The sequence below is a fragment of the Phacochoerus africanus genome, chromosome 4 (assembly GCF_016906955.1).
Source record: "Phacochoerus africanus isolate WHEZ1 chromosome 4, ROS_Pafr_v1, whole genome shotgun sequence".
NCBI lineage: Eukaryota > Metazoa > Chordata > Mammalia > Artiodactyla > Suidae > Phacochoerus > Phacochoerus africanus.
In genome coordinates, this window is record NC_062547.1 from 738,566 (window position 1) to 807,755 (window position 69,190).

Here is a 69,190-nt window from a genome sequence, read left to right on the forward strand (position 1 = left end):
AGGGATCGCGCAGCCCCTGGCCCTGTGCCCTGCGTCTCCCTGAGCACCGTGCTCCTGGAGACCACGACGCCAGCCTGTGCCAGGCCTGCCTTGCTTTGTAAGAAGAAATAACGCCCGCTTGGGATGGACCGCCCCGCGTCCGTCACCCGCGGTGGCCGCTGGGCGGCCTCCACCTCTCGGCTGCTGTGAACACAGCTGAGCATGGGCCCGCGTCCCTGCTGCTTTGGGGACCCTCCAGGGTCTCCTTGAGGAAGAAGAAGCAGAGCCCCGGCCCTCAGACCCACGTGACCCACCAGCTGGGCGCGTGCGGGAGGGAGGACAGAGTCCAGGAGCGCGGGTCACCGCCTGTCTGGTGACCACATCTCTGCTGACGTCTGACCTCCGAACTCCGACCTCACGGCCCAGGAGCCTTTTGAGGTTTGAGATCAGAGAGCAGCCGCCAGGCCTTCACCAGCCTGCCTCCCCAAGGCCTTCTACGGCCCCCTCGCGGCCCAGCTGCCCGCCCGGCCGGCAAGGCAGCCTGGAGCTCCCCCCTGGCGTCTCGGTGTGTCCGTGTCTTGCGGCCTGTGTCTCTCTGTCCCCCTCTGTCTCTGTCTCTCCCTGCGTCTCTCTCAGACCACTCCCCATGCTGGGCACTGACTGGCAACTGCGTCACTAGATAGAGCTCAGTTAAAACCCCATAAATCTCATAACTAAATAGGGTGGCCAGGCCAGCCCTGTGCGCAAACAAGAGGCCTCCGTGTGGCCTCCGCCCACTGGTGGGGAGGGCGGGCTGGTCCTCCAGGCTCAGCGCCTTCCCTCCAAACCAGCCGGCACCTCCCGGCCCTGAGTCCTCCCCGGGGGCCGTGTGGTGATTCACGGGGGCGGGGGAAGGCTGGGGCAGGGTCCCAGAGAGGCAGTGAGCCGAGGAGCGTGGCTGGGGGTCCCACGCGAGAGGCAATGTGACGGGGTACACGGCCACCCCTACGCCCCCAGGAGGGCCATGACGTCAGGGGGCATGTCGTGGGGGTCAGAGGCCTGAGGCCCACGCTGACCCTCAGAGAGAGCGTCCCTGAGGGGCCGAGCTTCCCTTTCTGACACCTTTTCAGCAAAAGCCCAGCCACGTCTCAGAGCCACAGGGAACCACCACCTTCCTGTCCACAGTGAGCTGCCCGCGGCCCCGGGTGCGCGGCCAAGGGCACGGCCATTGTCCATCTCTGCGTGTCCTCCCGTCCTGGTGCGTCCAGGGCCACCGGAGCCCACTCTGACCCGTCCTGCAAATCGCCTTCCCTCCCGGGATGGTGCCTGGCAGGGCCGAGCCGCCACGTGTGGGGGCGGCTCGGCCTCGCGGTTTGCCAGGAAGGACCAGCGTGGGGAGGAAGGGTGGCCCTGCCGTGTCACCCCGTCAGCTGCCCGGCCGGGCCCCAGACTGCAGGGCTGCAAGGTGGGGAGGGGCAGAAGGGAGGGACCATTGCTGGAGGCAGAGCTGGCCGGACCCCCACCAGGGCCCTGACCTCGGTGCCCCCAGGGGGCCTGGCAGAGCCAGGGCTCCGTGCAGACCCTGCCCCCATCCCTCTGCCTCATGCCGCCTGCCACTGCTGAGCCCTGTGCCGGAGGGTGATAGGGAGGGCGGGGGAGGGCTTCCCTCTGAGGCCCCCCTGCGGCCTTGCTGGGGAAGCCCTGGGAGGGAGGCGTGAGGCTGTGGCTGGGCCCAAGGCCACCCTCCTGCCCTGCGGGTGTCCCAAAGGTGCAGAGGGTGGGACCCCGCCCCCAGGCCCTCCTATGGGCAGGCCAGCCCAGTGGCCGCTGGAGGTGCTCGGGGGCCGCAGGACAGCAACCCTGGGCCCAGCGTCCCCCTGGCACCGATTGTGGCCCGGTCTGGTCACCACCTGTTTGGCATGAGGCCCAGGAGGGCAGGCCTGTCCATCTCACGCTCCCCAGCCCCCACCCCCAGGGACAAGGAAGGTGTCCCCACGGGCAGCGGGCCAGGCACAGGGTCCCTGAGGCCCTCAGAAGAGGAGGGGCTCAGGCAACTTGAGGACTGCCCTGTCCCCAGCCTGCAGGTGGCTGTCACCTCACCCTCCAGTGCCTGGGCCGCCATGGCTAACTGACAGGGCCTCCTCCCTCCCGCACAGGCCCGAAGGGGCCGCAGCCCCCAGGTGAGCACCGCGCCGGGCAGCCCAGAGTGCAGGGCCCAGGGCTGTGTAAGGAGTGCCATCAGCCTAGCCTCCCCCCTGATTTGCCAGGAGGGGTGGGGACTCCAAGGGGTCTTTCAGGGTTGAGGCACCTGGAGACCCCTGACCCAGCCATGTCCCTGTCTTGGCAGCTACAGGGCTGTCTGGTCAAGCCTCGGGCGGGGCCCGGAGCCTGGCCACAGGTGCGTTCCCAGGGCCAGAGCTCCATCGACTGCCTTTGTTCTATCAGGGAGGGACCTGAATCGATCCGTTTCTTCCCTGAGAAGAGACCTGCCTTTCACAGCCCCGGGGCCAGCCCAGCGCTCTCAGGCCCTGGCGCCCCACACACATGGCCGCAGCTCTGACCCAGGCCCCCCCCGGACACAGACTCATGGCCCCTGGGCCGGAAGAGGTCCTGGATGAGCCCCAGAGGGCGGGCACGCTGCCTTTGTCTTTTCTGCTAAAACCCCCCTTTGGGGAAGCAGCGCCCCGCTAATCCCCGCTGACGCGGCCACAGCCTCGGACGGACATCGTGCTGGGCCCCTGGGGACGGTCCTCTCCGCCCAGGGTGCCGGCCTGGGCCCCCCACACCCGCCCCCGGGCAGCCCCGGGCTCGGCCGCCGGCGTCCAGAGCACAGTGGGCTCAGTAAGGAACCGCCGCACACGGAAGGGAGAGAAGGCCCCCCGGTCCACCGGACCCACGTCCGCCGCGGCCCCCAGGACGTCCCCAGCCTGGTGGTCAAGTCCGTCTGTGTGGACCGGGCTGGGCCGGGCTGTGCTGTGTGGGGAGTCGGGCCCAGGGGCTCGGCCGGGACTGCGTTCTCGCCTCCCTCCCTCTGCCCCTCACCAGGGCCCTGCGGGCTTCGCCTTCTCTAGATCGTGTCAGCTGGAGGGGTTGATTTATTTCAATTTTTTAAAATTGTGGCAAGACGCACTTACTATAAAACTTACCACCTTAACCACATGCACGTGTCGATTTCTGTGGCACTGAGCGCATTCACGCGGCCGTGTCACCTTCTCCACCGTCCAGCTCCAGAACTTTCCATCTACCCAAACGGACCCTCTGCCCCATGGAACATGCCCCCTGCCCCCTCCCCTGGCCCTGCCCCGCCAGTTCCTTCCTGTGTCTGTGGATCCGGCTCCTCCAGGGACCCCGTGCGTGGGCTCGCAGAGTGTGTGTCCCTCTGCGACCGAGCGTCGTGTCCCCGAGGCCCGTCCTGTGGCAGCTGCGTCAGGACCGCATCCCTTTGAAGGCTGAGTGACGCCCCGTGTGGTGGATCCACTCGGCCTGGATGGGCCCTGGGTTCCCTCACCTCCTGGCGACTGGGACGCTGCTGTGACCATGGGTGTGCAAGGGGTCGGCTTCCTGTGTCAAGCGGACGGGCGTGATCTGGGGTCACAGGAGACCCACGGAAGGGCGCAGCAGCAGGCGTGCAGCCCTGGGGCCCAGCTGGAGCGGATGGGGCTGAGGCCGCAGGCCTGCAGCTGGTGGGAGACCCCGGCCCCGCCCTGGGACCCTGTGAGGTGGCAGAGGTCTCTTGGTGGATGTGGTTAGACCCCCCGGGGGAGTGGGGGCAAGTCCCTCATGTGGGCTGGGGCCCGAGACGTCCTGCCGGTTTGGGGAGATGCCGGGCGACCCCTGCCCTTTGCAGGCACTGCCAGCAGGCGTGGGGTGGGCAGCCGGCACAGTGGCCTCAGCCACCAGTTGTCTTGGGACAGGTTCTACAGGCCCTGAAAACCCCAGACCTGTGCTCAGGTCGGCTGCAGACGTCAGCCTGACCCCAGGGAGGGCGTGAGCACAGGCCACGGGCGGCCGAGGCCGGAGCCGGGTCTGACTCAGAAGGAAACGCCCTCTGGGAGGGCATCCCGCACGGCCTGTGTGGACCGCGTCCACGTGAGGCCCCGACCCCGCCGGGTCAGCCTCGCGTCTGCCCTGGGCTGCTGAGCACTTCCCACAAAGTCCTCAGGTCACTGGAGCACTGGGGACCGGGCACATCCCCGGTCTCTTCATGTCTGCGTCCGCAGTGACCCCCGATGGACGTGCCCGTGCCGCCGGGAGCCGCCAGGCCCCGCTCTAGACGGACCCCAGGTGCCGGTTCTCCAGCCCCGCTCTTGGCCCCGGCCAGGCGCAGGCCAAGCATCCCTGAGGCCTCCTAGCCCCCAAGGGAGGACACGGTCCCTGCTTGGCGGCTCTGCCTGTGCCCCGCCAGATGTCTCAGCAGCTCAGAGCAAAAGGCTCTGTACGGCCCACGTCTTCTGCCCAGTGCCCACCCTGTCCCCCTGTCATCGTTCTGGGGGGAGGGGCTTCTGTGGGGACACTGGTGCTTAATGTTTGGCACCTGCTGTCCCCTCCCCCGCCCCCACAATGGTCCAAACTCTTCCCAAGTTTGTCTCTGGCAGACACTGTCCTGTGCTTTCAGCAGGTGACTGTCTCCCCCAGCCCACATCGGAGCCTCCCTTGTCCGAAATCCTGAATGAAGGAGGGAGACTCATTTGCGCTCACCACCCCCCCAGCCCCGAGCAGCGCCCCTGGCCCCCCCCCCCCGGGGGGGAGGGGAGCATGACCTCACGTTGAAGGGCAGAGTCCCCACCCGGCAGCGCTTGGCACAGCCGCCCCGAGGCCCGAGGCTGGAGTCAGGGCTGGTGCTGCTCGGCCTGGCTGAGCCCCCACTCTCAGGTGACACAGGCTGGGTGGGTGTGGGGCCACCTGACACCTCGAGGAATCTGCCCCATCTCAGGGCCTTCCTTGCGGGTGCCCAGCGCTCATGCTGTCAGCTGGCCCAGTTGGCGGGGGGCAGATGCGGGGGTGCAGGTGCACCTGCCCTGACGCTCCATGTGCCACCGGGGCCTGAGCCCAGTCACCCAGCAAGCATGGCTGCCCAGAGCTGCCCAAGTGGAGGAGACGGGCCCAGGGTGTGGGAACCCCATCCCGCCATCAGGAGGGGTTAGGGGTCCTGAGCCGTCTCTCCCACAGACAGGATCTTCCCGGCCTGGGGACGGGCTGCTACCAAGGACGGAGGTCACCTCCTGGCCCAGATGCCCTGCAGGTGGGCATGGCTCCAAAGTGACCCTGCAGGTGTGGGGCGCAGGGAAGGGGGAGGGGAGGCTGCTGGACCCCCGGCTCTGGCCTTCGCCTGACAGGACAGCCCAGCTGGGCAGCGGAGTGAGCCCCGTCCCCTCCCCATCTGGCCCAGGTGGGCTCCTCTTGGGTGCGGCCTGGCCAGGCCGGCAGGTGAGCAGATTAGCGCTGTGCGTGCCTGAGCGTGAAACAGCCTTATCAGGTGGGGATGTTGTCTCAGGTGGAGCCGGGCAGAAGGGCGTTCCCCCTCCCACCCCAGGCTGGCGGGGTGGAGTGGGTGCTGGGGCAGGGGCTGGACCAGCATCCGCTCCACTTGCCTGCTGGCCATCGGGGGCCGGGGAGGCCAGGGTGCCCCCTGCGTGGGGCTCTGGCCTGGCCTCCTCCATCATCCCCACAAACAGCCTCAGGCACCTCCTGGGCTTCCGCAGGTGGGGGGCACGGCTGGAGGGGCCACGGGGCCCCCAGTGGGGCGAGGCCTTGGGTATCAGCTGGGCAGTGTCTGCAGTGGTGTTGGGGGCACCTGGGGACCAAGAGCACACATGTGCCATCTGGCTGGCTTCCCAAGTGGGGATCCTGACCCACAGATGAGGAAAGCATCTCGGGACCTGGCTGCCTCGTCTGAGGTCACTGGCTGGTGGCTGGTGGCTTTAGCCTTCACCGTCAGAGCTCACCTCCTTCCTCTCGGGCTGGGCGCCTTATTGAGTCACAGAACACACCAGTGAGGGACAGGGTGAAAGGACCTCAGACGTGGGGACTCGGGGAGAGCCGGGCCGGGGGCTGGACGGTGGGCCATGCCTGCACGCACCCAGCCCTTTGGTCATTCCTGGCTGGACCTGAGGGGTGGGGCCGTGGAGAGAGAGAGGGAGCCATCGCTGCTCTGAGGGCTGGAGTCCAGCTGGCTGGGGAGAGAAGCCAAGCCCTAGGGGGTCGGGGGTGGAGAAGAGGGCGCTTGGAAGCTGGGCAGCGGAGGCCGCGGTGGGCCCACAGCCGCTGGGGCTCTCCACGTCCGCTCGCTCGGGCCAGGCTGAGCCCCATGGGCCAGGGCGCCCCGTCTCCCACTTCTCCACTCTCCGAAAGTCCTGTTCTGAATCTGTCCCCAGGACTGCACCTGCCCCCGCCCCGCGTCCTCCTAGTGATATCCCGGCCTGCCCCTGAGCCTTGCTGGCTGCAGCCTCCGTGATGGCCTCCGTGTCCCCGCAGCCGGGACCCCTGCTCTGTTCTCACCCGACTCTGCCCTCGTCTTCAGACAGACGGCAGACTCGGAGGTCGAGCTCCCAGATACAGGCCTGTGGCCAAGCCCCAGAGTGGCTTGTGCAGCCCGGGGGCCGGCTGCAGCCATCCCCGGCTCCGTCCCCCACCCCGTCCCCCACTCCGTCCACCCCCGTCCATCACTCCGTCCACCGCTCTGCCCACCGCTCTGGGAGGGTGGGACTCGCCCATCGGCTGGCCTGGAGCCAAGGCGGAATTGCCATTCGGAGAGGAAAGCAAACACCCCTTTGTCTACAGCCTTGGCTTCTGCTGGAGGGGCTCAGGGGACAAAAGCCAGGTGGGGCGAGGAGCCAGCAGTCTAGACAGCGCCCCCGCCACGGGCAGTGGGAAGGGCAGAGTGGCGGCAGCTGTGGGAGACTGGAACCCGCTGAGGGGCCAGATGAGGAGCGCGAGGCTGTGGTCCGGCCCCACAGCCCTCCTCCCGCCCCCGCCGGCCCTTCTTCCCTCACGGCCACCTCCTCCAGGATGCAGGACACGGCCTCCCTCCTGCGGGCCCTGTCACGGCCGCCTCGAGTCCCAGTGCTGTCCCTCCCCCCCCCCCGTGGGGTCACTTGAGCTACGGGGCTGGGCCTGGGGCGAGGCAGCCGCCCCAGCCGCCTGGCTGCCAAGCGCATGGTGTTGCCCTGCTTCTGCCATAGACGATTCGGGCCCCTGGGCCCCAGGGGCAGGGGGCATCACACCCCCTCTGGTCCCAGGCCCTCTCCGCCTCTCTGCGTGCCAGCCCCCTGCCCATGCTGAGCCTCCTCTCGGCTCTGCACAAGGAACGGCCTCCCGGCTCTCCTCCCCCGGTGTGCCCGCACCGCCAGGCCAGGGCCACCTTCATGGGGCGTTGTTCCGCTTCTGCCTCCGGACGGGCTGGGGACCGTGCCTTCATCCCCACGCTCCTGCTCCAGCGGCCCCCCCGAGCCCGCCAGGATTCTCCCTGCCAGGGCGCCTCCTCCCTGGGCACACAGCCCCCCACATGTTCAGGATGACGCTGCCGCTCTGGGGAAGAAACAGAGAAGGGAGCGCCTCCAGCAGGGCTCGTGGCCCAGGGCCTTGCCCTCTGCCCGGCGCACGGCGGCGCTCCACCTGCACGGTCCTGCAGCGAGGGTGCCGCACGCGAGGCCCCAGTCAGCCCTCAGCACACACGCCACGTGGCCCCGAGTAAGGTTTCGCCAGTTTAAACCGTAGGCTTTTTTTTTTTTTTTTTTTGCCACACCCCCAGAGTGTGGACGTCCCAGGGCCAGGGATCAAACCTGTGTCCCAGCAGTGACATTGCCAGACGGACCCCTAACCCTCTGCCCCATCGAGGAAGCAGAGATGGCAGATAGCTCTTGAAAGACAGACCCAAGGGGCGAAATGGTTACCATCCAGAGCGAACATTCCAGAACGAGGCCTGGAAGGATGGAGGGGGTGGCGTCTCCGCACCCAGGGCACCGGGTCAGTGTTGTGATGGAAAGAGATGGTCTCCACGGCGACGAACGGCGACAGAATGAGTGTCCCAGGAGGGGAAGGCGGAGCAAACACGAGCCAAACCGCAGAAGACCTGCCCCCCGGAGACAGAGGCAGTGACGCTTCCCACAGAGACGGGAAGGCCGGCTGGCACCCGCGACGGCAGAGCCACAGCCGCTGTGCGGGGGACAGAGACCTGGCGGCGGGGCTAAAGCGGAGAAGACTCACAGACTGACCACACGTAATGGACAAGGGACGCCTCTAAAAATGTTCCACAGAGGAGTTAGAGGCCAGCGGCAGCACGAAAGGGACGGGGGCCGCAGACAGAGCCACGGCTGCGGGCGCGTAAACCCAGCGCGGACTGAGGACGGCAGGTGGAAGAGCATAAAGGGTCCCGGCGAACGTCCAGAATGCAAGTGAACGAGAAAGGACACGCGATGATCCAGCAAGGACTTCAAAGCAGCTGCCCCCAGATGCTTCAGTTATGAACACCCCGAAACAAATAAAAAAGTCCCAGAAAAGAAGTAGAAAATATGCAGGAGAACCAGCAGACACTTTGGAACTGAAATCTGCCATAAATGAAATAAAAACGGAACAACAAGCAACAACCTCTCGACGAAGGTACTCACCAGCTTAACAGGAGACGATCGGGGCCGGCAGGGAGAACCCGGCGTGATCCGGCTGGACAAACGGAAAAAAATGAACAGAGACCCAGAAACCTATGGGATTTTAACAAAAGGTCTAACATCCACGCCCTGGCGGGCCTGGAAAAGTCAGTCAAAAAAGAACATTTTCAGAGTTCCCGTCGCGGCTCAGTGGAAATGAATCTGACTGCTATCCATGAGGACACAGGTTCGATCCCTGGCCTCGCTCAGTGGGTTAAGGATCCTGCATTGCCGTGAGCTGTGGTGTGGGTCGCAGATGCGGCTCAGATCCCACATTGCTGTGGCTGGGGTGGAGGCCGGCAGCTGTGGCTCCGATTCGACCCCTAACCTGGGACCCTCCATACCCATGGGTGCCGCCCTAGAAAGACAACAAACAAACAAAGAAACAAAGCAGAGTGAACCCCAAACAAGTTCAACACCAAGAAAACCACACCAAGACACATCACAGTCAAACTTCTGAAACCTAAAGGCAAGACAATTTTAAGAAATGTAAACAGTGGGAGAAGGGACACTTCACCTTTACGGAAACAGCGAATCTGAAAGACAGGTTTTTCATCAGAAACCGCGAGGGCCAAAAAAAAGCATGACACTTTTCAAGTGTTTAAAGAAAAACCTTGAGTGCTCTACCCAGTGGAAATGTCCTCCAGAAAGGAAAGGAGAGAAAAATCATTCTGAGACGGAGGAAATGTCGGAGAATTTGTCACTGTGAGATATACCCTAAACGCTGCAAAATATGTGAACTAAAAACGGATAAAACTGCAAGGAGAGGAGTTCCCGTCGTGGCTCAGTGGTTAATGAATCTGCCTAGGGACCATGAGGTTGCGGGTTCGATCCCTGGCCTTGCTCAGTGGGTTAAGGATCTGGTGTTGCTGTGAGCTGTGGTGTAGGCTGCAGATGCGGCTCGGATCCCGCGTTGCCGTGGCTGTGGTACAGGCCGGTGGCTACAGCTCTGATTCGACCCCTAGCCTGGGAACCTCCATATGCCATGGGAGCGGCCCTAGAAATGGCAAAAAGACAAAAAAAAAAAAAACCTGAAAGAAATACATAAATATAAAATTACGCCTGGAGGTGTCCACGCCCCTCTCTCAACAATTGATGGAAAAACTAGACGGAAAATAAACAAGGAGGTAGAAGAACTTAATACCATCAACCAACAGGATCTAGTAACATGTGTGAACACTCCACCCAAGCAGTGGCCGAATACACACGCTGTTCTTTTTTTTTTTTTTTTTTTGGCCACATCCACGACATATGGAAGTTCTTGGACCCGGGATTGAATCTGAACTGCAACAGCAACCTGTACCACAGCCGCAGCAAGGCTGGATCCTTAACCCACTGCGCTGGGCTGGGGATTGAACCCACACCTGTGCAGCAACCCAAGCTGCTACAGAGACTCTGCAGGATCCTGAACCCACTGTGCCACAGCAGGAACTCCTCAATAAACACACTTTCCAAGTAAGTGCCCGCAAATCGCATCTCCCGGGACCGAAACCTAATCTCAACAGATTCAGCACAACTGAAACCACGCAGGACTTGTTCTCCGACCCTAACAGACTCCAACTAGAAACCAGTAACAGAAAGGCAACAAGAAAATCTCCAAATACTCCGAAACGTAGTACTCAGTAATCCGTGGACTGATGAGAAAGTCTTAGGGGAAGCAGAGATACACTGGACTGAACCAAAGTGAAAATGCAACAGGTCAAAAATCGAGGGGCAAAGCTAAGCAGGACTGGGGGAACTTTCTATCCGCAAATGCATACGCTAGGAAAGAGGAGAATTATCAGATCAGGGCACCAAGCTCCCGACTCAAGACCCTAGAAAAAGAAGAGCAAAACGAACTCAAAGCAGAAGGAAAGAAATAGCAGACGGCAGAAAACAATGAAATTGAAGCTGGGAAAATGGGGAAGAAGTGGGTTTTAAGTCATTCAAATGAAAGACATGAAAGGGAGAGAAATATTAACAGAATTGACAAACCTCTGGAGAAGCTGCAACGAAGAAAAAGAGAAGACTCCAGTTGCCCACATCAGGAATGAAGCAGAGGCTACCCCTACAACCCCACAGTCGTCAAAAGGAGCGTGCGCGAATGCTGGGAATAACTCTACCACAGAAACTTGACCATCTAGATGAAACATACCAATTCCTCACACTACCATGACACACCCAATACAGATTATTCATGTATCTCTATAACAACTAAGGGAATTGGATTCGTAATTTTAAACTCCAAAAAGAGATTCCAGGCTCAGAGGGTTTTGGCAGAGAATTCTATCAAACTTTAAAGGAATTAACACCGAGTATGTGCAACACCTTCCAGGAAGGAGAAGATGAGGGAACAAGTCCCAACTCATTTTATGAGGCTAGAATTACTCAGATTCTATAATCAAACTGACAGTACAAAAAATTAAAAACCAAATCCTAAACTACAGATCAACTCCCCTCATAAATACAGATTAGGAAATGCTGAATGTATATGGATGTCTGGCTGGGTCACTTTGCTGTGCAGTGGAAATTGGCAGAACACTGTCAATCAACTCTAATAAAAAAATTTAAAAAATTTAAAAAAATGTTTAACAAGGAAACAGGACACAAAGCTCATTACAGTCAGGTGGGGTATACTCCAGGGATGCAAGACTGGTTTAATACGCAATAATCACTGAAATCAACCGCATTAACAGGCCAAAGAAGACCAAAAAAAAAAAAAAATCACACGAGCACATCAATTGATGCAGAAAAAGCCCTGGAGAAAGTTCTACATCCGTTCATGGATAGTCTCAGAAGAATGGGAATGGAGGGTACTTTCTCAGCTGGATGAGGAGAAGCCCCCCCTGCTAACACCTCCTGATGAGAGGAGAATGGTGGGGACCCGGCAAGGATGCCCACTCTCAACACTCTTATCCAGCTGGCCGGGCATTCTGCTCAGTGCCATGAGGCAAGAAAGAGAAATAAAAAGCACCTGGTTTGGAAGAAACAAAGCTGTCCCTGTTTGCAAATGATGCAATTATCTACCCAGAAAATCCCAAATCATCTGCTAAAAATCCCGAGAATTAACAAGCTAGTTCAGCAAGCTTCAAGGGTACAAGATAAGCATGCAACCCTGAACTGCATGTCTGTAACCCAGGAATGACCAGTGTGGTCACCAAGTATTGTACAAGAATTCAATACCATTTTCTATTGCTCACATAAAATGAAAAACTTAGGTGCAGATCCAACAAGGCATATATAGGACCTGTGTGCTGACAACTGCAAAATGCTGATGAAAGAAATCAAAGAGGCTCTGAACAAATGGAAATGTAACCCAGCTCAGGTTCTGCTGCCTGGCATGCAAGACTCCCACATGGAGGGGGTACTGGGTAAAAGGAGACACAGCTTTACTGAGACTCCAGCCATCCTGGGGAGAAGGCGGACTCATGTCCCAAAGAGCCAACTCCCAGCTGCCCATGGAGGGGCAAGAGCTTTTTGTTTTGTTTTGGTTTTGGTTTTTGTCTTTTTTGCCATTTCTTGGGCCACTCCCATGGCCCAGGCTAGGGGTCTAATCGGAGCTGTAGCAGCCAGCCTACGCCAGAGCCACAGCAACGTGGGATCTGAGCCGCATCTGCGACCTACACCACAGCGCACGGCAACACTGGATCCTTAACCCACTGAGCAAGGGCAGGGATTGAACCCGCAACCTCACGGTTCCTAGTGGGATTTGTTAATCACTGTGCCACAACGGGAACTCCAAGGGGCAAGAGCTTTTAAAGGGGAGTTTCGGGGTGTGTGTGGGCAGAGGCAGGGGCTACCTGCGGAATAGCACAGTCCACTCCAACGGCCATCGTGAAACTGGCCGTGCGGTGGGTGGGTCAGCGCCACCTTTATTGTTTTAAGCACAGTTAATCTTCAACTTCAGGGTCGATTTGTTCCCATTTCCTTGAAGCCATTTCTAGGAATTGTGCAAGATAGAGCAGCTTAGGTCATGGCTACATAATCATGGCTACATGGTGTCTGGTCATCAGGCAGTTAGCTTTTTCCACATGGTGGCAGTTTCATTGCTTGCAACATAGCTCAGAGGATGTGGCTCAGAGTGTTATCTGCAGCCCTTGAGGAGGAAATAAAGGTTCTTGGCTTCGTTTCATGGCTAAACTATTAGTACTGTCGTTATTCTGTCTCGCTTGACTCTTTTCCTTTGCTTTTGCATCTTCTCACTTCTTTGGTTACATTTATTCTTTGGAACCTCAGGGAGGGCCTAGGAGGCTAAAGTTTTGCTACAAACAAGAGGCGGATGGAGGATGGTGGTGGGGTCTGTCCCCAGAGAATCTTCCTCAGTGACGGAAACTCATCCTATGTTCATGTCCTGGAGGACTCGACACAATAAAAACACCAATTCTCCCCAGATGAACATGCAGGTGCCGCACGAGTCCTACCAAAACCCCAGCAAGGAGTTACCATTGTGGCTGAGCAGGTTAAGAACCCAACTAGTGTCCATGAAGGTACAGGTTCAATCCCTGGCTTCACTCAGTGGGTTAAGGATCCAGCGCTGCCGTGAGCTGCGGCATAGGTCACAATGTGGCTCGGATCCAGTGCTGCTGGGGCTGTGGTGGAGGCCGGCAACAGAAGCTCCAACTGGACCCCTAGCCTGGGAACTTCCGTGTGCTGTGGGTGCGGCCATTAAAAAAGAAAATCCCAGCAAGAACTTGTGTAGATACAGACGAGACTCTTCTAAAATTCCGATGGAAAGATGCCGGGATTAGAGGAGCCAAGTAACCATGAAAAAGAACAAAGTGGGAAGAATCGGCACAGCTGATTCCAAGACCCCTCATGTCCTGGATGCCACAGCTGTGCGGCACTGGCAGAGGGGGAGGGCAGGTCAGGGGGACAGAAAAGAAACCTAGAAACAGACCCCCACAAATGTGGGGGTGCAAACGGTACCAAATTCAAGGGATGAAGGATGTGGTTTCTACAAGTTACTGGAGCCCCTGGGTATTCATAGACACCCCCCAAAACACCCCAAACCACGCCCCCAAACCAAACCAAACCAAACAATTGTCGACCTAAACTCACAATTTATGCAACAATTCACTCAAGACGGTCATACACTTAAACGTAGGATGCAAAACCCTAAAATTTTAGGAAAATTAGGAGACAAGCTTCGGGATTTAAGGTTTTAGGCAAAGAGCTCTTCGTCTTGACACTAACAGAAGGAGAAAAAGGTGATTCGGACTTCATCAAAGTTAAAAACTCCTGCTCTGAGAAAGACCCTGTTAGGGGGGGAAAAGAGAAAGTACTGCTGGGAGACCCTATCTGCAAACCCCACATGGCGCCAAGGGTTAGCATCTAGCATCTGCAACAAACTCACAAAACTCAACATTAAAAATCAGACACACCAGTTAGAAAATGGGGAAAAGACACGAGGACTCAGTTCTCTGACGCGGACACGGAGATGGCGAGCAGGCCCGCGGGAAGACCGCACTGTCACTAGCCTGGGAGGGAGAGGCCGAGGAGAGCCACGGTGGGATAGCGTGACGTGCTTTTTCAGGACGGCCAGGAGGACCCCAACGCCAGATGCCGGTGAGGAGGCCGAGAGAGTGGCTCCCTCGCCCGCCGCCGCCGGCGCCGGGAACGCACAGCCTCCCTCCGGAGAACTTGTCCGGTTCTTAAAAATCTAAACACGCAACTACGGCACAACCCAGCCATCACACCCAGGCAGTTATTTATCCCAGAGAAGAGAAGGCCGGCGTGCACACCTCGCAGCGGCAGCGGCATCGTCCACCACGGCCAGAGGCGGCCGCGTGCCGGAGGTCCTTTGGCAGGTGCACCAACGGACACACCGGGATCCATCCGTGCCCTGACCCGCCCTCGGCGGCAGGAAGCAGCGGGCACAACAGCATCTGAGCGAGTCTCCACAGAGTTCTGCTGAGTGAAAAAGGCCGGTCCCTGAGGATGACGCGCTGTTTCTAAAACAACGAACTTCTGGGAACAGAGAACAGGGCTCAAGCAGGTGGTTCGAGAGAGAGGACCCTGGGAGTCTCCGCTGGGGGGCGCCGGCCTCCTGGTGGGGACGCCCCGTTCTTGCTTCCGAAGATGTCACCCCTGGGGAGGCTGGGCAAAGGGCCCTTGGAGTCCTTCTGGATTATTTCTCGGGGCTTCATGAGACTCTACAATTACCTCAAAAAAACACCTCAATCCAAAAAACCCAGACGATAAAAATACTTTAAATGGTCTTTTCTGCAAATAGGGCTGCATTGGCTATATCCACACGCAAAAAAGAAAAGACGTAAAGAAAAGAAGCCCAATCCTCACCTCACACCTCGCACATAAATTAACTCGAGACAGACGAGGATCTAAATGGAGAACCTAGGAGTGCCCGTCGTGGCGCAGTGGTTAACAAATCCGACCAGGAACCATGAGGTTGCGGGTTCGATCCCTGGCCTTGCTCCGTGGGTTAAGGATCCGGTGTTGCCGTGCGCTGTGGTGTAGGTCGCAGATGTGGCTCGGACCTGGCGTGGCTGTGGCTGTGGTGGAGGCCAGCGGCAACAGCTCCAATTGGACCCCTCGCCTGGGAACCTCCATATGCTGCGGGAGTGGCTGAAGAAATGGCAAAAAGACAAAAAAGAAATAAAGAAATAAAATAAAATAAAATAAAGAAATGTAGAACCTAGAATTAGAAAACTTCCTGGAGAAAGCAGGAGAGATTCTTGGGGACTTTGGTTTAGGCAACATTTTTTAGCCATGACACTAAAAGCAAGACCCATAAGAGAAGGAATTGATAAGTCGGGCTTCACCCCACCCGCCTCGTGCGCCCCTCATCGCCCCCCACAGCCCCTGCAAGGCTGTGCAATGGGCAGCTGAAACCCGGGCAGCCCTGAGCGGCATAAGCTGTGCCGGGCTCAGGACTCCAGGGAGGTGTCACCGCCCCGGGTGTCTGTCACTGAGATTTCTCCCTCTCTTTCTCTCCCGTTCTGCTTTTCAGGGTCGTGCTGGCGGCATACGGAGGTTCCCAGGCTAGGAGCTGCAGCCGCCGGCCTCCACCACAGCCACGGCCACACGGGATCCGAGCCGCATCTGCGACCTACACCTCAGCTCACGGCCACGCCAGACCCTTTGCCCCCTGAGCGAGGCCAGGGATGGAACCAAGTCCTTAGGGATGCTCGTCGGGTTCGTTGCCGTGAGCCGTGACACGAAATCCTGTCACTTAGAGATTCTACGAGGGATGCTGACTGGCCGGGCTGCGTCAAGGTGCAGAGTCAGGCCTTGCTCTGTGTAACCACGACCAGCACAGTCAGGACTCAGGAAAACAATCCCGACCACGGGGCAGCCAGGGAACTCCCAGCGCGACCATCTTGAAGAAGAATGGAGTCAGCAGCGGCCACACCCTCTGGGTGAATCAATCCGCGTGGCTTTGGCCTTCGCAGAGGCAGAGACACGGTGAGCACCGGGGCAGAACCAGGAGCCCAGGCAGAGACCCACACCCGCAGCCCCGGTTTGTGACGGACACGCCCTGGGACCCCAGGTGGAAAAACAGGAGCCGGACCCAGGCTCACCCCACGCAGACAGGATTCTCTTTCTTCTTTTTCAGCCATGCCCGTGGCATGTGGCAGGGATCGAATCTGAGCTGCAGCTGCAGCAACACTGGATCCTCAACCCCCTGCGTCGCAGCAGGAAACCCACAGACAGGATTCTGGCTGGGCCACGGTCTTCGAGGAAGAGTGTTTCTGGAAACAGGAAACTTGGGGGAGAAAACCTGGGCGCGTGTCCTCAGGGCTGCGAGAGGCAAAGATTACCAAGCACACGGAACCTCAGCTACGGAAGGAAAACGTAAGAGAAAAGCCTCCATCGGAATCAAGAACTTCAGAGTCCTCCTGCGGCCCGTGGGTTAAGGACCTGGCATCACCGCGGCGACTCAGCATGTTGGCCGAGAATGTCTACCCGCTGTGGGTGTGGCCAAAAGAAGAAGTTAAGAACTTCATCCAAAGACACGTGGAAAAGGTGTTCATGGTACAAACTCCTGACAAAGAACTTGCCTCCAGTATGTACAAAGCACTCTTACAAATCAGTAAGAAAAGAAAAACAAAACAATTTTAAAAAAGCAGGAGTTCCCGTGCTGGTGCAGCGGAAATGAATCCAACTAGGATTCATGAGGTTGCGGGTTTGATCCCCAGCCTCACTCAGGGGGTTAAGGATCCGGCATTGCCGTGAGCTGTGGTGTAGGTCACAGAGGCAGCTTGGATCTGTCGTGGCTGCGGCTGTGGTGTAGGCCGGCAGCTACAGCTCCGATTGGACCCCTAGCCTAGAAACCTCCATATACCGTGGGTGCGGCCCTAAAAAGACAAGACAAGACCAAAAAAAAAAAAAAACCAAGCAGAAGTTCTCCGAGCATCGAGCAGCATAGAACCTGCGGGAAGAAGCTCGGCTTTGTGGTCCTGGCCCCGCCTGGCCCCCACCAGCACGGCCCCCATGGGGCCCTGAAGGGAATACCCCCCAGAGCCAGGCTCCGTGGGTCAGCTGGCCCGACACAGCCCGCTGAGGCCAGCAACCACTGGAGACCCATCCTGGCCTGGCCATGGGCAGCCTGCAGGGGGCTCTTCCTGCCCGCCTCGCCCCAGGACCCCAGCCCCAGCTGCTCCTGCCCCGTGGCTTCCTGAGTGGTCCGTGCAAGGCCAGCTGCCAGCGCGAGGGCGACCAGCCATCCCGGTCCCGGGTTTCTCGGGATGTGGGACCTTCAGCTTTAGCACAGGATGGTCTGGACAAGCCGGGGCTGCTCGTCCTCCTGGTGGAGCAGAGGTTCTGGGGGAGAAGGTTTCTGGGTAGGGCCCAGGCCGCCTGCAGCTCAGGAGGGCCCGCGGGATCCCGCCTACAGCGGGACCCTCCTCCCCCAGAGGCCCTCTGTGCCCTCGTTTCCCGCAGGAAAACCAGGGCCAGGGGCCAGGGACCGAGGGCCGTGCAGGAGGAGAGAGGCCCGAGCAGGGGGGAGGTTGGCCTCGGGGAGCGGACTAGGGACAAGTTCCCAGGGGAAGGGGGGCCCGTGGGGGAAGGGGCTGAGGTCCTAAGCTCCTCAGTGGGGGGGGGGCTGCTCCTGGGGGCGCGGGCACGGCCCTGACCCCACCCTCGGGGCCGGTCCCAGCGTCTGCGCCTCCAGCCTGGGGCTCCGACACGCTGTCCAGGCTTGGTCTGGGGAGGATGGCAGGGGTCTCGGTGCAACCCCAACTCTGCAGAGACCGTGAGGGCCCTGAGGCCGAGGGCAGAGGGGCGGCCTGGGCTGGGGGCCCCGGGTCGGGTCGCCGTGAGGCGTGCTCACTCTCTCCCTTCCTTCTGTGTGTGGTGGTGGTGGGGGGGGTTTGCATGTGTGTTTGTGTGTTTCCTTGGGGGGACCTGTGGAGGAGGGTCAGTGACTGGGTCCCAGCTACGTCTCAGCTCCACAGTTCGTGCACCGGTTTCTCTGCAAGGAGCCCGCCGGCCCGCTGTGATTTCCCTCAGCGCCTTTCTGTCTTATCTTTACGGTCTGGGTGGGGCTGGCGCGGGGGTGGTTACCTGCTGGGCCGTCCTCTCCACATCACTGCTGGCTCTCGAGTCCCTGTCCCTCTGTGTGCACAGCGCTGTCCCGGCCGCATGCTGGGCCAAGCATGTTCGGGCCTCGGTCCCTCCTCCGTTCCCAGGTGGGGCAGCTGGAGGGCTCCCCAGCTGGGCCTTCAGGACCGTGATTCGCAACAGGTGTGCCCAGGGCACCTGTGCCTACCTGCCCACACCTTCCCCAGAGATTCCAGGTGTGAGCGAGCGGACGGTCCCGGCTCGTGTTTGCCGGGTGGGGGCTCCAGGCAGGGTGGGTCCCCAGCCTCTGGATTTCTGACCCCGAAGTGGGTGCCAGGCACCGGTGCTCTTAGAGTGGGATCCCGCCACCCGGGGAAGGCTCTGTGCCACCTGGGCTAAGGAGGTGCCAGCCCAGCCCCTGTGGGTCAGCTCCCCTCTGAGCCAGGACCTTAACGAGCATCCTGGAGCTGCGACCCCTCTGTCTGTACTTCCCATGAACCAGGGAGAGGGGACAGGAGGAGGTCCCTGGGGGGAAGAGGGGCTGCCCCTGAGGGGAGACACCTGCTCTTATGATCCGCCCAGACAGACAGCAAGGCGGGTACAGGTATTTTCTCAAGCTGAGAGCGGCACATTTGCTTGTTTTTCTCCCCATTAAAAAACTGGGATAAAGCCCATGTAACAGGAGTTCCCGCTGTGGCTCAGCGGGTTTTGGGCCCAGCGCTGTCTCTGCGAGGACCGGTTCCATCCCTGGCCTTTCTCAGTGGGGAGGATCTGGCGTTGCCACTGCTGCGGCGCCAATGCAACCCCTGGCCCAGGAACTGCCATATGCTGCAGGTGCGGCCGAAAAAGAAAAAAAAATACATGTAGCAGGATTGACCATCTTAAAAGCGCACAGTCCAGTGGCTTTGGGTGCATCACGATGTGTAACCATCACCTCCATCCACTTCTAGAACTTTCCATCTTCCCAAGCCGACCTTCTGCCCCATGGACCCCTCCCCCCCCTCCCCAGCCCTGCCCGCCCTTGACGTGCTGTTTCTGGGGCGCTGCTGTGTTGGGGACCTCATGTGAGGGGCTCGGGTGGATTTGCCCTGAGTCTGGATTATTTCACTGAGCACAGGTCCCCGAGATCCGTCCGGTCTACACCACAGCCACAGCAACGCGGGAGCTGAGCCGCGTCTGTGTCCTACTCCACAGCTCCCGGAAACGCAGGGTCTTGAACTCACTGAGCCAGGCCAGGGATCGAACCTGCGTCCTCATGGAGAATAGTTGGGTTTGTTACCACCGAGCCAGCACGGGAACTCCAAGGCTTCCTTCCTCCTTAAGGCGGAGTCACAGACCACTGGGTGGACGGACCACTTCTGTGTGTCCACCGATCTGTCAGTGGACACCTGGGGGGCCTGCATCTCTTGGCGACGGTGACACTGCTGTGAACACAGTTGTGCAAATTCCCCTTTGAAGCTGCTTTCAGTTCTTTGGGGACCCACCCGGGGTGCTTTCAGTTCTCCACTTTGGCTCCACTGTGTGAGCCATGCCTTTAAATGTGCTGATGATGTCGCACCCCCACCCCGAGCCCGGATGCTCCCTTGTCCTGGGGTCAGCCGCCACTCCGCGTCAGGCCCGGGGCAGAGCGAGGGGCATTCAGATGGACAGACGGCATCAGACTCGGGCCTGGCCTCCCTCCCTGAAGGGAGAGTCCCCACGCAGGAAGCGGCCTGACAGTTCCCTGGCTGCCAAAGGGCAGTGCTTGGGGAAGGGGCTGGCCCAGTCCCTTAGGGCAGAGGAGGGGCTCGCAGGTCCTCTGAGCCCTGGGCACTAGGGGGTTGCGAGGGACAAGAGGTACTCCAGGGAGCAACCTCAAAGGACAGTGCCCCCCCCCGCCCCCACCCCAGGGGTAGGTGGCTGCTGAGCTAAACCCAAGGGAGGGGCTGAGCAGCCCTGTGTTTTCTGGGGCGCGGGGAGGGAGGAGGCGGATGGGGCTCAAGGGCCGAGCTGAGCCCAGGAGATGGGAGCCCAGTGCGCAGAGCAGGCAGACCCAGGCCTCAGTGGACAGGGGCTCGGCCACAAGGGGTGGGGGAGCCCCCGTCAGCAGCGGGCGGCAGGGCCCTCACTGCAGATGGGGGGCTGGCCCTCGGGCCAGAACAGGGATCTGGGGGCCAGGGCTTCGGCTGCCAGGCCAGGCCTCAGAGGAATTTGGTTTGCCCAGTGATTCAGATAAACAAACACACGCAGAAAGGCTCCGGATCAGGGCGGCCCCACCGCTAAACCAAATTTACCCTCCGCGGCCTGCGGCCTTTCTCTGCGGCGCATCCCTCCCCAGCCCGCACGCCAGGGAGGGTATTGCCCCCCCCCCCCCCCCGCCCCCCCCCCCCCCGCCCCCGCCCCCCCGTGGGCATTGCCCAGAAAGCTCTTCCCCTCCCCTGAGGCCACGCGGGAGGGGCCAGGACACTTATCAAGGAAGTTCCCTGCCACTGCCGGGCCCTTTCTGTCAACAGTGGCGATAATTCCTGTAAGCTATCAGGCCCCCAGCGCCTCCCGGCCAAGGCGGTGCCCACTTCCTCCTCTCGGGTCACAGGGGTCCCGTCTCCCTTTGTCCTGAAATCGTTCTCTGTCACACGAGACACCCTGTAACCCCTCCCCGACTGCCAGTTCCCGCACCTGTGACGTCAGCCATCACGGCAGCTGGCTCCCCCCACCCCCGCCCCCGGATCCTCACAGAGTCCCCTGCAGGCCACCCTTGCAGGTCGGATGCTAAGTCACATTCAGCAGAAACCCAGCAGTGATTTTGGGCGTCACCAGGAGAGAATGTTCCATCCGCAATGGTGAATGTTCCAGCCCGCAACGCGGCATGCGCCGCGATTCCAGACACATTACAATGTGAAAAATGCCAAAGGCACATTGCGGTGTCACCGCCCCGGTTCAGGAGGGGAAGACGGGAGCTTCCTGAGGCTCCTCGATCCCCCCACCCCCCACCCCCGCTGCCCGTCTCAGGGGGTGGACGCCGCGGGGGCGGAGGGGCTCCTCCTGGGGTCCTGGCACAGCTCGGAGGACACGACCCTCATTGATGCCTTGACTGGTTTGTCCGCGGGACAACGTCCTCTGAGCAGTGCTTCCTGGGAGAAGCCCGAGGCACAGAGACGGCGGTGCGCCAGCCTGAGGCCACACGGCGGATGCGCGTGGGGCCGGGGTCACATCTTGTCCCTCCTCTGTCGTCCCAGCCCCTCTGAGGTCGGGTGTTGCCCAAACAGGCGGATAACCACCGCAGGCACGGCCATCAGGGGCTTTCACTTTTCTGAGGACTGAATGAATGAAGCAGTGAAGCCTCTGAGATGCGTGTCCGGCCTGCCAGGGCCTCCACCAGGCTGGTCCTTGCTGGCTCAGAGCAGCTGGCTCTGTACTCAGAGCATCGGGGACAGGGAGGCAAACGGCGACCGGAGGGGCCTGGGGACGGCCATCCGCCCCACTCTGCGGGCAGAAAACAGGAGCTTCGCAGATTCTCTGCCCTGAGATGCCCCGGGCCGGGGTTTTTCCTGGGGGGAGGGGGCGGAGGGGCCCAGCGTTGGGAGCAGGCGCTGATCTCCGGTCAGGGTGTGTCCCAAGGGGCTGGCATTCGAGCCTCTCCCCACTGCAGCCCCTCGAGGGCACCGGACGTGCATGGGCAGGTGGGTAGCAAAGCTCTGGGTTCCAGGTGCTTCGCTGCTGCTGCAGCAGAGTCTGGGCAGCCACCGGGCCACTCTGTGCCCACCTCTTGGCCCCAGAGGGCAGGAGGCCAACCCCACAGAGCCCAGCCCAGGAAGGGCCTGAAGCCGACCCTGTGTGCTGCCCCAAAGCTGCACCTGCCCCCGAGGACAGAGCCCTTGCCCTGCAGCCTGAGGGGGTGGGGGGATGGAGGGAGGGTCCAGGCTGAGGGCTGCCACAGGTCCCGCGGTCACAGCCGAGTGACTTCCACACCTCCCACAGGTCACTGGCACTGGGACCCTGGAGGTGACAGACGCTGGAAGGGAAGTGACAGGAGTGGGGGCGGTGTAGCCGGGGGTGGGGGGCAGTTAATGCCGAAGCCAATGTCCCCTGCCTCGGTCAGCTTGGCCATTAAGAGCTGGGCTGGGCTGTGGTCCCGGGAGCCCAGGGTCCCGAGGGCCCTGGGGGCTGCTTCTCTGTCCCTTGTGTCTAAGAGAGAGGGACACGCTGGCCCGGGGGCCCTGGCCTGCACCTGCCCCAAGAAGAAGGCACAGGACGCGCACCCCACCCACGGGGTCCTGCCCACCAGCGGGGCCCTGCTCGCGGCCGGATCCCAGCCTGGCAGGGCTTGTCACCCTCGCCTGGGTCAGTCACTCATGACAAATAGGGTCCAAATGCTTCCTGCCCCAAATCAGCGCTGGCAGCATGAGTCAGCGGCTGGCGACAGCTGCGACACAGAGAGAGGGTCTGGGCCAAGGCCTGCATCCCATCCCTCATCCCTCCCCAGTCCTCCCATCACCACGGCAACCCCCCGGGGGACCCCGTCAAGGCCGGACGCCAGCCCTCTGTCCAAACCGGCCCTGCCTCGCTGGACTCCAGGAAGTCCGCTGGTTTGTTGGGTCCAGGTGGCGGCGGGTGGTGGCCCAGGTGCAGGCTGCGTGGCGCCCAGGGGCCCCCGGCAGCAAAGGCTTCTGAGGCCACCACCCTGGGCCAGGCGGTTCCCGTGTGTGGCTCCTTCTCCCTGTGTGAGCCCCCGGGTGTGTGGCGCTGTCCTGCGAGGGTTTCCCTGGCCCCAGCCTTGCCCCCTCCCCAGGCTGCCATCACCCAGCAAGAAGTCTGTGGGAGCAGAGGGTGGGGTCATGGCTGGGCCGCTTTCAGGGACCTCTCGACCCCCCAGAGCCTCCCAGGCCCAGGAGCTCTCACAGGCAAGGAGGCTGTTTCGAGGCTGGACTGACCCCGTACCTGCCCCCACTCCAGACCCCCCATGGTCCCTCTTACGCCCCCCCCCCCCGCCCCCGGCAGGAAGGGGCCTTAACCTTGGGGCAGGGCGTGCCCCCTTCGGGCCAGGCGGGTGACTGTGCTGTGGTATCATGCCTGTCCCCCTCGTCGGGAGCGCGGACCCGGGCTGGCCTGTGGCCTCCCTGGCCTTCCTGGGGTCGTGAGGAAGGCAGCCCCCCGTCACTCCCGCTCCCCTCTGCCCGCATCCTGGCCCCCACTGCAGACCTGGGAGCCCCCGCAGGCACTGTTCCCAGCGCCCTCTGTCCTGACTGCGAGAGCCACACAGCCCGTGGGAGCAGGACCTCTCCCCCCAGCCTGGCCCCAGGGACCTGCCCTGCTCAGGGGACCTGGCGTCGGCTCCAAAGCCAGGCAGCTGGGCTGGGGGGTGGGCACGTGAAGCAGGTGCCTGCGGGGTGGGGGCACCCGCTCCCCCATCCCCCACTCACACCTTCTGCTCCGAGATGCCCCACCCACTCACCCACTCACTCTCTCACTCCCTCCATCACTCACTCTCTCACTCCCTCCCTCAGTCACTGTCGCAATCTCTCACTCACTCCCTCAATCTCTCAGTCAATCTCTCACTCACTCCCTCAATCTCTCACTCATCATCTCTCACCAGTTCTGCCATTTTCTTGGCTGTGCCCCAGCATGTGGAAGTTCCCGGGACAGGGTTCGAACTCACACCATAGCAGCTGCCGTGACAATGCTGGTCCTTAACCCATGGCACCACGAGGGAACTCTCCCCCATTCCCGCTCAGTGTGAGGTGCTTTCTCCCAGGGCGCAGGGCCAATGTCGGCCATGTGGGGGGACCAGAAGGGCCGTGGGACAGGCCCCAAGAGGCCAGAAGCAGTGCTCAGAGCATCTTCAGGGCCCTGGACCACAGAGCCCTCCCCATCCTGCTGGGCTCCCCCGTGGCAGAGGAGCCCGCAGCCCTGGAGGCCTGAGAGGGAGGTCCAGCCTGGCGCCCTACAGGCCCAGGGCTCACACATCCGGGGTGTGGGGCCCGGTGGCTGTCACACCAGGGTGCTTTCTCAGCCAGAGCCCCTCAGGGCCAGGACCGCCGGGCCAGCGTCTGGGCAGTTCCGGCCAGCCTTCCCCAGCAGCTGCGTGCAGCCATCGTGTGACTCCAGTGGGCCGGGTGGGGGGGCCACCACCCGCCTGAGCCAGGAGCTGGCAGCACAGCCAGGGAGGGGATGCCCCCCGAGCTCCTTCCCTGTGAGGCTGAGGCTGCCTAGCAGCAGGTGGCTGCCAGTGGCCTCTCCAGGCAGCAGGAACTCAGGGGTCCGGTGGCACGGACGTGTGCCCAGGAAGGTCCAGGGACGGGGGCAGGAGGACACAGGAAGGCCAGGACTGGGGGACCCTCAGGAGCCACGTCCCTCCTGGAAGACACACCCATCTCTGCCCACCCTCGGCCATCCGCCAGCCTGAGGCGAGTGCCCAATATTTACTTGGGTGAGGGAACCACGGGCCCTGCCCGCCCTCCCACGCGTAGCCACTGGGACTGGTGCCAGCGCTGGGACTACAAAAGGCTCCTGCCGACGCTGAGCCTTCCTCAGAGGCTGCCCCGGGGACTCCCCCAGACCATGGGTGTCGGCCGGAGGCAGCTGGCCCAGCTCTGGGCCCTGGCGCTCACTCTGGCCTGCGCCCAGCGCTCAGGTAAGGCTCACGCGGGCTTTCCCGGGCGGTCCCTGACCACGGCCTGGAGCCCCTGCTGCTGCCCCCCGTCCGAGGGCGGCCCTGGGCCTGCTTGGCCAGAGGTCAGGCCGAGTGCGTCTGCAAGGGCCCCTGTTCCAGCCGCCTCCAGCTCGTGGGCTTGGGGAGGGGCTCCGCCTGCAGGGGTTAGGGGCTTCTGAGGTTGGACTGCTGCCCTCGGCTGGGGGAGCAGCCCAGCATCTCTGAGCCCCCTGAGCTCCCAGGGCCTGGACTGCGCGTGCTCGTCTGCTCTCACCGTCCCCCGCCCCGCAGGGCCTGGCAGAGCTGCGCCCCCCCCCCCCTGCCCCCCACCACACATCCCCTCACCTGCTCCCTTCCCTGTCTGGGCCTCGGGGTGGGGGGGCCTGGGGGACTCAGTCTTGGGTGTGCGGTGTGACAGCAAGGCCCAGGCCATGAGGGTGATGGGAGAGGTTCACGGCCCCCCATGGCCCTCTGGGGCCCCCTCCCCTCTGGGCCCCCTCCCCTCTGGGCCCACGCCTCCCAGGGCACAGCCGGGCCCCGATGGCTGTGGGGTGGCTCCCGGCTCCTGGAACCACAGGGCGCATCCTGAGCGCTTCACAGCTCGGGGGCCACGACATGGCGCAAGGTCCCCGCTGCCCCAGGCGGCCCACACAGCCCGGTCCCCAGCCCCTGCCGCTGCTGGGCAGTCCCAGAGCCAGCACCACCTCTCTCTGGTCCTCGAGCGAGGCAGCCCCACCGGGTGTCCCCTTGACACACTTCGGACGCAGCCAGGGTGCCCTGGGCGCAGTGCGGAAGGGAGGGAGGGGCCGTGAGTGAAGCTCTGCACCCCCCCCCCCAACAACCCTCCCAGCTCCAGAGCCGAGCCTGGGCCTTGCCCGCGGGGCTCGCGGCACCTCGGGGGTGGCCTCTGAGGACCCGGAATCAGGTTCTCGGGTGGCCTCAGGGCCCACCCGGCCGTCCCTGGGCCCCACCCCTGCAGAGGCCCGAGCACCCCATTTGGGCGCAGCACCATCCCTGCTCAACCCGAGTCGCCTCAGCCCCGCATCTCCCCTGTCCACTCCCTCAGTGGACGGCTGCTGCCGTCTGCCCCCGATGTCCCGAGCGGGGGATCCGTACCTGGCCCTGCTGGACACTTAGTGGACCTGAATGCATGACGAATGAGCAGCGGCCCCTGGAGAAATCAGCTCAGGCCCAGAGAACCCCCCGAAAGCTCACGGAACCTGCTGAGGGGGTGGTCGGGGATGGCGTGACTCAACTGAGGGCCCAGGCGGCCCCAGGCACTGGTTTCCTGAAAGAGACCCTCCCGGCCCCCCAGGCACCCCGAGAACCCCACCATCCTGGCCCTCTGTCCCCACTCCATGCACCCCCTGAGGCCCTGTTGCGCCCTCTCTTCACACAGGCCAGGCCGGGGACAGCTCTGCAGACCTCGGCCGTGAGAGCCCAGACCCGCCTCCTGCTCTCCAGGGGCCCGGTGGTGAGTGGACCCCCTCATGTCGGAGCCCTGCCCTCACCCAGGCAGGCAAAGAGACCCACCCTATTTGCCTTGGGTGGCTTCCAGCCGGCTGGAACTGGTTGGAACTGGGAGGACCCCCCACCCAAGCCCCGGTCGGTCGGTCGGTCGGTCGATCCCCTGGGGCCCCCTGCAGGCTGCCTGTCGGTCGTGGCCGCAGGCAGGGCGGCCGGCTGAGGGCCAGGAGACGCACAGAATTCTTCATTTCTCCCTGGTTAACTCCCGCTGCTTCCGGGGAGGCTGGGGGTGGGTGAGGGGCAGCTCCTGGCATGGCCAGACGTCCCCGAGCAAGGCGAGGCCTGGGGGACAGACCCACCAGCCTCCGTGAGCCTGTCCCCAGCAGGCTCCTGGGAGGCTCACCTGTGCCTGATCTCAGCGCCACAGCCCCTAGAGCCTGCTGTTGATTCAGGCATGGTTGGGATTCCAGAAGCAGGGAGCCCCCAGTGCAAACAGCACCCTGGGTCACGCAGGCATGAGAGCCGTCGTCGGCCGCCGCCGGGCTCCTCTGCTGCCTGGCTCTGCACACGCGGCAGAATCCAGAGGCGGCTTAGAGCCGCCAACTCCGGAGTCTCTGGTGGCCGAGCTGTGGGGGGGGGGGGGCGGGGCAGGGGGCTGTGTGTCACCCGCTCTGTTTCCTATTTCCCCAGGTGACCTCCTCCGCAAGGTGACCGTCCACCCGCCTCTGAGGACCACCCCCGTGGTGCGAGGTGAGACCCGAGAGGCCGGGCGGGGCCTGTGCTGACCTGGGGGGGCGCGGCTTTCCGGGTGGACAGGGCCCGAGGTCCCGGAAGACTGGGCCCGGGGAGCGGCACAGCCTGGCCCCGGGCTCGTGGGCGTGCAGGCTGGGCACGGGCAGAAAGGCCCTGCTGTGCTCGGCCCGCAGCCCTGAACGCGGCGCACGGCGGCCAGGTGTGCAGCACCTGGGGCGACTTCCACTACAAGACCTTCGACGGCGACGTCTTCCGCTTCCCGGGCCTGTGCAACTATGTCTTCTCGGCGCACTGCGGCGCCGCCTACGAGGACTTCAACATCCAGCTCCGCCGTGGCCCGGCGCCGAACGCCACCGCGCCCAGCAGGGTCACCATGAAGCTGGACGGCATGGTCGTCGAGCTGACCAAGAGCTCCGTCCTGGTCAATGGCCGCACGTGAGTCTGGGCCCGGGATGGCCCGCGCGCCTCTGGGCCACGGTGGGGGTGGTCCCCCAGAGGGGGGCCAGGTGTGGTGCCCCCAGGCCCCTGCCCCTCCCGGGGGGCCCCCCGAGCTCTCATTCTGTCCCTGGAAGTGGTCCCTCCTCCTGCTCTGACCCCAGAGCTCCGGGCTCCCGTCCCGATTGTGGGCGCGGTGGCCTCGTCAAGCCTGTGACTGCAGGGACCCTCACTGCCCAAGGTCCAGACCTTTGTGGCCTGAGCTGGACCCTCTCTCCACAGAATTCAGCTGCCCTTCAGCCAGTCCGGGGTCCTCGTTGAGCAGAGCAGCAGCTACGTGAAGGTGGTGGCCCGGCTGGGGCTGGTCTTCTTGTGGAACCAGGACGACAGTCTCTTGGTGAGGGGGCTGGGCCTCGCCAGGGAGGGAGGAAAGGGCTCTGGGAGAAGGAGGGGGGCAGGACTTCCGGTGCCAGTGACCATGGGCCCCCGGGGTCCGCAGGCCCAGTGGAGACCCTGCGTGTGGCGGCCTTTCCTCCAGGGCAGAGCCCAGCTCGAGGCCACGGCTTCGTGGGGTTCTGGGAGGAGCCCCCTAGCCGGGCCCCTCGTCTGTCCTCCCTGACGGGTCCTCCTCCTGCAGCTGGAGCTCGATGCCAAATACGCCAACAAGACCTGCGGGCTCTGCGGGGACTTCAATGGCATCCCTGTCTTCAACGAGTTCCTCTCCCACGGTAAGCCCAGGACCATCCGCTCCGTGCCCCCCAGGCTCCCCGGGCTGTCGCCCCGCCCCCACTGCCCCCCCCACAGTGAGCCCTGGTGGGCGCTCCCCGGGGCGCTGTCTTCCAGCGACCAAGTTCCAGGTCTCAGTCCTAACAGCGCACACAGCCCTGCGCACTCTTGGTCCAGCGTGCACACGCGTGCATGCTACACGCATGTGCACAGACTCCACACACGCTGGCATGTGCAGCCTGCAGCACATGCTCACGGGCACACACCCACCTCCACACGCTCGCAGGAGGGCAGCCCCTGGGCCCCCGATCTCAGCGCCTGTGCACACACCCTCCCCCCAAATCGGAGGCTGCCTCCAGCCAGACCCTGTCACTGCTTCTTGGTCCTTGAGACTTGGCCACCAAGCAGTGGCCTTTCCCGTGACCCATACCCCACGTAGCCTCTGATCCCGGGGTCCCCTCTGCCAGGCCCACGAAGCCCCCCCACAAGCCATCCATGCGGGGCTGCCGTATGGGAAACCTGCTGAGGGCCCCGGGGCGAGGGCTCACGGTCCAGTTCCCCTGGCCGTGTGTGGCCCCGGCTCTCAGAGGCCGTTAATGGGCAGGCCTCAGCCCGCTGTCCTGCAGCCCCGAAAGCCTGGGGTTCCTCGTTTCATCTCCGGACTCCAGAGCTGCCACCCGGCCTGGCGGTGTGGATGGGGAGGCGGATGTAGCCAGGACACCCCAGGTGCGCGGGGGGTAGGGCCCCACAAAGAGCCCAGCGCTGTGCTTCCGGCAGATGTCAGGCTGAGCCCTATCGAGTTTGGGAACCTGCAGAAGATGGACGGCCCCATGGAGCAGTGTCAGGACCCCGTCCCTGAGTCCCCCGTGAACTGCTCGACCAGCTCCGTGAGTCCCCGAGTAAAGGGGCTGTGCAGGGCGGGGGCTGTGAACCAGGGGACCGCCCGTGCCTGGACTGAGCCGGCTCCCTGCTGGCCCCCAGGACATCTGCGAGGAGATGCTCAGCGAGCTGTTCCCAGGCTGTGCCGCCCTGGTGGATGCCAGCAGCTACCTGAACGCCTGTCAGCATGATCTCTGCCGCTGCCAGCAGGCCAACCTGACCAGCTGTCTCTGCCACACCCTCGCCGAGTACTCCCGCCAATGCGCCCACGCCGGGGGGCAGCCCCTGGACTGGCGGGGCCCCCACCTCTGCCGTGAGTGCCCCGCGCGGCCCCGGCCCTGCCAAGCTGTCTCGCCTCGCGCCAGAGGCGGGCAGGCCGTGACGTGGGCCGGTTCCCCTCCCCACAGCCCAGACATGCCCCCAGAACACGGAGTATCGTGAGTGCGGCTCGCCCTGCGCAGACACCTGCTCCAACCTGGAGCACTCCCAGCTCTGCGAGGACCACTGCGTCGCCGGCTGCTTCTGCCCCAAGGGTGAGAGGGACCCCTCCTGGCCCCCCACCCCCAATCACGCCAATGTGTCCTGGGTTCTCTGGAAGGAAGGTCTCTCTGACCCGGCCCGAGCGCGCCTGGGTCTGAGGACCCCCGCAGGGCAGGGCCACCGCGGGAAGAAGGCCAGGTCCCTCCACGCCTGCCACACGGCCTGCCTGCCTCTGCAGGGATGGTGCTCGATGACGTCGGCCACACCGGCTGCATCTCGGTGTCAGAGTGCTCCTGTGTGTACAACGGGGTGACCTACGCCCCGGGGACTGGCTACTCCACGGACTGCAGCAGCTGGTAGGACCCGGGGCCCTGCCCGCCCCTCCCTAGATGTGCCCTGGGGCTGCCCTGCTCTCCGGTCCCCAGAACCTTCCTGGATGGGCCTTCTGGGGACAGTGGCCCAGATTGTCCGTCCTCCCCCCCTCGGGGCCCCGGGCGGAAGCCAGCGCTGCTCCAGAGGCACTGAGGGGCTCCCGTCTCTGAGGTGACGCAGGCGGGCCTGGGCCAGACTCTTGCCTGCCTGCCATCTCAGGGGTGTCCCTGAGCCAGCACCCACGTGGTCCCTCCCTGCTCTCAGCACCTGTTCTGGAGGCCGGTGGAGCTGCCAAGAGGTGCCATGTCCAGGCACCTGCTCGGTGCTGGGCGGCGCCCACTTCTCCACATTCGACGAGAGGGAGTACACGGTGCATGGGGACTGCAGCTACGTGCTGGCCAAGGTAACGGAGGCGCCCGGCCTGGGCCATGGGTCCTCCCGCCTGGGGCTGGGCCCGGGGCAACCCTGGGGTCCCTGAAGCTGAGTCCTCCAGGAGGGCACCTAGCTCCGGGCGGGCGGGGTGGTGGGGAGGACGAGGCCGCCTGGGGGCCTCTGAGCACCGCCTGGGGACCTGTGCTTGCAGCCCTGTAACAGCAGCGCCTTCACCGTGCTGGCCGAGCTGCGCAGGTGCGGGCTGACGGACAGCGAGACCTGCCTGAAGAGCCTGACCCTCAGCTTGGCTGGGGGGCAGACGGTAAGTGCAGGCCTGGGGCTGGGGCTGTGGCCTCCGCCCAAACCCCTCATCCCACGTGGGCAGCAGGTGGCCGCCACGGCCGGAGGCATGTTCCCCTCCCTGCCTCCCCCTCTTGTGGGCCTTCTGAGTGACAGTCCCCAGAAGGAACAGCTCAGGGACAGGCACCGGCTTTGCCTGCCCCGCGTGGCCCAGGAAGCATCGCTGAGGTCCGCTTCTTTATTTGAGTGCATCTCCTTGGTTTGCATGTGACCAAAAAACACCCAGTCTTCGCAGAAAGCTTAGCCAGGCAGGCCGGGCTGGGTCAGGAGCCTGGGGCCGCAGGGGCGGTCAGGGCGTGAAGCCAGCTCTGCTTCTCCAGGTCATCGTGGTCAAGGCCAGCGGGGAGGTGTTTGTGAACCAGATCTATACTCAGCTGCCCGTCTCCACAGGTGAGGGTGCCCGCCCTGCCCCCCATCCCGTCCCTCGGGTCCCCTGAGACCTGGTCCCTGCGTCCCCCCCCATCCCATCCCTGCGTCCACCCCCCATCCCGTCCCTCGGGTCCCCTGAGACCTGGTCCCTGCGTCCCCCCCATCCCGTCCCTGCGTCCACCCCCCATCCCATCCCTGTGTGTCCCCCCCATCCCATCCCAGCGTCCACCCCCCACCCCGTCCCTCGGGTCCCCTGAGACCTGGTCCCTGCGTCCCCCCCCATCCCATCCCTGCGTCCACCCCCCATCCCGTCCCTCGGGTCCCCTGAGACCTGGTCCCTGCGTCCCCCCCCATCCCGTCCCTGCGTCCACCCCCCATCCCATCCCTGTGTCCCCCCCCCATCCCATCCCTGCGTCCACCCCCCATCCCGTCCCTCGGGTCCCCTGAGACCTGGTCCCTGCGTCCCCCCCATCCCGTCCCTGCGTCCACCCCCCATCCCATCCCTGTGTCCCCCCCCCATCCCATCCCTGCGTCCACCCCCTATCCCGTCCCTCGGGTCCCCTGAGACCTGGTCCCTGCGTCCCCCCCCATCCCATCCCTGCGTCCACCCCCCACCCCGTCCCTCGGGTCCCCTGAGACCTGGTCCCTGCGTCCACAGCCAACGTCATGCTCTTCAGACCTTCCACCTTCTTCATCATCGCCCAGACCCAGCTGGGCCTGCAGCTGGACGTCCAGCTGGTGCCCGTTATGCAGGTGTTCGTGAGGCTGGCACCCCAGCTCCGGGGGCACACCTGCGGTGAGTGGGTCACGGTCCGAGGCCCCCAGCCCACCTATGAGGCCGAGTGCAGGGGGTCCTCACGCCGCCCTCCCCTCCCCAGGCCTGTGTGGGAATTTCAACAGCATCCAGGCAGATGACTTCCGGACCATCAGCGGCCTGGTGGAGGGCACGGCCGCCGCCTTCGCCAACACCTGGAAGACCCAGGCCGCCTGCCCCAACATCAAGAATAACTTCGAGGACCCCTGCTCCCTCAGCGTGGAGAACGGTACGTGAGTCCAGCAGCCCCGAGGGCCCACCTGGCGCCGGGCTCCGCTGCCCACCGGCCCGAGGTGGGCGTCGGGCCGGTGGACAGGCTTGTCCACCTGGAGGAGGGGAGCAGGGCGCAGGGCAGGGAGGGCGGCGGAGGATCCCCGCACCCTCGCGCTGCGACCAGGCTGGGGGGCGCTAGGGGAGGAGGGCCTGCTCGCAGCTCGCATCACTCTACACGGAGCGTCCGGAATTGGGGTATGAAAGGCTGCGCGCCCCCGGGGGAATCTGGCTGATGTCGCCGCCCAGCAGCGCTGATGGCGCCCCCTCTGTCCACAGAGAAGTACGCTCAGCACTGGTGCTCGCGGCTGACCGACACCCACGGCCCCTTCGCCACGTGCCACGCGGCTGTGAACCCCAGCACCTACTACTCGGTACTGCCACCCCCCTGCCTCTCCCCTCGGGCCACGCGGCCGCCTCAGGGTCCCAGGGCGTGGCGATGGCCTCAGGGTCCCAGGGCGTGGCGATGGCCTCTGGGCCCACTCACGTGCTCACTGAGCCAGTCAGGCACGGGTGGGAACGAGTCCGGGGTCTGAGGCTGACCGCCCGGGGCTGGACGTAGACTGCTGGGCCACCGAGACGAGGAGCTGGTCCTCCCAGCGCCCCCCCCCCCCCCAAACCGCGGAGACGTGGCGGCAAGAGGCGGTGTGCATGTTCTGCTGAGGGAGCGGGGCCCCTGTGGGGGCGCTCGGCGTGCTGAGGGGTCCCTGACGTGCCTCCTCCCCCCCAGAACTGCATGTTCGACACGTGCAACTGTGAGAAGAGCGAGGACTGCATGTGTGCGGCCCTGTCCTCCTACGTGCGGGCCTGCGCCGCCCGGGGTGTGCTGCTCAGCGGCTGGCGGGACGGCGTGTGCAGTGAGTGTGCGGGGTAGATGGTCCATGCCCCATCCTCTGACCAGACTCGGGGGCCAAGGAGCACCCAGGCCAGGACCCCCGGGGCCCCCGTCAAGGACAACGGGCCTGGCGGGAACAGAGGAAGGGCCGGGGGACGACCACTGCCTCTGTCCTGAGTGTGTCCCCTGCTGGCCTTCCGCAGCAACGCCCACGGCCACCTGCCCCAAGTCGCTGACCTACCGCTACCACATCAGCACCTGCCAGGCCACCTGCCGGGCCCGCAGTGATGAGGGGGACGCCACCTGCAGCGTCAGCTTCATCCCCGTGGACGGCTGCACCTGCTCCAATGACACTTTCCTGGATGACACTGGCAAGTGTGTGCCGGCCACCAGCTGTCCCTGCTACTACCGGGGCTCCGTGGTGCCCAACGGGGAGTCACTGCACGACGGAGGGGCTGTCTGGTAAGAGCCCCTGCTGAGGGGGCGGGGAGGGCGGGGCAGGTGAGGCCCAGGGACGCTCTGACACCCTCTCCTTGCAGCACCTGCACCCAGGGCACACTGGCCTGCATTGGAGGCCACGACCCCACTCCAGGTGAGCAGGGCGAGGGAGGGGCAGGGGCCCTCTGCTACCTCTGCCTGAAGCTAGGGGTTAAATGTCCATGAGTCAGCCAGGCTGGGCTAGAGAGGGGTGGCAGGGCTGCGTGGGCACACAGCCTCGCACACGCTGCACGTGCAGGCACACATGCCCCAGGGTGGCCAGGCTCTGCCACTGGGGACCCCCTCCGAGCAAGGCTGGCAGGCCGCACTGGGGTCCCTGACCGGCGCCTCCATCCCCAGTCTGTGTTCCGCCCATGGTCTACTTTGACTGTCGCAATGCCACGCCCGGGGCCACTGGGGCCGGCTGTCAGAAGAGCTGTCACACCCTGGACATGGACTGTGTAAGTGCCCCAGGGATCCCCCCAGCCCCCACACCCCCGTGGAGCAGCTCACTCAGGCCAACCCGGGGGACCCCCGCCCGAGGGCTGCTGACCCACCATCCATGGGGCCCCCCGGCAACCCAGGCCGAGCTGCAGATGCCGGGGTCCGCTGAGCCGTCACCCTCGCCCACAGTACAGCTCCCAGTGCGTGCCCGGCTGCGTGTGTCCAAGCGGGCTGGTGGCCAGCGGCGAAGGCGGCTGTATCCCCGTGTCCGACTGCCCCTGCGTGCACAACGAGGCCAGCTACCCGGCCGGCCAGACCATCCGCGTGGGCTGCAACACCTGGTATGGGGGCGGGGAGGGCCCCCTGCAGCGGGAGGGGCAGCCCAGCCCGCGAGGCCCACTGCACCCCCCGGCAGGCCCCTGGCGCCCCTAGGAGCAAGGCTTGGGCCTGACGGGTGTGCCCCCCCCGCCAGCACCTGTACGAACAGGACGTGGCAGTGCACGGACCAGCCCTGCCTGGCCACCTGTGCCGTCTACGGGGACGGCCACTACCTCACCTTCGACGGGCAGCGCTACAGCTTCAGCGGGGACTGCGAGTACACGCTGGTTCAGGTACGCGGCCTCCCAGCTCTCCCCGTCCGCGGCCCACTGCGCGGCCCCAGGCTGGGCGCTCAGCCCGTGCCCGCCTCGCCCTGCCCCCCAGGACCACTGCAGCGGGAACGGCAGCGCCCAGGGTGGCTTCCGCGTCATCACCGAGAACATCCCCTGTGGCAGCACGGGGACCACCTGCTCCAAGGCCATCAAGCTCTTCCTGGGGGTGAGCAGGGCTGGGCGGGGGCCCCGAGGAGGCCGCTCCCCCACGGCCCCGCCAGGACTCGTCCTCACCAGCCCCGCCCCGGCAGAGCGACGAGCTGAAGCTGAGCGACGGCAAAGTGGAGGTGATTGAGGAGGACCCCGGGCAGCCGCCGCCCTTCGCCATCCGCCAGATGGGCATCTACCTGGTTGTGGACACGGACGCCGGCCTGGTGCTGCTGTGGGACAAGAAAACCAGCATCTTCCTCACACTCAGTCCGGAGTTCAAGGTCAGGCCCCGCCCGCACGGATGCCGCCCCCGAGGGCTGGCTGGAGATGGGGTGCGGGAGGGGAGAGCCAGAGCCAGAGAGAGACTCAGAGACAGAGACAGAGAGACAGAGACAGGGAGAGAGACAGAGAGACAGAGAGAGACAGAGAGAGGGAGACAGAGAGGGAGTCAGAGACAGAGACAGAGAGACAGAGAGAGACAGAGAGAGAGTCAGAGCCAGAGCCAGACAGAGACTCAGAGACAGAGACAGAGAGAGAGACAGAGACAGAGAGACAGACAGGGAGAGAGACAGAGAGACAGAGAGAGACACACACACAGAGACCGAGGCAGGAGGACCGAGAGGTGACTGCGGGAGACCGCCAGCTGTGTCCGGGTCCTGTGGTTGTTGCAAGAAACGATCGCAGAGTCTGGTGGCCCCTCCGTCCGTCTGGACCCCAGGAGTCCATGTGGAGGCTCCGGGGGAGGGTCCTTCCCGCCGCCTTCGCTGCCACAACCGCAGCTGCCCATCACCCCAGGCCCTGTGTGTGACGTCCCATCTGCCTTCGCTCGTGTGCCTCTTGTCCTGCAAGGACCCCAGCTGCTGGATTGGCTGCCCCCACGGGACACCTCATCCTGACACGTGGGGCCCTGCTGTCTCTCGGAGACCCCGGCACCCAGGAGCTGCCCTGGGGGACATGCAGGGCCCTGGGGGAGCGGGGGGGGGGGCGGTCAGGGGACCCCTCCTGCGCGCGCCCTGAGCCTGTCCCTCTCTGCGTCCAGGGGAGGGTCTGCGGGCTGTGTGGGAACTTCGACGGCAACGCCCTCAACGACTTCACCACGCGGAGCCAGTCCGTGGTGGGCGACGTGCTGGAGTTCGGCAACAGCTGGAAATTCTCCCCGTCCTGCCCGGACGCCCGGGCCCCCAAGGACCCCTGCACGGCCAACCCGTACCGCAAGTCCTGGGCCCAGAAGCAGTGCAGCATCATCAATAGCGCCACCTTCAGCGCCTGCCACGCCCACGTACGCAGGCTGGGGAGGAAGGGACAGAAGTGGGGACCGGCTCTGGCCACGAGGACCTGTGCAGCTGGCCATGTGGGACCACAGGCTCCAGGGGCAGCAGGCCCGGCCAGCAGCAAGGCACCGTGGTCCCCGAGAGCCCGCGGGACAGTGGCGTCTGAAGCCTCTCTCTCCCGCAGGTGGAGCCGGCCAGGTACTATGAGGCCTGCGTGAGCGACGCGTGCGCCTGCGACACAGGGGGCGACTGCGAGTGTTTCTGCACGGCCGTGGCCGCCTACGCCCGGGCCTGCCACGAAGTGGGCGTGTGCGTGTCCTGGCGGACCCCGGACATCTGCCGTGAGTGCCCTGGATGCGTCTGTCCGGGCGGGTGGGACACAGGGAGTTACAAGCCCTGTTGGATGTGGCGGGGTGGGGGGGGGGCTGAAGGGAGCCTGGCCGTGGGGGAGTATCAGGGGCGGCCGGACACCCTCCCACTGGCCCCTGGCCACGGCACTCCTGGCCCACGTCCTCTGAGGCCCCTGGGAGCTGCAGGGGAGGCTATGGTGTCTTCAGAGCAGCTCGAGGACTTGGTTAAGCTCGGTGTGCCAGGCCCGGGCTGTCCCCCAGGGCCAGCAGTCTGCCGCCGTGCCCCCCAGGCTGAGCGCCCCCCGGGCTGGGTGCCCGCCCTGAGCCGCCCTCTCGCCTGCAGCCCTGTTCTGTGACTACTACAACCCCCAGGGCCAGTGCGAGTGGCACTACCTACCCTGCGGGGCACCCTGCATGAGGACCTGCCGGAACCCCCGCGGCCAGTGCCTGCATGACATCCAGGGCCTGGAAGGTGGGTGCTGCCCTGCTGGCCGGGAGGGGCCGTCCCTGGGGGTCGGGCTGGGGTCTGTCCCAGGCATCCTGGGACCCTGGCTGCACTCCTTCTGACACCTGGAGGTGTCTCTGCGGGCGTGGCCTCGCATTCCCCACGGCGCTGTGGGCTGGGTTCGGGGCTGGTGGGGCAGCGAGGCGGCTGGGACTCAGGCCTCTCTGGCCCACAGGCTGCTACCCCAAGTGCCCGCCAGAGGCCCCCATCTTTGACGAGGACCAGATGCAGTGTGTGACCTCCTGCCCGACCCCGCCCCCACCAGCGCCCTGCCGTGTCCAGGGCAAGACCTACCGGCCGGGCTCCATCGTGCCCTCAGACGAGAACTGCCACTCCTGGTGAGCGGCTGGGCCAGCCCCGAGGAGCCTGGAGCATGGGGGGACTCGACCCCAGCCCACTGCCACTGGGGAAGGCCTGACCCCGCCACCTTCCAGCAGGGCCCAAGGGGTCCCCCAGCCTGCGTTCCCTGTAGGGTCCAACAGGGAGCTTCCTCGTTGCAGGATGACGGTGGGGGGCCTGGGAGTGAAGGCAGGAGGCGGGAAGGGAGCTGAGCCCTGACGCTGCCCAAGGATCCAGGGCACAGACTCCCTGGAGAGCAGGCCCCGCAGGATCTGGCCATGCTCGGACCCGCCTCCTCGGGTCGTGGATTGGAAGGGCTCCCTGAGCGGGCATGACCTCTGGGGCTGAGGCCAGCCCCTGGCGGGGGGCCGGCCCTGTGCCCTCAGACTGAACATCTGTCTTTCCGTCGCCAGTGTGTGCACCGCGAGCGGCGTGCAGTGCGCCTACGACCCTGACGGTGAGTGGTGGGCGGCCTCCCTCGCCCCGGGGGTCTTGGGGCCCTGCCTGCGCCCCAGCCCCTAACCGCTGGGCGCTCCGCTCCCCGCAGCCTGTGTCTGCACCTACGATGGGCGGCGCTTCCGGCCGGGGGAAGTCATCTACCACACGAGCGACGGCACGGGGGGCTGCATCTCCGCCCGCTGTGGGGCCAACGGCACCATCGACAGGGGCGTCTCCACCTGCAGCCCTGCCACCCCCACCCCCCAAACCACCTTCGTGTTCTCCACGTCCCCGCTCGGTAAGGCACACGCCCAGCACCGGCAGGGCTGCCCGCACCTAGAGGGGCAGGAGGGGCAGAGGGCAAGTCCCTGGCCTGGTCGCCCCGCAGCCGGGAAGGGCCGGCTCCACAAGAGGTGGCCTCAAGGCCCCCTGGCAGGACCAACGTCCCCTGCTCTGCCCTCCCTGCCCACCCCCCGCCCGGCTCCCAGCAGGGGGGAGGGGCCGCCCGCAAGGGGGTCCCAGGCTGGCCCGGGGACGAGGCCCAGGAAGCACAGCGGGGAGCCCCCACCCGGATCCACGGCTGTCAATCGCCCTTCGTCGCACCAGTGCCGCGCGCCTCTGAGCCCCCCCCCTCCCAGGGCCCCCTTAGGGCCTTGCTAGGGGCTTTCCCTGCGGGTAGAAAGCCCCGAGACTCTGGCTTTCGGGTCCCACATGCAGATTCTGGGGAGCCGCCTTCTCTTAGATGTGCTCAGTTTACCCCTTGACCCTGCTGTGGTGAGCTCACACCTGCCAGGGGTGGGCCCATCCTGGGGGCTTGGTCCCCTCTCTCCCACGTTCCCATCCTGGGCAGAGATGGCGGGATGGAGGGGGCAGCGCAGGGGGCCTCAAGAGCCCCGGGGAGCCCTGACGCCCGCCCTATCTCTCTCCTGCCCTCAGTTGTCAGCTCCACGCTTCTGCCCAGCACACGCCCCAGCCCTGCCACGAGCTCGACACACACGCCAAGCAGGGCCTCGCCCACCACCCCAGGCACACCCCCCGGACCCACGCCCCACTGTGGGGAGGAGTGCCTGTGGTCGCCGTGGCTGGATGTCAGCCGTCCGGGACTGGGCATAGACAGCGGTGACTTCGACACGCTGGAAAACCTCCGTGCCCACGGGTACCGGGTCTGCCGTGCGCCCAGGGCCGTGGAGTGCCAAGCTGAGGATGCCCCGGGGGTGCCCCTCCGCGCCCTGGGCCAGCGCGTGGAGTGCAGCCCGACGGTGGGGCTGATCTGTTACAACAGGGACCAGCCCTCGGGGCACTGCGACAACTATCAGATCAGGATCCTGTGCTGCTCACCCAGGGCCTGCCCCCCAGGCAGCACAGCGACCTCTCCCCCTCCAGCCTTCAACACAACTGAAACTGGGCCCACGCCAGGAACCAGCGGGTTCACCTCTGTGCTGACGGGGAGCACAGCTTCCTCAGTCCCTGTCACCACGACTGGCCCAACCACTGTCCCTACAACTAGCATAACACCTGGCCCGGGTACCTCTACCTCTGGCCCAGGAACCCCTACACCTGCCCCAGGTAGCCCTACACCTGCCCCAGGTACCTCTACCTCTGGCCCAGGAACCCCTACACCTGGCCCAGGTACCCCTACACCTGCCCCAGGTAGCCCTACACCTGCCCCAGGTACCTCTACCTCTGGCCCAGGAACCCCTACACCTGGCCCAGGTACCCCTACACCTGCCCCAGGTAGCCCTACACCTACCCCAGGTACCTCTACCTCTGGCCCAGGGACCCCTACACCTGCCCCAGGTACCCCTACACCTGGCCCAGGAACCCCTACACCTGGCCCAGGTACCTCTACCTCTGGCCCAGGAACCCCTACACCTGGCCCAGGTACCCCTACACCTGCCCCAGGTAGCCCTACACCTGCCCCAGGTACCTCTACCTCTGGCCCAGGAACCCCTACACCTGGCCCAGGTACCCCTACACCTGCCCCAGGTAGCCCTACACCTGCCCCAGGTACCTCTACCTCTGGCCCAGGAACCCCTACACCTGGCCCAGGTACCCCTACACCTGGCCCAGGTACCCCTACACCTGGCCCAGGTACCTCTACCTCTGGCCCAGGGACCCCTACACCTGCCCCAGGTACCCCTACACCTGGCCCAGGAACCCCTACACCTGCCCCAGGTAGCCCTACACCTGGCCCAGGTACCTCTACCTCTGGCCCAGGAACCCCTACACCTGGCCCAGGTACCCCTACACCTGCCCCAGGTACCTCTACCTCTGGCCCAGGAGCCCCTACACCTGGCCCAGGTACCCCTACACCTGGCCCAGGTGCCTCTACTTCTGGCCCAGGTTCCCCTACACCTGGCCCAGGTACTTCCACAACTGTGGAAACAACCCTCTGGACTACCAGCACAAGAGCAGTTTCAACAACGACCTCTGTGGCCCCAAGTAAGCCCACCTCACATGAACCCAGCCCAGTCACCTGCTTGCAAGAGTCCTGCACGTGGACCAAGTGGATTGACGGCAGCTACCCCGGACCAGACAGAAACAGTGGAGATTTTGATACTTTTCAAAATCTGAGAGCCAAGGGATACAGATTCTGTGCCAAGCCCGTGAATGTGGAATGCCGGGCCGAGAGCTTCCCTGACACCCCGCTGCAGGCCCTAGGGCAGGACGTGATCTGTGACAAAACCGTGGGGCTGGTTTGCCTGAACAAAGACCAGCTGCCCCCAATCTGCTACAACTACGAAATCCGAATCCTGTGCTGCGAGATGGTAGACACGTGCCTAAGAAGTACAACCAAGCCTTTCACACCTGAGACCACACGACAGAGCATCAGTCCCTGGACCACAGGGGTGGTGTCGCCTTCCACACAGCACAGCACTGCCTCCTCAGGACACACACCCACAGCCTCCAGCGTCACATCTAGCTGGCACGGGCCAACACCACCCAGCCCCACGCCATGTCAGCCCCAGTGCCTCTGGTCCAAGTGGTTCGACGTGGACTTCCCGTCCCCCGGGCCCCACGGAGGAGACTTTGAGACCTACAGCAATATCCTCCGAAGCGGACAAAAGATCTGCCGGCAACCTGAGTACATCAGCGACCTGCAGTGCCGAGCCCAGAACCACCCCGAGGTGAGCATCCAGAAGCTGGGCCAGGTGGTGGAGTGCAGGCCGGAGGTGGGCCTGGTGTGCAGGAACCAGGACCAGGGGGGCAAGTTCAGGATCTGCCTCAACTATGAGGTGCGTGTGCTCTGCTGTGAGCCCAAGAAAGACTGCCCTGTCAGCCCGATCACACTTCCCACCACCACCAGCGTGAGGGTCACCAGCCCCACTGAGACCAGCTCCCACGGGGCCACGAGCAGCACCACCTCTGTGCAGCCAAGCAGCTCCAGCTCGGCTCCAACCACCAGTGCAACCTCTGTGCAGCCAAGCAGCTCCAGCTCATCGTCAATACCCAGCACAACCTCTGTGCAGCCAAGCAGCTCCAGCTCACCTCCAATATCCAGTACCACCTCTGTACAGCCAAGCAGCTCAGGCTCTGCTCCAACCACCAGTGCAACCTCTGTGCAGACAAGCAGCTCCAGCTCACCTCCAATATCCAGCACCACCTCTGTGCAGCCAAGCAGCTCCAGCTCGGCTCCAACCACCAGTGCAACCTCTGTGCAGACAAGCAGCTCCAGCTCATCGTCAATACCCAGCACCACCTCTGTGCAGCCAAGCAGCTCCAGCTCGGCTCCAACCACCAGTGCAACCTCTGTGCAGCCAAGCAGCTCCAGCTCTGCTCCAACCACCAGTGCAACCTCTGTGCAGCCAAGCAGCTCCAGCTCACCTCCAATATCCAGCACCACCTCTGTGCAGCCAAGCAGCTCCAGCTCATCGTCAATACCCAGCACAACCTCTGTGCAGCCAAGCAGCTCCAGCTCACCTCCAATATCCAGTACCACCTATGTGCAGTCAAGCAGCTCCAGCTCACCTCCAATATCCAGTACCACCTCTGTGCAGCCAAGCAGCTCCAGCTCGGCTCCAACCACCAGTGCAACCTCTGTGCAGCCAAGCAGCTCCAGCTCACCTCCAATATCCAGCACCACCTCTGTGCAGCCAAGCAGCTCCAGCTCGGCTCCAACCACCAGTGCAACCTCTGTGCAGTCAAGCAGCTCCAGCTCACCTCCAATATCCAGTACCACCTCTGTGCAGACAAGCAGCTCAGGCTCTGCTCCAACCACCAGTGCAACCTCTGTGCAGACAAGCACATCCAGCTCACCTCCAATATCCAGCACCCTCTCTGTGCAGCCAAGCATCTCCAGCTCAGCTCCAACCACCAGTGCAACCTCTGTGCAGACAAGCACCTCCAGCTCACCTCCAATATCCAGAACCCTCTCTGTGCAGCCAAGCATCTCCAGCTCAGCTCCAACCACCAGTGCAACCACTGTGCAGTCAAGCAGCTCCAGCTCGGCTCCAACCACCAGTGCAACCTCTGTGCAGACAAGCAGCTCCAGCTCACCTCCAATATCCAGCACCATCTCTGTGCAGACAAGCAGCTCCAGCTCGGCTCCAACCACCAGTGCAAACTCTGTGCAGACAAGCAGCTCCAGCTCAGCGCCTACCACCAGTGCAATCTCGACCTCTGTTCCTGGGTCCACCTCCTCCTCACGCAGCCCCACGCCGTGTCTGCCCCAGTGCCTCTGGTCCAAGTGGTTCGACGTGGACTTCCCGTCCCCCGGGCCCCACGGAGGAGACTTTGAGACCTACAGCAATATCCTCCGAAGCGGACAAAAGATCTGCCGGCAACCTGAGTACATCAGCGACCTGCAGTGCCGAGCCCAGAACCGCCCCGAGGTCAGCATCCAGAAGCTGGGCCAGGTGGTGGAGTGCAGGCCGGAGGTGGGCCTGGTGTGCAGGAACCAGGACCAGGGGGGCAAGTTCAGGATCTGCCTCAACTATGAGGTGCGTGTGCTCTGTTGTGAGCCCAAGAAAGACTGCCCTGTCAGCCCGATCACACTTCCCACCACCACCAGCGTGAGGGTCACCAGCCCCACTGAGACCAGCTCCCACGGGGCCACGAGCAGCACCACCTCTGTGCAGCCAAGCAGCTCCAGCTCGGCTCCAACCACCAGTGCAACCTCTGTGCAGCCAAGCAGCTCCAGCTCATCGTCAATACCCAGCACAACCTCTGTGCAGCCAAGCAGCTCCAGCTCACCTCCAATATCCAGTACCACCTCTGTACAGCCAAGCAGCTCAGGCTCTGCTCCAACCACCAGTGCAACCTCTGTGCAGACAAGCAGCTCCAGCTCACCTCCAATATCCAGCACCACCTCTGTGCAGCCAAGCAGCTCCAGCTCGGCTCCAACCACCAGTGCAACCTCTGTGCAGACAAGCAGCTCCAGCTCACCTCCAATATCCAGCACCACCTCTGTGCAACCAAGCAGCTCCAGCTCGGCTCCAACCACCAGTGCAACCTCTGTGCAGTCAAGCAGCTCCAGCTCACCTCCAATATCCAGTACCACCTCTGTGCAGACAAGCAGCTCAGGCTCTGCTCCAACCACCAGTGCAACCTCTGTGCAGACAAGCACCTCCAGCTCACCTCCAATATCCAGCACCCTCTCTGTGCAGCCAAGCATCTCCAGCTCAGTGCCAACCACCAGCGCAACCTCTGTGCAGCCAAGCAGCTCCAGCTCAGCTCCAACCACCAGTGCAACCTCTGTGCAGACAAGCAGCTCCAGCTCACCTCCAATATCCAGTACCACCTCTGTGCAGCCAAGCAGCTCAGGCTCTGCTCCAACCACCAGTGCAACCTCTGTGCAGCAAAGCAGCTCCAGCTCACCTCCAATATCCAGCACCATCTCTGTGCAGACAAGCAGCTCCAGCTCGACTCCAACCAACAGTGCAACCTCTGTGCAGACAAGCAGCTCCAGCTCAGCGCCAACCACCAGTGCAACCTCTGTGCAGCCAAGCAGCTCCAGCTCATCGTCAATACCCAGCACAACCTCTGTGCAGCCAAGCAGCTCCAGCTCACCTCCAATATCCAGTACCACCACTGTACAGCCAAGCAGCTCAGGCTCTGCTCCAACCACCAGTGCAACCTCTGTGCAGACAAGCAGCTCCAGCTCACCTCCAATATCCAGCACCTTCTCTGTGCAGCCAAGCATCTCCAGCTCAGTGCCAACCACCAGCGCAACTTCTGTGCAGTCAAGCAGCTCCAGCTCGGCTCCAAACACCAGTGCAACCTCTGTGCAGACAAGCAGCTCCAGCTCACCTCCAATATCCAGTACCACCTCTGTGCAGCCAAGCAGCTCAGGCTCTGCTCCAACCACCAGTGCAACCTCTGTGCAGACAAGCAGCTCCAGCTCACCTCCAATATCCAGCACCACCTCTGTGCAGCCAAGCAGCTCCAGCTCGGCTCCAACCACCAGTGCAACCTCTGTGCAGACAAGCAGCTCCAGCTCATCGTCAATATCCAGCACCACCTCTGTGCAGCCAAGCAGCTCCAGCTCGGCTCCAACCACCAGTGCAACCTCTGTGCAGTCAAGCAGCTCCAGCTCACCTCCAATATCCAGTACCACCTCTGTGCAGACAAGCAGCTCAGGCTCTGCTCCAACCACCAGTGCAACCTCTGTGCAGACAAGCACATCCAGCTCACCTCCAATATCCAGCACCCTCTCTGTGCAGCCAAGCATCTCCAGCTCAGCTCCAACCACCAGTGCAACCTCTGTGCAGACAAGCAGCTCCAGCTCGGCTCCAACCACCAGTGCAACCTCTGTGCAGTCAAGCAGCTCCAGCTCACCTCCAATATCCAGTACCATCTCTGTGCAGCCAAGCAGCTCAGGCTCTGCTCCAACCACCAGTGCAACCTCTGTGCAGACAAGCACCTCCAGCTCACCTCCAATATCCAGCACCATCTTTGTGCAGCCAAGCAGCTCAGGCTCTGCTCCAACCACCAGTGCAACCTCTGTGCAGCAAAGCAGCTCCAGCTCACCTCCAATATCCAGCACCATCTCTGTGCAGACAAGCAGCTCCAGCTCGACTCCAACCACCAGTGCAACCTCTGTGCAGACAAGCAGCTCCAGCTCAGCGCCAACCACCAGTGCAACCTCTGTGCAGCCAAGCAGCTCCAGCTCATCGTCAATACCCAGCACAACCTCTGTGCAGCCAAGCAGCTCCAGCTCACCTCCAATATCCAGTACCACCACTGTACAGCCAAGCAGCTCAGGCTCTGCTCCAACCACCAGTGCAACCTCTGTGCAGACAAGCAGCTCCAGCTCACCTCCAATATCCAGCACCTTCTCTGTGCAGCCAAGCATCTCCAGCTCAGTGCCAACCACCAGCGCAACTTCTGTGCAGTCAAGCAGCTCCATCTCGGCTCCAACCACCAGTGCAACCTCTGTGCAGCCAAGCAGCTCCAGCTCACCTCCAATATCCAGTACCACCTCTGTGCAGCCAAGCAGCTCAGGCTCTGCTCCAACCACCAGTGCAACCTCTGTGCAGACAAGCAGCTCCAGCTCACCTCCAATATCCAGCACCACCTCTGTGCAGCCAAGCAGCTCCAGCTCGGCTCCAACCACCAGTGCAACCTCTGTGCAGTCAAGCAGCTCCAGCTCACCTCCAATATCCAGTACCACCTCTGTGCAGACAAGCAGCTCAGGCTCTGCTCCAACCACCAGTGCAACCTCTGTGCAGACAAGCACCTCCAGCTCACCTCCAATATCCAGCACCCTCTCTGTGCAGCCAAGCATCTCCAGCTCAGCTCCAACCACCAGTGCAACCACTGTGCAGTCAAGCAGCTCCAGCTCGGCTCCAACCACCAGTGCAACCTCTGTGCAGACAAGCAGCTCCAGCTCACCTCCAATATCCAGCACCATCTCTGTGCAGACAAGCAGCTCCAGCTCGGCTCCAACCACCAGTGCAAACTCTGTGCAGACAAGCAGCTCCAGCTCAGCGCCTACCACCAGTGCAATCTCGACCTCTGTTCCTGGGTCCACCTCCTCCTCACGCAGCCCCACGCCGTGTCTGCCCCAGTGCCTCTGGTCCAAGTGGTTCGACGTGGACTTCCCGTCCCCCGGGCCCCACGGAGGAGACTTTGAGACCTACAGCAATATCCTCCGAAGCGGACAAAAGATCTGCCGGCAACCTGAGTACATCAGCGACCTGCAGTGCCGAGCCCAGAACCGCCCCGAGGTCAGCATCCAGAAGCTGGGCCAGGTGGTGGAGTGCAGGCCGGAGGTGGGCCTGGTGTGCAGGAACCAGGACCAGGGGGGCAAGTTCAGGATCTGCCTCAACTATGAGGTGCGTGTGCTCTGTTGTGAGCCCAAGAAAGACTGCCCTGTCAGCCCGATCACACTTCCCACCACCACCAGCGTGAGGGTCACCAGCCCCACTGAGACCAGCTCCCACGGGGCCACGAGCAGCACCACCTCTGTGCAGCCAAGCAGCTCCAGCTCGGCTCCAACCACCAGTGCAACCTCTGTGCAGCCAAGCAGCTCCAGCTCATCGTCAATACCCAGCACAACCTCTGTGCAGCCAAGCAGCTCCAGCTCACCTCCAATATCCAGTACCACCTCTGTACAGCCAAGCAGCTCAGGCTCTGCTCCAACCACCAGTGCAACCTCTGTGCAGACAAGCAGCTCCAGCTCACCTCCAATATCCAGCACCACCTCTGTGCAGCCAAGCAGCTCCAGCTCGGCTCCAACCACCAGTGCAACCTCTGTGCAGACAAGCAGCTCCAGCTCACCTCCAATATCCAGCACCACCTCTGTGCAACCAAGCAGCTCCAGCTCGGCTCCAACCACCAGTGCAACCTCTGTGCAGTCAAGCAGCTCCAGCTCACCTCCAATATCCAGTACCACCTCTGTGCAGACAAGCAGCTCAGGCTCTGCTCCAACCACCAGTGCAACCTCTGTGCAGACAAGCACCTCCAGCTCACCTCCAATATCCAGCACCCTCTCTGTGCAGCCAAGCATCTCCAGCTCAGTGCCAACCACCAGCGCAACCTCTGTGCAGCCAAGCAGCTCCAGCTCAGCTCCAACCACCAGTGCAACCTCTGTGCAGACAAGCAGCTCCAGCTCACCTCCAATATCCAGTACCACCTCTGTGCAGCCAAGCAGCTCAGGCTCTGCTCCAACCACCAGTGCAACCTCTGTGCAGCAAAGCAGCTCCAGCTCACCTCCAATATCCAGCACCATCTCTGTGCAGACAAGCAGCTCCAGCTCGACTCCAACCAACAGTGCAACCTCTGTGCAGACAAGCAGCTCCAGCTCAGCGCCAACCACCAGTGCAACCTCTGTGCAGCCAAGCAGCTCCAGCTCATCGTCAATACCCAGCACAACCTCTGTGCAGCCAAGCAGCTCCAGCTCACCTCCAATATCCAGTACCACCACTGTACAGCCAAGCAGCTCAGGCTCTGCTCCAACCACCAGTGCAACCTCTGTGCAGACAAGCAGCTCCAGCTCACCTCCAATATCCAGCACCTTCTCTGTGCAGCCAAGCATCTCCAGCTCAGTGCCAACCACCAGCGCAACTTCTGTGCAGTCAAGCAGCTCCAGCTCGGCTCCAAACACCAGTGCAACCTCTGTGCAGACAAGCAGCTCCAGCTCACCTCCAATATCCAGTACCACCTCTGTGCAGCCAAGCAGCTCAGGCTCTGCTCCAACCACCAGTGCAACCTCTGTGCAGACAAGCAGCTCCAGCTCACCTCCAATATCCAGCACCACCTCTGTGCAGCCAAGCAGCTCCAGCTCGGCTCCAACCACCAGTGCAACCTCTGTGCAGACAAGCAGCTCCAGCTCATCGTCAATATCCAGCACCACCTCTGTGCAGCCAAGCAGCTCCAGCTCGGCTCCAACCACCAGTGCAACCTCTGTGCAGTCAAGCAGCTCCAGCTCACCTCCAATATCCAGTACCACCTCTGTGCAGACAAGCAGCTCAGGCTCTGCTCCAACCACCAGTGCAACCTCTGTGCAGACAAGCACATCCAGCTCACCTCCAATATCCAGCACCCTCTCTGTGCAGCCAAGCATCTCCAGCTCAGCTCCAACCACCAGTGCAACCTCTGTGCAGACAAGCAGCTCCAGCTCGGCTCCAACCACCAGTGCAACCTCTGTGCAGTCAAGCAGCTCCAGCTCACCTCCAATATCCAGTACCATCTCTGTGCAGCCAAGCAGCTCAGGCTCTGCTCCAACCACCAGTGCAACCTCTGTGCAGACAAGCACCTCCAGCTCACCTCCAATATCCAGCACCATCTTTGTGCAGCCAAGCAGCTCAGGCTCTGCTCCAACCACCAGTGCAACCTCTGTGCAGCAAAGCAGCTCCAGCTCACCTCCAATATCCAGCACCATCTCTGTGCAGACAAGCAGCTCCAGCTCGACTCCAACCACCAGTGCAACCTCTGTGCAGACAAGCAGCTCCAGCTCAGCGCCAACCACCAGTGCAACCTCTGTGCAGCCAAGCAGCTCCAGCTCATCGTCAATACCCAGCACAACCTCTGTGCAGCCAAGCAGCTCCAGCTCACCTCCAATATCCAGTACCACCACTGTACAGCCAAGCAGCTCAGGCTCTGCTCCAACCACCAGTGCAACCTCTGTGCAGACAAGCAGCTCCAGCTCACCTCCAATATCCAGCACCTTCTCTGTGCAGCCAAGCATCTCCAGCTCAGTGCCAACCACCAGCGCAACTTCTGTGCAGTCAAGCAGCTCCATCTCGGCTCCAACCACCAGTGCAACCTCTGTGCAGCCAAGCAGCTCCAGCTCACCTCCAATATCCAGTACCACCTCTGTGCAGCCAAGCAGCTCAGGCTCTGCTCCAACCACCAGTGCAACCTCTGTGCAGACAAGCAGCTCCAGCTCACCTCCAATATCCAGCACCACCTCTGTGCAGCCAAGCAGCTCCAGCTCGGCTCCAACCACCAGTGCAACCTCTGTGCAGTCAAGCAGCTCCAGCTCACCTCCAATATCCAGTACCACCTCTGTGCAGACAAGCAGCTCAGGCTCTGCTCCAACCACCAGTGCAACCTCTGTGCAGACAAGCACCTCCAGCTCACCTCCAATATCCAGCACCCTCTCTGTGCAGCCAAGCATCTCCAGCTCAGCTCCAACCACCAGTGCAACCACTGTGCAGTCAAGCAGCTCCAGCTCGGCTCCAACCACCAGTGCAACCTCTGTGCAGACAAGCAGCTCCAGCTCACCTCCAATATCCAGCACCATCTCTGTGCAGACAAGCAGCTCCAGCTCACCTCCAATATCCAGTACCACCTCTGTGCAGCCAAGCAGCTCAGGCTCTGCTCCAACCACCAGTGCAACCTCTGTGCAGACAAGCAGCTCCAGCTCATCGTCAATACCCAGCACCACCTCTGTGCAGCCAAGCAGCTCCAGCTCAGCTCCAACCACCAGTGCAACCTCTGTGCAGACAAGCAGCTCCAGCTCAGCGCCTACCACCAGTGCAATCTCGACCTCTGTTCCTGGGTCCACCTCCTCCTCACGCAGCCCCACGCCGTGTCAGCCCCAGTGCCTCTGGTCCAAGTGGTTCGACGTGGACTTCCCGTCCCCCGGGCCCCACGGAGGAGACTTTGAGACCTACAGCAATATCCTCCGAAGCGGACAAAAGATCTGCCGGCAACCTGAGTACATCAGCGACCTGCAGTGCCGAGCCCAGAACCACCCCGAGGTGAGCATCCAGAAGCTGGGCCAGGTGGTGGAGTGCAGGCCGGAGGTGGGCCTGGTGTGCAGGAACCAGGACCAGGGGGGCAAGTTCAGGATCTGCCTCAACTATGAGGTGCGTGTGCTCTGCTGTGAGCCCAAGAAAGACTGCCCTGTCAGCCCGATCACACTTCCCACCACCACCAGCGTGAGGGTCACCAGCCCCACTGAGACCAGCTCCCACGGGGCCACGAGCAGCACCACCTCTGTGCAGCCAAGCAGCTCCAGCTCGGCTCCAACCACCAGTGCAACCTCTGTGCAGCCAAGCAGCTCCAGCTCACCTCCAATATCCAGTACCACCTCTGTGCAGCCAAGCAGCTCCAGCTCTGCTCCAACCACCAGTGCAACCTCTGTGCAGACAAGCAGCTCCAGCTCACCTCCAATATCCAGCACCACCTCTGTGCAGCCAAGCAGCTCCAGCTCATCGTCAATACCCAGCACAACCTCTGTGCAGCCAAGCAGCTCCAGCTCACCTCCAATATCCAGCACCACCTCTGTGCAGCCAAGCAGCTCCAGCTCGGCTCCAACCACCAGTGCAACCTCTGTGCAGCCAAGCAGCTCCAGCTCACCTCCAATATCCAGCACCACCTCTGTGCAGACAAGCAGCTCAGGCTCTGCTCCAACCACCAGTGCAACCTCTGTGCAGTCAAGCAGCTCCAGCTCACCTCCAATATCCAGTACCACCTCTGTGCAGACAAGCAGCTCAGGCTCTGCTCCAACCACCAGTGCAACCTCTGTGCAGCCAAGCAGCTCCAGCTCACCTCCAATATCCAGCACCACCTCTGTGCAGACAAGCATCTCCAGCTCAGCTCCAACCACCAGTGCAACCACTGTGCAGTCAAGCAGCTCCAGCTCGGCTCCAACCACCAGTGCAACCTCTGTGCAGACAAGCAGCTCCAGCTCACCTCCAATATCCAGCACCATCTCTGTGCAGACAAGCAGCTCCAGCTCACCTCCAATATCCAGTACCACCTCTGTGCAGCCAAGCAGCTCAGGCTCTGCTCCAACCACCAGTGCAACCTCTGTGCAGACAAGCAGCTCCAGCTCATCGTCAATACCCAGCACCACCTCTGTGCAGCCAAGCAGCTCCAGCTCAGCTCCAACCACCAGTGCAACCTCTGTGCAGACAAGCAGCTCCAGCTCAGCGCCTACCACCAGTGCAATCTCGACCTCTGTTCCTGGGTCCACCTCCTCCTCACGCAGCCCCACGCCGTGTCAGCCCCAGTGCCTCTGGTCCAAGTGGTTCGACGTGGACTTCCCGTCCCCCGGGCCCCACGGAGGAGACTTTGAGACCTACAGCAATATCCTCCGAAGCGGACAAAAGATCTGCCGGCAACCTGAGTACATCAGCGACCTGCAGTGCCGAGCCCAGAACCGCCCCGAGGTCAGCATCCAGAAGCTGGGCCAGGTGGTGGAGTGCAGGCCGGAGGTGGGCCTGGTGTGCAGGAACCAGGACCAGGGGGGCAAGTTCAGGATCTGCCTCAACTATGAGGTGCGTGTGCTCTGCTGTGAGCCCAAGAAAGACTGCCCTGTCAGCCCGATCACACTTCCCACCACCACCAGCGTGAGGGTCACCAGCCCCACTGAGACCAGCTCCCACGGGGCCACGAGCAGCACCACCTCTGTGCAGCCAAGCAGCTCCAGCTCGGCTCCAACCACCAGTGCAACCTCTGTGCAGCCAAGCAGCTCCAGCTCACCTCCAATATCCAGTACCACCTCTGTGCAGCCAAGCAGCTCCAGCTCTGCTCCAACCACCAGTGCAACCTCTGTGCAGACAAGCAGCTCCAGCTCACCTCCAATATCCAGCACCACCTCTGTGCAGCCAAGGAGCTCCAGCTCATCGTCAATACCCAGCACAACCTCTGTGCAGCCAAGCAGCTCCAGCTCACCTCCAATATCCAGTACCACCTCTGTACAGCCAAGCAGCTCAGGCTCTGCTCCAACCACCAGTGCAACCTCTGTGCAGACAAGCAGCTCCAGCTCACCTCCAATATCCAGCACCACCTCTGTGCAACCAAGCAGCTCCAGCTCGGCTCCAACCACCAGTGCAACCTCTGTGCAGTCAAGCAGCTCCAGCTCACCTCCAATATCCAGCACCACCTCTGTGCAGCCAAGCCGCTCCCCCTCGTCTCCTTTTCCCCTGCCCTTCTCTCCCCATGAGCCCACGGTTACTCCGTCTCTGGCGACATCCACCAGCTCCCCATCACCCTCCAGCCAGACTTGCTATTGCAGCGTGTCCGACAGGCTGTACCCCGCAGGTGGGTGATCTGCCTGGTGTGTGACGTGTGCTTATGTGCGTGGCCGGTGCTGTTGTGTTCTTGAAGGCTGTGTGTCTGATGGGAGGCCGAGGGGCTGGGCTCTGCCTGCAGGACCCACGAAGGCATCTGTGAGGGTCTGCGATTCCTATCTGGGTGGAAGGCCCCCTGCCAGTCCCACCCAGCTGGTATACCCAGTGTACCAGCAGCCTGGTTGGATCCCTCTCAGTGTGGTCCCGGCGAAAGCCCTGCCTAGGCGTCAGCTGCTGGCCTGGGAGCTCCCACCTGCTTCTTCATGTTCCAGGATCCATCATTTATGAAGAGACCGACCTCTCGGGCCACTGCTACTACGCCGTGTGTAGCCTGGCCTGCCGCGTGGTCAGGCGGACAGACCTGAGTTGTCCCACCAGCAGGCCGCCTCCCGCCTCGTCCACGCCCCGACCCGGGTCCTCCCCCTCCTCCCGCGTCCCTCAGCATGGATGCCCCAATGCCGTCCCCCCGAGAATGGTAATCTCGCCTTTCCTGCCCTTCGCAGGGGCTCAGGGGCCCGTGCAGGGGTGCTCGGCCTCTTTCCAATTGTGCTGTGGGGTCAAGTGTGGCTGAAGGTCACAGGCCCTGGGCCGATGCAGGCTGACCATAGGCTGACCTTGGGAAGAGGCCATTGGTGCTCTTCCAGAACTGCCGGCGGGGCCGGGGGGGGGGGCGTGGCTCCTGAGGTCCCATGGGGCCAGAGGGGCGGGAACAGCCACGGCACGGAGACGGGGAGTCCAGGCCTGGGGGACACCATGGAAACGGGCAGATCGGGGAGGAGGCGGCCTTCACACCCCAGAGACCCTCCTGCCAGTGCAGCCCCCAGGGGCAGCGGGGATGGGGGAGGAGGGTCTATTCTGGGGGAGACCCAGGCCAGCGCTGAGCCCCAAGGGGCCAGGGGTTGGCAGCCAGTGGGGGTAGGGGCAGGGCCCTGCAGCTGACTTTGCTTCCACAGAAGGGTGAAACCTGGCCGATGCCCAACTGCACCGAGGCCTCCTGCGAGGGCAACGGTGTCATCTCCGTGCGTCCGCGCCACTGCCCGAAGGTGCAGAAGCCAACGTGTGCCAATGGCTACCCCGCGGTGAAGGTGGCCAAGCCAGAGGGCTGCTGCCAGGACTACCAGTGCCAGTGTGAGCCGGCACACTGGGCGGGCGGGCGCCAGGCGGCTGGGGCCGGAACTGTGCTGGAGTGGCGGGGTCAGGGGGGGACTCCCCAGGACAGATGCGGGCAGCAGCGGGGGTGCCCCGTGGAGCCCTGCTGGTGCTCTGAGCCCTGGGGCGGGGCAGGGGGTCTGCTCCCACCTCTCGGCCACATCAAGCTCCTCCTGGACGGCGTTCTGTGTGGCTGCTGGCGTGTGGGTCCTGGTGCCAGGGTGGGTGCTGGCTCCCTGGGCACTGGGACCCGCGCCCGGGGGAGCCCGCGGGGGCGCCCGCGGTGCGGCCCTTGAAGGTGGCTCCTGCCCGCAGGCGTGTGCAGCGGCTGGGGCGACCCGCACTACATCACCTTCGACGGCACCTACTACACCTTCCTGGACAACTGCACCTACGTGCTGGTGCAGCAGATCGTGCCCGTGTACGGGCACTTCCGGGTGCTGGTGGACAACTACTTCTGCGGCGCCGAGGACGGGCTGTCCTGCCCGCAGTCCATCATTGTCGAGTACCAGCAGGACCGCGTGGTGCTGACCCGCAGGCCCGTCCGAGGGGTGATGACCAACCAGGTGGGCCCCCCCCCGCCCCGGGCCGTCCCGCGCGCCCCAGCCGGGCCGGGGCGCCGGCCGCGGCTGACCGCCCCCCCCCCCCCCGCCCCCGCCGTCTCCCCGTCCAGATCATCTTCAACAGCGAGGTGGTGAGCCCCGGCTTCCGGAAAGACGGCCTCGTCGTCTCCCAGGTCGGCATCAAGATGTACGTGGCCATCCCCGAGCTCGGCGTCCAGGTCATGTTCAGCGGCCTCATCTTCTCGGTGGAGGTGCCCTTCAGCAAGTTCGCCAGCAACACGGAGGGGCAGTGCGGTGAGCGTCCCGCCCCGACCCCGCCCGGCTCTCTGCACCCGGGCCCTCTCCCTGGTCATCGAACGTGGCCGAGAGGCTCCGGCGTGAGAAGGGTGGGCCTGGGGCGTGTCCTTCCGAATCCGCGCTCTCGGCCGGGGCCGAGGCCGCCTGCGACTCTGCTGCACCAAGATCGCGCGGCGACAGGCACAGGGGCCTGGCCCTGTGACCCACACCTGAGGCCCACACCTCCTGGGGAGCTGCCCCTGGGCCCGGCTTCCTGCAGGGAGAAGGAGGCCCCGAGAGGTCAGGGGCCGTCCCACGGCCACGCAGCACCGGCTGCCCAGAGATATGGGGGCTGACCCCCAGCTCAGGGATGCTGCACCCGGGGGAGGGGGGGCAGGTGCCTCTGTGGTCCCCGTGCCTGACCGCCCCCCCACCCCACACCCCAGGCACCTGCACCAATGACCAGAAGGACGAGTGTCGCCTGCCTGGGGGCGCCGTGGTGGCCTCCTGCTCCGACATGTCCAGCCACTGGAAGGTGACCCTCCCTGGCCAGCCACCCTGCCACGCGCCTCCCCCAACGCCCACTGTGGTGGAGCCCACGACTCCGCCCACCTCGTGCCCACCTTCGCCAATCTGCCAGCTGATTCTGAGCGAGTGAGTTTCCTGGGCAGGGGCTGGGACTGGGTGAGGGGGTGGGGCGAGTAGTCCTGCGGGCCCCACCCTTCAGGGGGACGGGGGAGGCGGGCTTGCAGGGGCTGCCCAGGGAGCCGGAGTCTCAGCGGCCGGGGCTGGTGCAGGGAGGTCCCCGCCTACGTCCTCAGGCAGAGGCAGCAGCCAGTGTGCCGGGTGGGAGACGGGGGCAGTTGCAGAAAGAAAACTGTGTTGCCGCCAGAAAACGCCTGCCCCACTGCACACAGATGACCCCTGAAGCCGGGTCGCCTGGCACAACGTGGTGGTTCTAGCCAGGCCCCTCCCTTGGGGAAGCCCGCGGCCCCACAGCAGAGCCGCCCCCGAGCGTGTGTCCCTGGGCCGCAGGGTCTTTGCACCGTGCCACGCGGAGATCCCTCCGTGGCCATACTTCCAAGGCTGCGTCTTCGACCACTGCCACATGCCTGACACAGACATGCTGTGCTCTGGCCTGGAGCTGTACGCCGCGCTCTGTGCCTCCCTGGGCGTGTGCATCGACTGGAGGGGCCGGACCAACCACACGTGCCGTGAGTGCTTCTCCCCAGCTCGGAGAGCCCCCTCCTGTGGGGCAGGGGCCGTCAGTGTGTGGCCAGGGGACAGGCACGCTGGGCAATCAGTGGGTGGGCTTGGGTGGTCACGGTGGGCTTCTGGGGGGAGGAGGGCTGAGTCCAGGACAGAGTGCATGCGTTTCCTGGAGAGAAAAGAGCCGCCACCCAGGTCAGAGGGCCTGGGTCCAGGGTGCAGGGTGGCAGGCGAGGGCTCCGACATGCCGGCTGCTGCAGGGCACAGAGCAGGCACCTGGCTCAAAGAGCTCCCTGGCCGACCCAGCCTGGGCTTTGCTGCGGTGCTCTCCCACCCCCGCCCCGGCTCAGGTGTGCTCTGTCCTCCGTGCAGCCTTCCCCTGCCCCGCTGACACCGTGTTCCAGCCCTGCGGCCCGTCCAACCCCCCCTACTGTTACATGAACGACAGCGCCAACGCTCTGTAAGCACCTGCCCTCACCGCCCGCCCCCACCCCCCCGCGCCGTTCCCAGCTGCTCCGGCTCCGGCTCCGGAGGGGCCACAGCTTACCCTCGGCTCCCTGCAGGGCCCTTCCGGAGGCCGGTTCCATCACGGAAGGCTGCTTCTGCCCCCAGGGCACAATGCGCTTCAGCACGGGCTCCGAGGTCTGCGTGCCGGCCGACTGCTCCTGTACGTTCCGGGCTGGGCTCAGGCTGGCAGGGCGCGTCCTGCATGCTAGCGCCAGGACCAGCTGCTCCCTCGGGGTCTGCGCGTCTCAGCCAGACCCCAGGGCTTTCGCTGCGGCCTGGGTCCGCCCCGGCCCCCGACACCGGGCTGGCCCTTGACGGGCTGGGGCTGTGCTGCCCGGCAGTGACCCTCCCCCTTTCCCTCCAGGGTGCCTGGGCCCCCACGGGGAGCCTGTGGAGGTGAGTGTGGCTCCTTGGGGGGCTGGGGACTCCGAGGAGGGGCCGGGAGGAGGATGGGCTTCCCCAGCAAGATGCAGGAGGTCGCCGGGAGCCGTGCGGGGTGGTGAGGGTGCTGGCTGGGCCTGTCCTCCATATGCCCATCCACTTGCTCTGAAGGCGGCGGCGGTGGCAGCGGGGGGGGGGGGGGCCTCTAGTCCCCTGACCTCCCACACCTCCTGGGCCCACCAGCCCACAGCCACACCCGGCTTGCGAAGACCCCCTGCAGCCCTAGGCCACTGGCTCCCTGCCCCTCCCGCCGGCACGGCCGCCCCGGGACAGGCAGGTGACCGAGGGCTTGGGGCTCACATGTCCCTCCACTCACAGCCTGGCCACACCGTCAGCTTCGACTGCCAGGAGTGCTCCTGTGATGGCCACTCACGGACAGTGAGCTGCCGGAGGCAGACCTGCCCCCTGCCCCCTGCCTGCCAGGAGCCCGGCCTCGTGCCTGTGCCCGAGGCCCTGCAGAGCGGCCAGTGCTGTCCCCAGTACAGCTGCGGTAAGCCCCAGGCTTTGGGCGGGCCAGCTTTGCCCTGAAGGGTCCCAGGGTGCTGGCCCCGGGGCACACCCTCCCCTCTGTGGCCTCGTCGGCTGACCCCCAGCAAGAAGGCGTGTGGAGGTCAGGGGGCTCCTGTGCCCAGGCTGCCCGGAAGCCTCACCCCTAGAGGCAGTGAGCAGCCCCCCCAGAGCCCACCACCTGCCTGCTGGTGGTCAGCCTTCCTGGAGAGCCTTGGGGGCCACTCTTGGGCTGGGGTGGGAGGCAAGAGCCCTGACGCCCCTCCCGTCGCATGCAGCCTGCAATGCCACACGCTGCCCGGTGCCCGTGGAATGTCCTGAGGGCTCCCACCTCGTCCTGACCTATGAGGAGGGGGCCTGCTGCCCGAGCTACAGCTGCAGTGAGTGTCTGGCGGGGGAGGAGCCCGGGCCTGGGAGCTGGACCTGGGGACGGGCGGTGGCGGGGGCAGGGCACCAAGCGCGGGTCTGCAGGTCTGATCTCTCCCCGTGCAGACTGGACCTCCTGCAGCGTCAACGGTACCCTGTACCAGGTAAGAACCACCCAAGGCCAGGCCCTCGTGGTGCACAGGGACCGGAGTGCCCTGTGCTGCCAGCTTCTCCCGAGGCTGGGCTCCCGTGGGCCCGGGCGGCCTTCGGAAAAGCCGTGGGCTCTCCTGGGACCACGATCCCTGTCCTGAGAGGGACGAGGCCCTCGGCCTTGGTTTTCTGGGCCGCGTCCTCTGGAGCAGGGGACCTTCCTGCAGGCACAGCCCGGGGGCCCAGCCCCAAGTCCAGGACCACCGCCAGGAGGCATGGCGGAGGGTCACCCCAGGGGGACGAGTCAGCCTGGCAGGGCCAGGCCTGGAGGGGACGTCCTGGAGGGCTGGGCCGCCAGGCTCCTCCCGGCTCCCTCACTTGCCGCCCAACTCCCCAGCCCGGGGCTGTGGTCTCCTCAACCCTGTGTGAAACCTGCCGGTGTAAGGTGCCCGGGGGCCCCGAGTCGGACACGTTCGCGATCAGCTGTGAGACCCAGATCTGCAGCACCTGCCCCGTGGTGAGTGCCCTCCCCTGCGCCCTCCCCCGGCTGCAGCCCGCCAGCGCCCGCCCGCCGGGCTCAGGCCACACGCCCCCTCCCCCCAGGGCTTCGAGTACCAGGAGCGGCAAGGGCAGTGCTGCGGGTTCTGCAAGCAGGTGGCCTGTGTTACAAACACCAGCGACAGCTCCGCCCACCTCTTCTACGTGAGTGGCGGCCACGGGGCCCAGCCAGAGGGCTTCCGGGCCTAGGGTGGGTTCTGGGTGGGTTAGACCCGGGGCTCCAGGAAGGCCAGCCCCAGCCCTGCACAGAAGGCTGGGACACCGACAGCGGGGGCGCCATGTGGGCAGCGTCCTAGGGAGCCGTCAGTGCCAACGCGAGGCACGTGCAGGGCAGGGGCTGGGGGAGCCCGCAGCTGGGGCTGATGGACGGACGGACGGACAGACACAGCCCTCACCTGCCGGCGGGCCTCCTTGCAGCCCGGCGAGTCCTGGTCAGACCCGGGGAACCGCTGCGTGACACACGAGTGTGAGAAGCACCAGGAGGGGCTGGTGGTGGTGACCACGAGGAAGGCATGTCCCCCCCTCACCTGCGCTAAGGTGAGTCCCGGGAGAGGACAGCGCGGGGGGCGGGGGAGGCCCGGGCGGAGTGGCCCTGCCCTCGCGCACCGGCCAGGCCCGCACCCGGTCTGCGTGCCCGCCTGGGCTGCTCCAGCGCTGACGGCGCCCTTTCTTGGCGCAGGACCAGGCTCAGCTGAGCGAGGATGGCTGCTGCCTGTTCTGTCCCCCATCGAACCAAAGCAGTGAGTGGGCGTGTCTGCGGGGGGGGGGGCACCGAGTCCCACTGCCCCCGAGGCCCTGGGCGCCAGGCCAGCGCTGACCTTGGCACCCCCCCCCCACCCCCGGCATGTTCCTCCCCAGGCTGCGCTGTGTACCACCAGCACCAGGTCCTCCAGCAGCAGAGCTGCCGCTCCGCGGGGCCCGTGCGCCTCACTTACTGCCAGGGCAACTGCGGGGACACCGCCTCCATGTAAGTGAGCCCCGGCTCAGCCGACGCAGACCAGCCCCCACCCGACCCACAGAGGGTCCTGCTTGGGGAGGCGCAGCGGGGCCCGCCCAGGGCTCAGGCCAGTGGATGAGGTGGAGGGCTGGGCTGAGGGTCCAGGGACAGCGGCTCCCACCCAGCCCATCTGGAATCACGCTCTTCCGTTTACTGAGGCTCTGAGCTCAGGGTCCCCGTTGGTGACTTGCTGGTCAACTGGTTGGTGAGAGCCCCTCGTCCCCCCTCCCTTGCCCTCGGCGGGGGGGCTTGGAACAAGCCACAGGGGCACCAGCACGTGACCAGCACCAAACACCGTCCGTGTGCCCCCAGCATGGGTGGTGCGACGGTGCCGTCCGGTGAGGCTGGGTGGCTGTGTGGCACTGGCGCTGAGTGGCCTCTGCCCCCAGGTACTCTCCGGAGGCCAACACCATAGAGCACAGGTGCAAGTGCTGCCAGGAGCTGCAGGTGGCCCTGAGAAACGTGACCCTGCACTGCCCCGACGGCTCCAGCCGGGCCTTCAGCTACACCGAGGTAGAGAAGTGTGGCTGCGTGGGCCAGCAGTGCGACTCCCACGGCGACCTCAGCCTCTCAGAGGAGGAGGAGCCCCAGCTCAGCCGGGATGCGGGGCACAGGCTCTGGAGGACAGGGGCCCCGCAGCCCCGGCCTCTCCAGTAGAGCCGGCGGACGCAGCCCTGCCCTCGGGCCCTCCCTCCTGGACACACTGACGAGAGCGTCTGTGCGGTCTCTGCAAATCTCAGCTTCCAAGGCCAGTGGCCCCTGAGTCCCCGGTCTAGGCGGCTGAATCTAAGATGCACTGTCCACCCACCCGGTCCCTCTCCAGGGTCCAGGGGCCCAGCCTGGGCATCCAGCTCCCTCTTGCCAGGCCTCACTGTCACAGAAGGGTCTGCTCCACCGCGGCCCCGCGGACGTGGCCATGGACTGCTCGGCCGGCCACCTGGAGGCTGGGCCTCAGGAAAGGGCCTTCGATTTTGTCAATAAACTTGGAGCATTTTGCAGCTTGTGGACCCCGAGTGGTTTGTAAGCTTGTCCATAAAACTCAGGAGTGGGGTGCAGGGCGGAGGGGGCCCAGGACCGCTTGGAGAGGCCCGTTGCCTCATCTTTGTGAATGCAGATGGCAGGGGGTGTACTCGGGAGGATGGGGTCCGCGGGGCCCGCCAGGGCTTCAAGGCGTGGATCCATCCGGCCGAGCAGAAGACAGCAGGGGGCGCTCTTCTTTGCACCAGCCTCCGTGCTCATCACCTCAAAGCAAGCTTGGCGTGGGGCGGGCAGGCGAGCCTGCATGTGCGGGCGCATGCACACTCAGGCCCAGGGAAGACCCAGTCCCCAGGAATCCTCCTGCCCCCCCCCCTCCCCCCACAGCCCCTGACTCTCGCCCTGAGAACCTCCACAATTGAGCCCAGCCCCCTCTTCCTTGGAGGCCCGGGAACCCCCAACCTGCCCTGTGACACAGCGGCCTCAGGCTGGGCCCAGCCCGTGGCAGCACTGGGACAGCAAGCGGGGCTGGCCCTGTGCCCCAAGGGCCTGGCCAGGGATCTCCAGGGCAGGGGCTGTGGGGACATCCCTCCCCAGGTGTGGAGGCAGCCCGCTGCCCAGCAGGGCAGCAGAGAGTGGCGGGACGGGTCCAGCCCGGCAGTGCCCAGGGGCGTCCCAAACTCCCCATGCCTGACTGTGGGAGGGGCCCCCAGAGCAGAGGAGCCCACAGGGCCAGGCGCCAGCCAGCTGACCTGAGCCACGGCTGGGAGGGAAGGGGGCGCTGGACAGTGCTGGGCTCAGGGTCCGGCTGGGCTTCCCCCCGACCCCACTGCTGGGCCAGAGGGCTTCAGGGACTTGTGAACACCGGGCAGTGGGCTCGAGGGGCCGGGCATGGATGCAGGGCAGGGGGCAGACGCCCACCACCTGTCCTCCAGGACGATACACGGGGGTGGGCCCCTCACATCACAAAGGGAACCGAGTCCTGGGGAGGGCAGCTGGCTGGAGGTCAGCTGTGGGGACACAGGAAGCTGAGTCCCTGGCTCCTGGATTTGACACCTGCTGCGTCCACTCACGCTGCTTCTGTTACAAGAACCAGGCCCAGGCTGAGCCGGGTCTGGGACCTGGCTGCAGTCCCTGAGGCCCTCACAAGGCGGCAGCACAATATGGTCCCACCGCCTCCAGCTTGGGCCTGGGGCTCAGGAAGCAGGGTCAGGGGTCTCAAGGGTCCAGGGAGGGACCCACCCTTTACAGCAACGCACCCCCCTGGCCGGCGTGCCCCCTCCCGCCGCTGCCTGCCGCATCCTGACCAGGAAGCGCCAGGTGCCATGGGCCCAGCCCCCAGGGCTGCCTGACCCAGATGCTGGCTCCAGCCAGGTCGGCAGAGACCAGGTAGGGGCCAAGGGGCTCCCACAGCCAAGACCCCGTGACCCCTTGGGCCCAGGAGATGGCCTGCCTGGAAGGTGGACGGACGCAGCCGGGGGCAGGTACGGGGAACTCGCTGTGGCCCCCATGGGATGCCTTCTTGGGAGCAGGAAGTTCCTGGCCACATCTTGCTGGGAGCCGCTGCCCCAGTGACCCGCTGCCCCCACAGCCGCAGGCGGCAGCCTAATCAGCGCCACTGCCCCACGGGGGGGATCGGGTGTCTGAGGGAGCCTCCTCTTCCTCCTGGGCTGGGTGGCCTCACTTGGGTGACTAATCCCTCACCCCCCGCGGAGCACACGCCCCTCCCCTGCCTGGAACCGAGACCCGGCAGCAGGAGTAAGCAGAGAGCGGGTTCCTGCCGCCCCCTGGACCCGCAGCCTGGCTGGTTACGCCAGGAGGGCTGCAGGGGCGGGCATGGCCCTCTGCCCGCAGGGCAGCTCCTCCAGCCAGCGCGTGCCCCCCACCCCCCAATGCTGGGAGAGAAGAGGACGACTTGTCACCACCGGGGTGGACACTCAGGGTCAGAAGAGGCCCCAGGGCCAGGGCTGGCCTGGGCAGCTCCCACCCCACCACTTGTGGCCCCTGGAGCCTGGCCTTGGCAGGGCCATCCCTTCAGGGGCTCGATGAGGTGTTTGTGGCTCTGGGTCCTGCCCCAGTCGACGGGAAGGGGTGTCCCGACCTCGTGCTGGGGGCGCCCAGACCGAGGGCAGCTCCTGCCCAGATACAGTGCTGGGGGCTCCTGGAGACGGGGAAGGGGATGGCGGGGGCCCAGGCGCTGGGGAGCCTGTGACCGGGGTGGGCAGGCCGGGTTGCAGCCCCCCAACCTCTGCCCCCAGCACGCCCACCCCACCCAGGGACACTCAGAACCCGGCCAGGGCCCCCCCGGCCCCGCCCCCAGGAGAGGGCCACTTGGTCTCAGGCCAGAGGAGGCTCCCGCGGCCAGCCTGGCCCTGGGCACACGCAGGCCACAGCTCTGGCCTCCTTGGCCACTGGCCTGGGCAGCGGTTTGGCCCTTCACAACCGGCCTGGCGGTGACACCGGGGACACGGGTGTCACACAGGCCCCTCCGCCAGCACGGCCGGTCTTCTGAAGAAGTGGCAAGTGCAGGGATCTGAGGACCCAAGGCGGCTGTGCTCAGGTGTTCCGCTCAGCAGCGAGGGAGGCGGCGGGGGGGGCGGAAACTGAGGGGAGGTGGCCAGGCAGGGTCGGAGGTCAGAGGTCAGAGGCACAGGGACCCCAGCAGGGAGAGGGGATGGAAGGTGGCCGGGGTCAGCCGGAAGCAGCCAGGCTCTTCCCTGTCCTTTAGACCCCCCCCACCCCCAGCCCCGAGAGAGGACGGGCAGGGCTCAGGAGGCCCGGGCCACCGGCTGGGGGCTGGGCTGGGGGCCTGTCAAGGTGACAGGAGCCGCCTGGAGGGGCCTCCCCAGAGCTCCACCTCCTCACAGAACAGAGTACAAAGCAAACATTGGGGCCTTACTGTCGGGGGGCCAGGGCTCCGGGCTCCGGAGGAAAGGCACTGGCGACCGAGGCTCCCTCCAAGGAGCGCAGTTCCTAGAACCCGACGAGGACCGATGATGCAGAGGGAGGCGCCCGGAGGCCAGTCCAGAACCGGACGAAGGGTGTGACCAGCCGCGTGGACTCGGGACCCGTCACCCACCCCCAGGGGCCCAGGGGTGGAGCAGGGAGGTCCCCAGGACAGGTCAGAGCTGACACGGCTGGACGTGAGCCTCCCCTCCTCTGGGACAAAGAGCCTGGGTGCCACCCTCTGCGGGGCTCAGGCCACTCGGGCCCCCCACAGTTGACAGGTCCTGAAGGGTCCACCTGCACCCGTGCCAAGCTCAGGGCCACCCTGTCCCGTGAGTGACACACCCCCTCCCACGCAACGAAGAGCTGGTGGGGCTCCCTCGGGGGACACAGCCTGCGTCCAAATCAGGGGCCCCATCTGAGCCGAGGGGCCCAGCCCACTGGAGGCCATGAAGTACCAGCAATCCGCTGGGACAGGGACAGCCCCTCCTCCCACCCGCCCCCTCTTGCAGCGAAGACAGACCCAGGAGCACCCACTGGAGCCTGGGGGTCTGGAGACTGTCCCCCAGGTGACAGCCCAGGCCTGGGCCTCGTGGCCCCTAGACTCCGTCTCACAGGCCGCAAGCTGAGCCCTCGGGTGGAGGGACTTTCAGATCGGTGGTTCCTGCAGCCTCTCCAGGCGCTAAGCCTCCAGCCCCAACCGGTCTCAGCAGGAGGTGGGGCCCGGGGCTCTGTCCCTGGGGTGGGGTCTCTGTTTCCTGTTGGCTGCATCTGGACAACCTCCACTCAGAGCTCCCACCCGGCCCCTCTCTGCTCCCAGGGCCGCCACCACCAGCTGCCCCCAGGGCGGCGGCCAGGCCGCCACGTCTGGGCGTCAGGAAGCGGAGTTGCTCTGGGGGTGGCCGGCCAGGTCGGCTCCGGGGTCTCTGGAGCAGCCGCTGCGCCTGCGCACATCGCGCCTGGATGTGTGTGTCACTCACAGTCTCCGGCCCGATGTGCGGACGGGGGACCCGGGGTGGCCGCCTCAGAGCCCCAGGAATGGAGGGCAGGGACCGCTCCCCTGGGCAGAAGCCCCTCTGCCAGAGGCCAGGCAGCCTCCCTGGGCAGGGGTCTGGGGCAGGGGGCTACGTGCGAGGGCTTCTGGCCACTGCTGCCCCCCACCCCCCGCCAGCCCTGCCATTCTGCTGCCCGGTAAGGTGGCTCCCGAGGGGCCCGAGCTCTGATAGGGCAGACGACGTGGGGTCAGACGCGGGTGTGGTGGCTCCAGCGTGTCCTCCCACGGGCTGGGGCGCCTGAGACGCCTCCGTCTGAGCCCCCTCAGTCCGGCCTCTCGGAGTCTTTCCAGGCCACCAGGACCCCCGCCGCCCAACATGCCCTCTGCTTACGGTTCAGAGTCCAAGTTCACCAGTGGCCGGGGCGTCCCTTCACTGACTGCATCGGCCACAACCCAGAGGTGGGGGCGAGGCAGGGGCTGTGACAGAACAGGCGAGACAACCGGATGGGAGGGACCCCCATCGACCCCCCAAGAAAAAGCAAGAGCGAGTCGGGGGCCTCCAGAGATGGCAGGTCAGGCCTGGGCCTGTGACCTGGGGAGGGCTGGGCTCCACGGAGGGGGGCCCTGCTGCGCACCCTCCCCCACCCAGGGCCTGAGTCCACGGCAGGGCGGCCGGCTCAGGACGGTGGTGCGCCGCCCGGCCCCCGACTCCGGGCACTGGTCACTGCCGGGGCCCTGAGACTGGGGTAGGGCCCGCAGGTGGGGCCTCGGTGCCAGGCGCCCCTTGCGACAGGGGCCGAGGGGGCAGGCGGCCGGGATGTGCGGGCTGCGTTGGGGCCGTGCTGCCAGCATCACGGTGCCGAGTCAACACTGGGGTTCCTGGAGGGAAGGGCGGGCACGTTTGCCCGCTGACACCTGGTCATCGCTGCCCGCCGCCAGGACATCCTGCCCCACCACTGTTTATTCTCCCTCATGCTGTCCTAATCCTGAGCAAACGTGGGCCCGGGGGCCTGACCGTCTCCCCTGACCACACCTGCCTGCCCACGCTGCGGCCACGCTGCACCAGGCCTGCCCCTCGCCCAGGCTCTGCCCCCTTGGAGGACCCCACGGCCCTCCCCATGACCCTAGTCCTGGGGGGTGCCGGGGGGGGTGTGGAGGAGGTGGGGGAGGGATGGAGAGGGAGGAAGGGACCGGGGGTGGGGGTGGGGGGGAGGCATGTCTTGCACCCGCCTGGGGACCGGCCACAGCAGGGCCTGTGCTGCTGGCTGTGCCCGGAGGTAGGACAGCGGCCCCTCCCCTGCTCTCCCTGTGTCCTCCCCGCCTTCCCCTGGGCCCTTCCCACCACTCACCACCAGCCACGTCCAACAGCAGTGGCCCCCCCACTGGTCTCCCTGTAGTCCGTTCCCCAAGTCACAACCAGCACGGAGCTTTCTGGAGAACGTGTTGATATGAGTTTGAGTTTATGAACAAGGGGCAGAAACAGCGTAGACGTCACGCCTGCCCTTGGCCCTGATTCACCAGCGCTGGGGTTTCTTGCTTTGCTGTCCTGTTGGCTCTCGGGCTCTGGGCACCTGCCCTCTCCTCTCTCTGCGTCCACATATTTTTTCTGTGCCACTGGAGTGGACGAAGCTTTTGCCCCTTTGCCCTAATTAGGGCGTGGGTCCAGGCGGGGGTCAGCGATGACGCCGTGCCGCCCACCACACCCAGTTGCCAGGCCTCTGCACCCCTCGCTTGTCCTGCCCCCGTCCTTGCTGCCCGTCTGGGGTCGCGCGAGTGCTGCCTCCTTGGCCACTTTACCCTGGAACCTGTCCCCAGCCCTTCTCTGGGCTCCTTGACCACGACCTGCCTGAGGCGTCGGACCGCACCCCCGCCTCTGGGGCTGCCTTGGCTTCCTCGTGCTGGGGGTGGGGCCACGCCTTCTCAGGCCTCACCCTGGACCCCCCCGGGGTCCACACTGGGATGCTTGCTTTGGCTGTGGGGGGGGCCTGGCAGCGTCTCCACTGGAGCGTGGCTGCTTGCCCCTTGGAGCTAATGAGCCGTCTGCGGGAGGTGCCTGGGGGCTGCTGAAGGGCCCCCACCCTCGCGGCCCGTCGCCACCAGTGTTAGCACCACTGGCGCTTTTCTAATCACGTTCTCTCCTCTTATTTGCCTTCTGCAGCTTCATCGCTCCTATCTATCCATTTCCCTTTTCTTTCTTTAGCTGCATGAACTTCTATTCGCAAAATAACTCTGTGGTGGGTGGTGAAGCTCTAGAATCTCCTTCCCCCAGAGACACTGAAAAAGACCGCGTTCCCACTGCGGCTCAGCAGTCATGAAGCTGCCTACTATCCATGAGGACGCGAGTTTGATCCCTGGCTTCGCTCAGTGGGTTAAGGAGCCGGCATTAGCGTGGCTGTGATGCCGGCCGGCAGCTGCAGCTCTGATTTGACCCCTAGCCCGGGAACCTCCACATGCTGCAGAGGTGACCCTGAAAAGACACACACACACACACACATGAAGTCGAAGAAGAAGAAGAAGACAGATGATCTGTCTGGGCTACTTTATCAGAGCTCCAAAAGACAGTCCAGCCAAAATCCAATGCAAAAAGCCGTCCTCAGGAGGTTAGGAAAGATTTGTGGCATTTTCACCATCCTGGCCCACCCCCAGGGCAGAGGCAGTGTCGATCCTGCGTTGCCAGCCCAGGTCCACTCCTCTCCTCCACCCCGAACCAGAAGGAGCAGAGAAGACCACACCTGTAGAGGGCTGTGTACACCTCACGGATGTGTGGACGAGCGACACAAGACACACATCCGATTCGTTTAACCTGGAACTCAGGTGGCAAAAGTGGCAGGCATTGCTCATAAAAGCTGTGAGGTGACGACAGACTCGCGGGCTCCTAGGGCAAGAGATGGCAGTTGGAGACACACAAGGACCACCCAAGGCCTGGAGAAATTCAAGGAAGACTCTGGCAAGTCAGGACACTGAAAAGCGGCCACATGTGTGCAGGAAATCCGAAAGCCGCGCCCGGGCCCAGGCAAGATTCCATTCTGGGAGGGCCCCCAGGCTCCGAGCAAGTCTACTAGGTGTTGAAGGACGGATCCAGGCTGGGAGGACTGGGAAAGCTGCTGCTACTCAAGGCCACTCTCCCCAAACACTAGCTGAACACAAGCCAAGTGAACAGAGTTTAAATGATCACACACAACAAGGAATAGCCTTTGCAAAAATTGTTTGGAAAAGTCTCAAAACAGATGGACCACCACAGCCTTCGATAACAACAAAGCAAAATGAAAGAGAAAAAGAGAAAGAAATACTGGGAAAGGGAAGACTCTGAATTCCAGAGTTATTGATTATGAGGGTCAACTCCCCAATTTTCAACAAAAAAATCACAAAGCTTACAAAGAAACAAGAAGATACGGCCTATTCAAAGGAAAAAAATACACTCACAGAAATCACTCCTAAGGAAGTTGAGATATCAATCTCATTCGACAAAGACTTTGAAACTACCGTCTTCAGTTACGTTCAAAGAACTAACACAAAACACGGACAAAAGCCAAAGGAAATTGGGGAAGTGATGCATTTACAAAATGAGAATATTAACAAGATAGAGATTATTTAAAAAAAAATTCTGGAGCTGATGAGTTCCATGACTAAAATGGAAAATTCTCTGCAGGGGTTCAATAGCAGACCTAGTCAGGCAGAAGACAGGTTCCGTGGACTCCAAGACAGGACGATTTTTTTTGCATCTCTGCATAAAGTAATTTTAATTGCATCTATTTGTATTTTTAATTAAAATATAGTTGATTCGCAATGTTGTGCCAATTTCTGCTGCACCGCCAAGTGACCCAGTCATACGTATGTACACATTTCCTTTCTTACATTATCTCCCATCATGTTCTATCACAAGAGACTGGGTATATGCCCTGCGCTGTAATGTACGATGCCATGGCTTATTTGTTTTAAATACAATAGTCTGCGTCTGCTCACCCCAAACGCCCCGTCTATCCCACTCCCTCCTCTCCCCCTTGGCAACCCCAAGTCTGTTCTCTATGCCTATGAGTCTGTTTCTATTTTGTAGATAGGTTCAAGGCAGGATGACTTAAATGATCAAATTTGAGCAACAGAAAAAAGAAAAGGAAGAAAAATGAGCAGAGTCCAAAGCACTTGGGGGAAAGCATCAAGCACGTCGACCTCTGAGAATCCCAGCAGGGAAGAGAAAGAGGTACAAATACTGTGTGAAGAGATGACAGCTCAACAAACTGCAGGTGGAATAAGGTCCAAGAGGCCACAGTGACACACTTTACACGCGCACGGTCGAAAGTCGAAGGAAAACTCTCAGAAGCACCAAGGAGAAGGAGACGTGTCGCACAAGGCATTCACCTTAAGATTGTTCGCTGACTCATCATCGTACACCTCCGAGGCCGTTAAGGCACTGACGACCTATCTGAAGTGATGAAAGACAAAGTCAGCCAAGAATTCTAAATTTGGCAAAGCTATCCTTCAAAAGTGAGAGACAAATTAAGCCATCTCTAGATAAACAAAAACTGCGTTTAGTTCACCACTAAACCCAGCCTGCAAGAAATGCTAGAAGCCCTTCAGGTTGAAACGAAAAGCATTAGACGGTAAGCTAAAGCTCTGCAGGGAAATAAAGACCTCCGACAAAGCCGAAATCTGTGGGCAAGCGCGGAAGCCAATATTATTGTAATTTTTGTTTGTACCTCTACTTTTTATTTTCTATGATTTCAGGCAAATGCTTAAAAGAATTACAAATCTATGTTATTATCATACAAGTCTTGAAGATTTAATTTGTTTCAACAATAGCAAAGGGAGGGGATAAAGCTATAGGAGAGTAGAGTTGTGTACATAATTGGTAGCAATTCGAATTCGGCTGTTATAACTTTAGGGTGTTACATGTAATCCCGTGACAACCAGAGAGAAAATGTCTACAAGGTTCACACAAAAGGAAATACAGGTATCAAATCTGTCACTGCAAAAATCGACTAAACACGAGATAAGGCAGGAATGGGGGAACGAGGGAGGAAAAGCTGAGAGACACACAGAAAACGAGTGGCACCCGGCAGGGTAAGCTCATTCTTGTCAGGAGTCCCTTTAAGTGTAAATGGATTTAAACTCCCCTCTCAGCATCTTTTCTTTATCTTTCTTCTCTTCTTTTTACGGCTGCACCCACAGCATATAGAAGTTCCCGACCAGGGGTCGAATCGGAGCAGCAGCTGCAAATCTACACCACAACCACAGCAACCCCACACCTGAGCCGCGGCCCGCACTGCAGCTTGTGGCAACACCACATCCTTAACCCACTGAGCAAGGCCAGGGATCGAACCTGCAACCTCACGGGTTCCTAGTCGGATTTGCTAACCACTGAGCCACAACGGGAACTCCAAGAGATTCACTTTAGAACTAAAGGCACAAATAGGTTGAAAGTGAGAGGATGGAAAAAGATATTCCATGCAAATAAAAACTAAAAGAGAGCTGGGGTGGCTAAACTAATATCGGACAAAATAGACTTTAAGTTAAAAACAAAAAAAGGTTATGCGAGACAAAGAAAGACAATACTTACTGATAAAAGAAAAAAAATTTTGGAGTTCTCTTGTGGCTCAGTGGATTAAGGATCCAGTGTTGTCCCTGCAGTGGCTCAGGTTGCTGCTGTGGTACAGGTTCGATCCTTGGCCCAGGAACTTCTGCATGCCACAGGTGTGGTCAAAAAAGAAAGAAAGAAAGAAAGAAAGAAAATTCAACAAAATACAACAATTGTAAAGATATATGCATCAAACAATGTCATCCCAAAATATATGATGCAAACATTGGCAGACTTGAAAGGCGGGACAGATAGTGAAACTACTATCAATAGTTGGTGACTTCAATACCACACTTGAAATAATGACTAGAACGTTAAGATCAATAATGTCATTTGCAGCAACATGGATGAAACTAGAGACTCTTACACAAAATGAAGTCAGTCAGAAAGAGAAAGACAAATACCACACGGTATCGCTTATTTCTGGAATCTAATGTGTGGCACAAAAGAACCTTTCCGCAGAAAAGACGATCATGGGCTTGGGGAACAGACTTGGGGATGCAGAGCGGAGCGGGAGGGAGGGATGGA

General features: G+C 63.2%; 1 protein-coding gene across 1 annotated transcript; it reads left to right on the plus strand.

The window, feature by feature from the left end:
- The first annotated feature begins 24,624 nt into the window (after positions 1–24,624).
- MUC5AC (mucin 5AC, oligomeric mucus/gel-forming) lies at positions 24,625–59,173 on the plus strand. Its single transcript, XM_047774060.1, is given in 56 exon segments — positions 24,625–24,711; positions 26,129–26,203; positions 26,887–26,946; positions 27,123–27,384; positions 27,667–27,781; positions 28,022–28,112; positions 28,888–28,997; positions 29,092–29,302; positions 29,397–29,522; positions 29,708–29,825; positions 30,106–30,244; positions 30,425–30,535; positions 30,894–30,963; positions 31,601–31,738; positions 31,821–31,985; positions 32,306–32,400; positions 32,757–32,883; positions 33,065–33,323; positions 33,401–33,453; positions 33,699–33,799; positions 33,972–34,123; positions 34,255–34,393; positions 34,485–34,598; positions 34,684–34,863; positions 35,622–35,861; positions 36,038–36,194; positions 36,547–36,675; positions 36,884–37,046; positions 37,461–37,504; positions 37,595–37,783; positions 38,422–39,114; positions 39,901–40,793; positions 41,873–42,107; positions 42,708–43,410; positions 44,401–44,599; positions 46,490–46,762; positions 48,812–48,906; positions 50,276–50,324; positions 51,327–51,423; positions 51,725–51,927; positions 52,406–52,580; positions 52,917–53,167; positions 53,275–53,458; positions 53,887–54,094; positions 54,476–54,654; positions 55,022–55,109; positions 55,213–55,316; positions 56,383–56,484; positions 56,597–56,634; positions 57,018–57,137; positions 57,224–57,322; positions 57,596–57,715; positions 57,858–57,918; positions 58,037–58,145; positions 58,565–58,727; positions 58,729–59,173. Coding segments are annotated over 56 exon segments (9,657 nt in total). The 5' UTR covers positions 24,625–24,638; the 3' UTR covers positions 58,939–59,173.
- Positions 59,174–69,190: the final 10,017 nt, after the last annotated feature.